Here is a 70,183-nt window from a genome sequence, read left to right on the forward strand (position 1 = left end):
CATGAGTGAAGACTTCTAGTCCTTTTCAGTACAGGAAAAGCGTTGAAAGGATGCCTTCTCTGTACTGGTTATAAGAGAGGTACTCACCGTAATAAATGGCAACTCCTGTCAGCAGCGTGAACTTTCTCGCTAACCTCGGATGTGCAGTGAAACGTTAAACTTTGGACGGAGGTCTTCAACTCCCAGCCTGCAGAATATATTAGCCTACAACTCTCACACATAGCATTCCAAAATACTGAACCTGGAATGAAAATAAACTGATCACCTGTTGTAAGTCATGCACGGAGGAAAAGTGTGCTAGAGCGCCGTGGCGAAGCTTTTGTTTTTCTAGGTAATCAGGTTTTCTTCTTGTCCCTTTGCCAACCCCGTGTTTAATTCAATCAGCAAGTCCATACGTTGCATTTTTTTTTTCTGTTTTCAAGCATGGGACCTATCAGGCTGTTGCATTAATCATCGCTTTACGCCAGCTCTCCCACCAGTGTCCAACAGACTCATTAGGTGAACCTGAGATGTGGTAGTCATAAATCCTGTCGGGGGTTAAGCGATGGTATGTGACAACCATGGGAGAAATTATCAGCTCGGTGATCCACCATGTTGGCCATTGCTAAGAGACAGTGGGGAGTTACCTACAAGTACAGGGACTAGGACAAAGAGGTTAGGTGTCAGCATCCAATCTTGAGTGCAGGTTGGTGGGTAGTGGGACCCTGACAGTGGGAGATGAATGGGAGGGAATTATCTACTCACTCGGCCAGATAATTGCACCATTTGGCCCTGAGTTAGAGAATAGCTTCTAATTAGCTCCCTGCAGTCGCCTGGACCTTCACTCCTCCCCCCCGAAAGAAAAACACTCTCACACATGTTGGAGGTTTAACCAACTGGGTCACTTTGATGACACCTTTTTTAAAATGTAGCAAACTCCTCCTCAGCCAGTTGGCAGCATGTCTGATTTGAATGATTTTCCACTTTAAAAGCGAGAGAGAGTTCAGTCAGTGTCAGTAAACCCTGTTTACCAATTTGGTGCAAGTTTGCTTTCACACTGTAGCTGTCCCATATGAGTGAATGAATGATTCGCAGACCGGCACGGTCATCTGCATAAGTTTCTCTCAGCTTAGGTGTTTGCCATATGCAAATGATCATAGAGTGATGTTAGAGTTAGATAATAGACTAAACCTTAATAATATGTGTGACAGCTGGAGCAAAAGCATCCATTGCGGTATCTAATCTTCAAAGGAATAGCTTGGCAGTTTGTGAAATCCTCGTATTCTCTTTGGTTGTGAGATGAGAAGATTGATACCACACTCCGTATCTGTAGGGTAAATTATTTCCACAAACTTTTCTGTGAAGTTGCTGTGCTGGGAAGGAAAGTTTCCACAAAGTTACTCCATTAAATTTGAAAGACCTTTTTGAGGCTATTATCATCTTACCAGTAATAAAGAGGCGATGCACCCTCCTCCTCATTGATTGGCAGTTTTCACCATCAGCGGGGGGCCATTTACAACTGAGTTTCTCTAATTAGCATTCTGTTTATTTGTTCTCACAGTTCAAGAGCAACAAACCTCGCCCATTTCCTCCTGTTGCTGATAGGATCCATAAAGTCTCATCAGCAGTCTGGCCTGAAAGGAAGCGCATTTACACTGTAGCCAAGTGTCGTTGTGGGCTGTTCTGCATTGTCGCCATGTGCATCAAACTTTGACCTCTTTGAAATAATTAATGTTTTCGTGTCACGTATCCAGATGACTCACCAGGCCTTTTTTGCAAATCTCAATTCAAAGACAGCTAAAAGTGGGGGGAAACATTCAGTAATATTAAAGATCTAACGGCCATAGTGGGACAGTGGGGACTTCAGTGGGGAAGATAACCTCCAGCACTGGCAGCAGTAGGAGGCGGTGACAGCTTTAGTGCACATGCCTGTGTCCCTGCGAGTGGACTGCACAGGGACCCCTGACATGCGGAAGCCTGCAGAGAGCGGCCCAGCACAGGGCTGCCGTTTGGGGTTGAGTGAGGTTAAAGTGGGTGATGATGGTTGGAAGGATAGAAGGGTAGAAGAGGGTTTTAAAGCATTGCGATAACCACCCCGACGACATCTCCCGTTATTAGCCTCAGACGTGATGAGGACAGCGGGCCACAGGAGACATGGCATGAATGTGACATGGCATTAAATGTAGATACAGATGTTTAACTCTGACAGGCTAAGGCCCTGATCAGACAGAGCACGTTTTGCAGGGGAAAACACGAGGCGCACCGCAACTGCCTTTTTGTTGCCGGATCAGAATGAGCATTTTGCAGTTTCCTGCGGCTTTTTATTTTATATTGTTGATAGGCAACAACCAAATGAGTGCTAATGTTACCTTATTACAAACCATGAACTATACGCTACCCATATAGTTGATAGTACAGTTTAAATGAATGAAAACAACCTACCCGAAATCTCAAGTACCTCACTAATTTGCCTCCTGCTGTTTTCTGTTCAGTCATATAACTCCGGGTATCCAGCAAAAGTCACCACAGTGACAAAAAACGCTAATGACGTTGGTCAATTTTTGTGCTCGGAGTTGACTTTTTCCCTCAACTCGAGGCGTTCAAGGCGCTCCTGTAAAAAGCGAAAGGTGCCCTGAGCAGATAAACGCGAGGCGCTCGGCAACGTAAAAGCAGCACCCAAAACACTTCACTCTAATTGAAAACAATTACAAAAAGCCGCCCTAGGCTGCAAAAAAAGGACTCTGTCTGATCGGGGCCTAAGACATTATAAAGCACTTTGGATGTAGGAGATGTAGGGGTCACTACTGTCACTCTCATGGAACTGGTATCATAATGGTTAAAACAAGCAATAAGCTTCTGCCCCTCACTTAGTATTCATAGATTTTTCATGCAAGACTCAATTTCAGGTTCATATTTTCATAAATGTGGAATTCCATCTCATCCGTCAACTGTTTGTTTGAAGTGATTTGAGATATCCCAATGTAACCACAGGAACTAAGGGCTGCGGAGATTTCATTGGCAAAGGGGTGGGGATAATGGGGAAAGGCACCCTGGGAAAATAAACTGCAGCCAATGATCCCTGCATGCAACATAATCCTCTCTCAAACTCCCCTGTTTATGGATGTTGGGATTTCTATCTGCAAGTGTGACATATTTCTCATCCAGATCACAGGAATGCCCGTCAGAATGAAGGTGGTGTGTGTGTGTGTGTGTGTGTGTGTGTGTGTGTGTATGGAGTCTAATGAGCAACAAGATGCTACGTGTGAACGTTGACACTGTGGCATGATTCATCGATTTGAACTGACATGTTCAAGTGCAGGCAAATACTTAAACGCAGACTCAATAACAAACTGATGAGGTTCAGCAGTATATCATTAAATCATTATTTTTGTTTGACAAGCATCCTTAAGAGGAGAGCAAGACAACATGAAGATAGATAAGAAATGTGTTAGTTACAAATATTACAACTCAGATATTGTGTTCATGCATTATATTCAAAACAAAATACAATTTCAACACCCAGTTTTGGTGGCTTAAATAGTGTATAAATCATCCCGTAAAGCAGTATTGGTGAGTTGAGAATGTGTCACACATCACCTCTGAGAGAATAAGTGTAGCAGAGCTCAGTGAAGTGGATGGAGCTGATAAAGCTGGATTGTCTGGCTGTAATCAGAGCCAGATGTGGTCAGGCCCTCACCATGGTGGTCCAACCACATCTGCTGTGTCAGGGGGAGAAGGAGAGTGGGGGAGGGGCCACAGCTGGATGACCTCTGACCCAGAGAAGGGAACCACGAGCCAAGGCTGACAGCTGCCATGGACGAGGCAGGCGACCTGCTATCATCTCTTTGGCTCACATGGTTTATGACTCAGATGAGCTCTGTTCTACTACTTTTAATTTACTCATTATGGTTTGTTTGGGTTTAGGTGTTTTTTTTGTCATCACAAAGTTCTTCATAAGATATTTTGAGATTGTGTTTACTTCCAAGAATATGAAATGCTAAAATGTTCATCAACTGTCAGGTAACAGATGAAATATTCAGCTGGTATATCAGCACCTTTTTGATAATGATGCATAGCTATGAGCACATTGGCCGGCACATTTACGATTTTACCTGTCGACATTATCTTGGCATCTTGAGCGGTTTGGTTTTGAAACTGCTTCACATTACTTTCACCCTGCGTATATTTAATCCAGCTACCTTTTCTTCAACTTCTTGTACCCGAACAACTTCAAAAGCAATCTGATCTTGAAGAAGGAAAAAGCTGAAAAACGCAAACATCTGTGCCGACAAGAATTTATATAATGCAGAGATTGAATGATAAAATAACAACCAATTTTACCCACATTTTTATTTTGCATCTTCTTAAACTACAAGTAAAAATACCATTTAACTCTGACTTGTTTTTACTTTATTTTTTTAACAGTATACCTCCTAAAAACATGAGCCAGACTAAGACATATTGTAAAACCCCAAATGTGAGTCAAGAGCAATCAAGATGTCAGTGCTGCAGGTAAACTGACTGACACTATCTACACGTTCACTATTAACCCAGAGGCAGGAACTGTAGCGTGATGATGGAAAGCCTTGTGGTTGAAGCTTGCCCGGGGCTGTTAGTAGATCATTGGAGGAGTTACTTTTCCCTTCACGTCCTCTACTTTCCTTTGGAGGAAAAAAAAAGGATATTGATGTGATTCAGCTGTTAAACAGGGAGAATAAGACAACCGCTGAGGTTAGCCATTTATTCCTTCTTCATGGATATGACGAGGGCATTCATCATGTCAAGCTATTGTGAGTCTACAAAATGGTCTAGTGTACTTTTTATTGGACCCCATTGAGACCTGGATTACTCCAACACTTCGGTGAACTTGTCCTCTTGATGTGCATGTCGATTTTTTTTTTACAGTCTACACTGTTGAATGTGTTTTACATGTTTCATCTATCACAAATAGTCCTTTCATATTTGGCCTTGATGGATGCGAAGGGCAGGCAGTCAAACATAACTCCCTGTACTGTACTTCGGGCCTGTGTGGTGCAGTGATAGGGGCAAGTCGTCATCGCCATGGCAGCGAGCGCTCTATCTCCTGCGCCTGATGATGGAGATGCCATAAAAAAAGAGATTTATCTGTCTTCGCAATGCCAGAGACGAACGAGGTGCTGCATGACGTATCGCCAGGACGACCTGTCTCCTTAGTTTCACTGCTTCAGGTGCCTCATATTTCCTTCCCTGGAACCCCCTCATTTTACTACAGTGAAGGTATGCATTTATCAAGAGGAAGAGACCTAAATCATTTCTTGCACCCAAGCTAGGGGTTGGAATGCCAGGGCTGATATGGCTGAACACACTTATGCTTGAGTGTGCATGCCTCTGCTTATGTCTTAGTGCCGTTCAGTGGATGTGAGAGATGATTCCTTGTAACAAAGGTAGGAAAACCATCCATTTTACAGCTCAATTTATGATTTTAGAGCCATCTGACCTGCAAAATTATTTCAAATATCAATTTTCTGTGACATTTTTGACAACCTTTAATTAAGTCGGGTTATTTCCGACACCTTTGTTTGTTGAATGGCGGTTAGATTCAAAGGAAAAACGGTCCAAATAACATTCAATAAATCTCTACCTTTGGACACTAATTAGTAACTGCAGAGCAAAGTGAATCATTGCTTGTACAAAGGGTTATTGCCAACTGTTGTTTTCCACCGTATATTAACCCATCATCACCTTAAATGTATCACATTATGAATTATTATCTGAGTTGAAGTACAGGTTTGCTGTTTGAAGTGAGGCGCTGGTGTCTATGGACGCACCCATGGTGACACCCGGGTCATGTAAACAAATCCAAAACAAACGAGTGCAAAGAGGAAATACTTTTCTTGTCTCAAGATTATATCCTTAAGCAAGGTGAAGAGCATGTCATTTGATGAAGTGCTATCATACGGAGCAACACATCTACAACACCTACACCATATTCATATCATACCTCCAGCTGTTTATAATAATCTACTGTTAGTATTACTTGTAATTACACTATGCACTACTTATACCTGCACTGCTTATTAGGTTCATACTGTATATACTGTATCTAGTGTATTCATACCCCTTACTATTCCACATTATATTTATTTTATATTTTATTTTACTTCACTGCTTTTTGCACTTCTGGCTGGATGCTAAACTGCATTTTGTTGTCTCAGTACTCCATAAAGTTGTATCTAATTTAATCTAGATACCTAATAACATTGGGTGTTGTGAAATTAACTGCACATTAATTCAGCTAATATTTATTTTAGTTTTGATAAAGTACACATATACTGTACTTCTATACCAACCATGATTTTTTTTCATCTAACCAACAGCTTCACTGATACATGTAGCAGAGTTTCTCCATTTTCAGTTGTCAAAACATCTCAACAAAACATAATGAATTCCTTACAGTCTGTCTGTCACCAACAGAATTTAAAGTAATTGTGTTTTTGCCAAGAAGAAAAAAGCAATCCAAATAGGAGTAATGTAGTTCAGGAGGGATGTAATTTCTTCTGACATGTTGTTATCAGCACCCAGCACTCCATTACATAAGAGCGACGATAACACCCAGGACTATGCTTAAAGTAATGAGAGCGCAGGCACCTCCTTCAGAGCTCAGGCATTTCCTTCTGGGATATCCCCCTCTTATGACCTCGGAGGGGAAAAGGAGAGATGGTGGAGAGGAAAAAGTGAGTGTAAAAAAACTGGGGGCGTGTTCTCTTGACGGTTGGAGGGTAGCAGGCTACACTGACCTTTAATGGATGTGAGTGACAGGCAGTCAGTGCTGGATCAGCCGGTGAGGAGTGTCTGGAAAGAGGCCCTTTCTCTATTGTTCTCGCCACGACGTTCCCTGCCATGCTCCACTGAGGGCAGGTGCTTTAGTGTGTCAAAATAGGAAGACCCACGGACAGGCTTGGCTGCCGTCCATGCTCCTCTGACATATGACAAAAGCTGCACTCTCACCGCGAGCACAAAAGGGAGACCAAGAGGGAGAGCAGGTCGTTTACAAAGAGAGACTCCGGGCTTAGTTTAAAACGGGAAAGAGCTAACTAACCTTTGGACCTAAATGAGTGTGCTCTGGAAAGATTTGGTCATCTCCGCTTTCTTCTTTTGTGAGTTTGCCATAATATGGATTTCACACTGATAACTGTCTTTCCATGGGAGATGATATATGATCAACTACGGCACACAATGACTTTTTGTCTTATATCTTTCTTCTGTAACTTTAAAGCATCAGCAATCACAGACAGAATACGAATTTAAGGTGCAGACTGTACTTTAATGGCAATTTTTTAAATTCAAAATCATTACCATGATGGCAGATTCAATGCATGATGAATGAATAAAGGTCAAGGACAGGACACTGTCCAAATGAGGAGCAAAAGAAAGAAGCCAAGTTGTTATCAAAGCCCAAGTGATTATTTTCCACAAGATTTTCCTGTCAGGATGTTATGAATGTCTCCATGTTCGGTGGTAGGTGATAAATGGTGTCGCTTTTGCTGTGCTGATGTCATACAACAGCCTCAAGGTCCAACTTCCCCTCCAGAAAGTGTCAGCTGAAGGATGCACTCGCTGTGTCCTGTCCTGGACAGATGGCTTGTGTGTGTGTATGTGTGCCATACTTTCCATCAATGTAAAGAGACTTCTGGGGGATTTTAGCCATCAGTAACCCACATGTTTCTTCATTTTTTAGTTTCAGGAGCCTGAACGCATTTCTGTACAGAAGCAATTAGATCTATCATCATTACAGCTGCTCTGAGGGCTATTATTTACACTAGTTACTACATTATTGATTGTATTTTATGCCAAGTATGTGCAATGTGAGGGTGGAATGTATTTATGTTGGCAGTGAAAAACGTTTTCCCCTGCAATAATGTATGCCATGGCATTACATTAACAAGTCTCTGTGCTTTGTTTGTTTCCATAGTCTATCTAGCCTTTACTTTGCAATTGGGTGATTGGGGTTAGATTTCCTGCTGTGAAAAGAAAAGACATGGTTGAATGTCACTGTTTTTAACCAAAACGTGTATTAGATACTTAAAACTGTTTCCAATGTGAAGTGATATCTTTTGAGGTCTCAATGTGGGAATTGACCTTTCTCACAAACAGTGATTGTACATGGATTGATCCTTGCTCAGCAACCATAACTAGGCCTGGTTACGGTCCAAACTCTGGAACAGTGTGCATGGATCTCTAACAAGAGCAATACTGGGTATCTAAAGAGTTTGGAAAGGATTAAACAGTATGTTATCTAACATAAGCTTCCAATGTTAGCATGTCTGACTAACTGGGTCCAACAAACACAGGACTTTCAAACAGAAGACCAGTGATCGAGACCAGTGTTTTGTTTTGGAATTTCCGTTAGTGATGTTTGTCACATGTTTTCTGTACCGATGTTACATTGTTTCTGTGCGTATCTTACTTAATGTACTTATTTTAAGCCCAAATATGATGTTTTTCCTAAACCTAACTAGGTGTTTTTGTTGCCTAAACCTAAGTGAGTGATTTTGTTGTAACCTGCTGGTACTATACCTTCATACAGACGTGTAATATTCACGCCTTGGCAAGGTGACACTGACACGCTATCCTCTGGTCGACAGGCAGGTCTATTACACACTTTGCCGTGATATCGGGTTGGTCTACAGCAGGTAGTAAGCTACCTCCAGGGCTTAGAAACATCATTAACTAACTACATTAGTTTGTGGCATTATGTGCTATGTTAAAAAAGCCCTGTTCACAACTAGCGCATCCACTAGTAGTACTATGTGGAACTCTGACAGCTATCAGAATTTAGGCTAATGTTGACGCTTGCAGTGAACAATACACATAGCTAAGCTGCCGAACCGGGTTATATAAATAAAAGTTTTTAACCAATTTTCATGCTTATAATACTAGGAAAAATTAGCTCTGCACCACAATCCAAGAACAAATCTGTTTCTTTATTTAGCATTGTCTCCTATAGCTACATGGTCATCAACTGGTGAGGATGCTGACTTTTTGCATCATGTATTTTCTACATGCATATTTAAGACCCTTTTTGCAAGATTCTCATTTTAAAACACGTCCGCTGGTAAACAAAGTCAGTGTTTTCAACCAACCCATGGAGCTAATGTTGATTCATGGAGTGAACTTCCCAACCCACTTCCATGACCCCTATCTTAAGGGCTTGTAATCTTGATTGAGATACTCATTAGCCTTTAAAAATTAGATGTGTTCACGTACATGCAAGTAAATGTCATTTTTGGAAACTTTCTCTCATTTTCCTCTTAACTTTATCTCCTCTGTGCGAGTGAGATTGCAGGCTGACTAAGTTTCCCCAATGCCAGGCGAGTCTGTGGCCATTGTTCTTGGTCCTGACGGCAGCAGAGTTGTTGCTGATTGACAGCTCCACTGAATCCCTCGCGCTTCCTGTACAGACCCAGACAGAGCTCACAGTTTGCTTCGCTGCTCTTATCATGCATGTCACCGTGCCAGGAGAGAAGGAAGAGAAGGGAAAGCCGGGGGAGTATTACTGTAAGTGCAAGATGAGGGTTTTTCCTTTTCATACTCTTTTGCTTGACAAAAAGCCAACATCCAATCTGAGTTGATGACTGAAGAAGCTGTGTATTAGTTTCAGCATGTGCATTATTTGTGGCGGAGGTGGGAGCTAAATTACCACTTTCAATATGATTCCGTTTCTCCGTGTTTGGGCACGACGAGATGCAAGATTGTTGCTACTGATAAGATAAGAATGTAGCAGTCTGGTTGCTGCTGCAGAAGGAGGAAATGCCTATCTGATGGGATTTTCAAATTGGATTTTGAATGGCCAGACAGTGAAGGAGAAAAAATATTTACGCTATTGACATCTCCATCTCTTGGAGTTGTAGGCATGACCCTCTGGGCAGTGTTATAAACAACACAAATGCGTTGAATTAAACAGATGGAGTTTTCAAGATTGGGTGAGATGTGGTTAGAGGCAATTTGTTGATGTATTTGATATATCAGTATCTCTTATCCTCCTTCCCTCCAGATATTAACTCAGTTGTTCTGTAAAATGTATTATAATAATGTTGACATGTGCTAGAAAATGACATATTTGGCATGACCTTTATCTAAATAACCTACACCTACATACAGTATGTCTAACTATAATACAAACCTCAAATTGAACCCAAGCCAACTCTGTTAATATCTACAGACTTTTCGACTCTTTAAATATCAATCCAAATACAAGTTGGCCCTCTTTTTTAATAAGTTATGCACATAGAAGGAGTGTTTGTCATGAAAAATGTGACCCCAGGCCCATTGTAGGTCAGCTCCCAGCATGGCTGTATTATTAGTCAGCAGAAGAAACAATGACTAAGTGCATGTGGGCAGAGTTGAGATTGACTAAGTCCATCAGTGGGCTGTAGAAGTGGGATTCAAAGTCATAAACCTTTTTCCAAGAAATTGTGCTCATTTGAGATTAAAGGATTCAAAGCACACAAAACTCATTTGTTCCTTTATTGCTATAAAAAATTAAATATTTGATTAAAATGCATATGAAGAATCTGTTTATTGTTTGACTTAAAGGTCCCATATTGTAAAAAGTATTTTTTATTATAAAGCAGGTTTAAGTGCTACATACATACAAATATTGTGAAAGGAAAGTATGGAAACGCTCAATGCACGGATTGATACATACGACCCATATTCAAAAACTATGCCTTTGAACCAAGCCATCAGGATTTCTGTACATTTTTGATTCCAAAACTGTACAACATTTCACAGTTTTAACAAACATTTCAAATGTGTTTCAGTTTTATTTCCTGTTGCAGTGTATGGTTTCGTCCGAAATTCCATACTAACATGCTATGTAGTACGCTGAAACAGTATGTGAGATATTTTATTATATCCAAAACCTTAGTTTGTGAATTGCATACTATTTCCGGTGAAATATTATAGTATGCAACGCTGGACACTACGGCAGCATAAATGTCCCACAATGCAATGCGGTAGTGACTTTCATAACGGACGTTGACAGACAGCTCTGTAATATAAATAATGCTTCATTTTAACTGTAAGTATAAGATTTCACTTAGCTAGGCCTAATATATATTCTCAATTAATTCAGACTTGGATTCTCGCAAACCATCGTTTTGGTCAACTGAGGTTGGCACGGGTTACCATGGTTACGTCTCCAACCGGCAAGGAGGCTCTCAGGAAGTGACGACGTAAATTACTGCTCAGTGCGTCCGAAAAGATACATACTACTGTTTACACATGAAAGTATGTTGAACGATACTGAGTATGTAGTGCATAGAATGCGATTTCGGACGAAGCCGAAGTGAATGACATCAGCTCACAGGAAGTAAACATGGACTCAGCTGTTGCCTATAATGCAATTCTGTTGCAATTCCGTTGAAATGCACTAAAACGGATCGTTTCAGACAGAGGGTAAATACAGGCATATCAAGGCAGACAGTATGAGGAAAACGTTTTTTTTTTAAACATTACAGATTGTAAACATGTTCTCGTAGAAAAGAAAAAATACAAGTATGAACCTGAAAATGAGCATGGTATGGGACCTTTAAATAAATACTTGAAGCTTGTATTCAAAGATTTTAAAACACTCAATATGTGCCCGCATTAGAAAGGTGAAACCTGGGTATGCCCCTACAACCGGTGGAGATAAGGGCCAAGGTGGCCCCTGCCTTTACTGTCCGCTAACATGCACCACAAATATTTGTCTTTACTATCAGAGAAAATACAATGGAGTTACTATTACATGTATATAGTCCAGATCAGATACACAAGGTTTAAGCACATGCCGCATATTATCAATAAAGAAAACCAATAAGTCCCCCTTACATTATCATATCCTTTAAATCGCTCACACAAATGTGTTCATTTTCCTCAGCAGAAACATAATTTTCAGTCCCTCTCAATTGCTTCACTAAATACCAGAACACCACCAACAGAAGCCAAATCCAAGATGCTTAAAAGTTGACTGACCTACTGGACTCTTGACCTTACTGTCAAGCAGTTGTCAGAGCCCATATATTTGCCCTCTTGTATGGCAAAGGCAAGTCAATTATTGAGAGAGTACATGAACAGAGGGGTCAATGTGTTTTTCCAGAGGCTATATCAAGTTTGTGACCTCCGCATTATTTTAGATTGATGGCTGCCTCATGACAGCCAATGAAGCACACAGCCTGGGATTTCTGTAAACTTCAGAGTGGCCCTCGATGTGAAGGAGGTGCTGTGCCAGGTGGCTGAAGTTCAGAGCTGTTTATTTCTGCGAGCTGCTGGAGACTGCAGCCCTGCAAGTCCCAACGCTTTCATGTTTCCCCATACGCCATGCCCCATGCAATCCACCCGCCTGTTATGAGCATGAAGTAAACAAAACATTAGGTCATCATAATTCACTGGCCAATGACATGTCTGGAGCTGAGATTAGACAACCGGAGAGTGTAGCAGCGCAGCACACTATAGAGCAGGGAAGCCCTGCAGCCTGCAGCCTCCTTCTCTCCTCCTCGGTCCCAATGTGTAAGATCATTATTAAAATTGCAGCTCAATTAAGATAAGGCTAAATTACTTTCTCTCTGTCTCCCTCTTTGATGTTCGGGGGATTTTTCTTCTTTCTACAGTTGAAAAACAAGGCAGTTTAAAAGGAGCAGGGGGGAGACCATCGCTTTGAGCATGCTTTGATGTTGGAGTCACAGCATTGCATGGGCTTTGATTGGAAACGTGCATGATTGTTTCTTTTTGTGAGACAAAGCTCCATTTTCAAAAGTGAACGCTACATTTCATTTGCCCAATCACAAAGACAATTTAACTTTTTGGCAGACTGAGTAAGCATTAATGTGTGTGTGTGTTTGTGTGTGTGTGTTGCATTTCACTTTTCCTGAACTCTTCAGTTCGGTCGCCACAGGCCCTGAGCGCTGAAACGTGACTTCTTTTTTTTCTGTGTCAGGTCCGCCCATGTCCATGCTGAATCAGTGTAATTGAACTTGTTTCCTACTGCGTGTGGAGTGTGCAGACCGAGGGTGCAGAGCATACATGCAAACCTCCACAGGATTAAATGCTGTTTGTTTAATCCCATTAGAACATCTGTTTGTGACTATCAAAAGGAGCATATTCACATCCTAATGTGCAGTAGAAACAGAGTATTAATGTTGTTTGGTTTAAAAAAAAAAGGACACTTTACCTACTAGTATTTTTTTAATGATTTATCAAAAAATTCTTCTTTTTACATTTCAGAACATTTTAAATTTTTCACTACAAGCATTTAGCTACTCCGTCCATTGTTCATCCGTGTTCTCTTTGTCTTAAAGTTCACGTATTTGCCTGACTTCTCACTGTAAACACAATGGCGAAAACATCAGAGGCCCATGAACTGGGGATGTTTATATGAGCCGAGAGCCTGGAGATGGAACAGAGATACGAGTGCTGATCTGTGAAAGGAACCACCGCTGTATCGCTGCTGCTCGCCATCACACACAAACACCATCTGGCTGCCTCTCGCCAGACGGAGAAGACCTCACACCTGCACACCTCACAGAAATACACGAAGAACCGCTGACTTTAGATGAATTTGTTGTGTGAGCGTCACGTCTTCAGTTTTGTGAACAATATAGAAAATATGTGCTTATTTATATTCTACTTTTGCCAACAATCATTTTTTTAGCTTTTAGACTGACTATTTTCAGTCAAAGTACACCATAATCTAAAGTTATTTTTCAGGCATTTCACTCAAGCATGCACTGGTGTGATGTGGAGTTGAGGATGTGTGCTCCTGACCACCGTCTCCAGCACAGATAAAGTAGAACTAAAGTTTTAAAAAGCTTTAATGGTTCACATTTGAACAACACATACTGAGAATTGTATATTACCACTTGCCCTGTGAGAAAAAGATCAATCAATCCCTCACCCCCGTACTAATTCTCTCTCTTGGTGTCTACGGATCAAATTCTACTAACTCATGTTGTTTTTAATCTTTCGTCCTTTTCCCCCTTTTTGTGCTTTCCATAGACTCCATAGATTCCTTGACTTTCTCGTCCTCTGTGTTCAAATGCTCTTTACAATGCAGCCAAGCATGAAAACGGAGAAAGGACGAAAATTAGTTAACTGGCTGAAGAGTAAACAATGAGTCTCTGAAAAAGGCCGTCGGGAGGAGTAGTTTTCCTCTCAAAGGTCAAAGGGCAAACTGTCCATTGACACAAGCTCAGACAGCTGACATTTGAGATACATTCGGATCACCCTCTCTCATATGTAGTTTATTATGTGTTTTGCAAGAATGTCTTACAATGACGAAAGTTTCCTTTTTATCACATTTCGAAGATTTCGTTTTTTTTTTGTTTCATGCTGTATGTTAATTCTGTTTCAAGTCACAGGAAATCTGTCCATTCAATGTTAATCTTTCAAATAGGCTCCATGTGAAGATTATATGTTGCCATCTGCACACAACTTCGATTTGTATTCAACTGAAACTTTCATCTCCTCAGAAACTGTGAAAAGTTGTAATAGTTGTTGCTCAGGTCAGTGTTGCTCTTTTACCCAGTTAGTATTTCCTTGTCTGTGTTTCACCTCACACTCCATTCTGCATAGTTCATAATTATCCAACGTAAGATATTATTTGTGTTTGTGTGTGTGCGTGTGTTGTGGTGGTGGTGGCGTTGAGGGGTTGCAGATTAAATCACTGCTTCGCTGCTATACTGGTTGCATTGACCGAACACAAACTAGGTGAAACATGGAGAATCATGCATGAGTGCAAGACGGTCAGTCAACCACAGCCATTGCTTAGGGTACTCTCTCTCCCTCACACACACACACACACACACACACTTTCATTGTTACGTGCACTCATAGTCATTCAGAAGCGCGGTGTTGTGAACAAATTGGCAACCGTGGCAAAGTGAATTAGTCACACTGTTATCGATCTACAAGGAAATTGAACTAACTGCCGAGTAAGACATATTTAATGCTTGATCATGTTTCAAACTTGAATTCATGTTTGCACTTGACACTTGTCATCACAGAAATGATTGAATATGATTTTACATATTCTGTGGAATTTGAAGGCAGAGTTATCAGTTGACCCATCAATTAAAATCATTCCTGAAAGTGAGTTTTCCATTTGTTCTCATTTATCTAATCATGACCTACCAAATCTGTCACCAACATCAGAAAGGGCGGAAAGACTGGAGATTTGGAGAAGGGAGGAATAAAGTGTCATTTCCCCCAATTGGATGTGAATGTTGACACTCTGATTTGAATTTCCAGCACTTTTTAATCTGATGATTTCATGACCTACTGACCTCTTTGTGTGATTGACAAAGCTAATACGTTGTCATCATCACTGATGGTTGTAAAAAAAAAAAAAATAGCACATGATCTGTTTCTAATAAATCAACTCCAGTATATTGGATTAGTCCAGTCTTTGGGAGCACATAGCTGCTGTCAACATTGCCTTCTTTCTGATTACACAATCTGATCTGAGTCCATCTTAACTTCAAAATAAAAGCAAAGGCAGCAGAGGGAAGATGTGATGAGGCACTTAGTGGGAAATAAATCAAGAGGAAGTCTGTTGCAGACAGTTTTGTTCTTTTTTTTTTTTAAATCGCACACACATTCACACAAAATTTCGCAATCTCTCAGTATTGCATTGAGGAGCATACTATACTGACTGTGCCACCCACGAATTGCCAGAAGGCTTTACCTCTACACACACACAAACAAACAAAAGCCCTCCTATTAAATTCAAATTTCAACTTCCCCAGTGATCCACCTCCTGTGTGAAGCAACTTTTTCCTTTTTCAATTTTAAGGAAAGATGGCATTTACACTGCAGCCCAATTCATCTCTGTCTCTGCCACTTTTTGGTATGACACTCTCTTTTCTCCTCCTCGGACGGACTGAAGGACTCAGAATTAAAATGTTGTAACTTCCAACAATGTCTCCTCCTCTTTTGGTGCATGACACCCACACCATCCCTGGGCTTAAAATCTGAGGATCAGAGGAGAGTCTGGTGAAAACTGATGTGACATCACCATTGAAGCAGGGAGCATATTATTCATTGAAAATTAATTTGCATTCATTTAAAATGAATGTGCTAATTCATGTCTATTTATGTCAATTGTCCACATTTTTCTTCTTCTTCTTAAGATAGATTCTGTGACAAAAGGGGGTCTGCAAACATTATATTGTGTGTTTAGCCTATTTACTGTATATTGCTTTTATTTAGTAAAACCTATTTTGTAGTTATTTGTTTTTATTATTTTCTAATGTAAGAAAAACTAACATTTCAGCCTGTAACCATATATGAAAAAAACAAATATGTAGTATTCAAGTATTTATATATTTTTTTTCATATTAAAAAGGATTTTTATAGATATTTCTTATATATCTGACTGTTAACATCCCTTCTCAAAACAAGAGACAGCTTCTTGTCTCAGTCTGCTGTTGATGTTTTCATAGCCCAGTGGCCGCCTTGCACCATAAAATGAGATGAGACCCTCGAAAGACACAGACAACTGCTACTGTGGCTCAAATAGCAGCAGTTGGGCAGCTTTGAAGTGGCCCTCTCATGTCACAAGTTACAGAGTTCAAGTTTGTTCTGTTTGCTCCCAGCTATCAGGATTGTTTTATCATCATATAAAGCTCTGAATTCACGTGTAAAATGTATTGTATACATGATTGTACATTATTTATTATACTAAGATACTAATTTCATGAAGCAGGGTATTTTCCAATTGACCAGACAAAAAAAAATGCTATTGTTCTATTGAACTGTTTTATTTAATTATAATCTATTTAATTAAAATCTTTGTTTTACTGAGTTAATAGTTTTTGCAAAATGTAGAAAAACATAATGATTAGGGCGTCAAATCCACCGAAGAGCAAATCGTTCATTTGTTTAACACCTTTGTTTGTTTGTTCTAGTGATTTAACAATAAACTGCATTAATTACCTTCACGCCTGTGTTTTCTTTTTGTTTGACTATTTAATAAATTTTAAAAATGTATTAAGAAATTTGCAAAAATATAAAAAAAAATAAGAATGAAGCTTTATTCCTCACTGGCAATTCAGACTGAAAACCAAGGTTGTGAAAGACGTCCAAAGAGACGTCCAAAAATATATTCATGACATTAAAACTACAATAAATGATTGTATGTCAATGCTGCATATAATTGGTACATTCAAGTGCTCGGTGCGTAAAAAGGTGCTATAATTAGAAAAACCGCAGGCCCGAGCAGCAGAGAAGCAGGTTTTTGTGTAACTTGAAGGCAACTCTGTTCGTTTTCTGAGGGATCTCGCCAAGGTTATTCGCAGGTCGTTTCGTTTCCCGTCGGACTGAATTCACAGTACACCATTATATCCCACCGTCACAGCGCGCTCCAACCTCTGCGCCAGTTCCATGAAGATGCTGCACCATTTCAACACATCATTTCATCCAGATCAGGTCTTGTTTACACCTCATCGCTCTGCCTGTTTTGACAAAAGCCAAGTGAATCATTTATTTAATAAATAATCATTTTATCTTTTATTATTATTAGTTATTTTCCCCTATGAGAGAGACAAGTGTTGGACCTCCAACATTTCACTCGTTTGGCCGCAGTGCACACAGAAACTGCGTCTATATGGACTCATAATTAGAAACAGATGGCGCTTGGAGCTCGGGTCTTGTACACTATAACCGGGAGTTAAAAACATTTTCCATACTGAGTTGAGTCGTACAGGTGCACACAGTCTGCAGGGGCTCCAGCAGCATGTACATATATTTACTCCTATCTGGTGCTGAGATAAACATCTATTAAACGTCTATTAAAAATAAATGCATCATCTGGATAGGACAAATGTGTCAATAAATACAATTCCGGTCAACACCCACTTATTATTACGAGTTAATAATAGTGTGGAGGTTGTAAAGTGCACTTTTACATCAGATTAGTGCTTGTGCATGATTGGTACCTACAACAAATGAGTCACAATAGACATGATAGCTCTATATGCTCTTTATCAAACTGGCCTCTCTGTAGTGTCCATCAGTTCATCGTACGTGTCTGCATAAATGTGTCTCTGTCATGTCCAGTTGTTTTTATCTATGTTTAATTTTATCTTTATAAGGTGTCCTGGGGTGTTTTGAAAGGCGCCCCCAAATAAAATGTATTATTATTATTATTATTATTATTATCAGTCCACGTGTATTGCGAATAATGAGATTATTTTGTTGATATTTTATCCATGCTATCTTTAAAAAAAATAAAATAGTTTTATAATTGTTTATTTTTATGTGTTTTTTTTTTTTACTTTGACCTGACTTCCAAACATCATCATTATTTTTTCTTAAATACGCTCATGTTAATAATTGGCAATATGGTCAAAACAAAAATTTAAAAAAAGTTATTTTTAAATAATTTATTATCTGCTTTAAAGCACATGAGGTATAACACATATACCGTTCTGATATGTAAATTATGAAAGGTTTTGGCCAACATAGACGCTTTTTTGTCTTTGCTATTTGACCCAAAGCAGTGAGGGAAGTTGTGCATTTTCAGGAATGTAGCGGAACGTTTCAGGAAAGTGAAGTCCCATACAGGCTGAAACAGTCAAACAGGGGTCCCCAAAATGTCTACGTGTTATAGGTTAGTTAAGGAGCCCCACTCAGACATTTAATGAGATTTAACATCTGATTAGAGTTTTTCTTTTTTTTGATTTGGTGAGAAATAACAAATCACAACCGTCTACTATGGGGACATAACTGTAACAGGAAATATAGTAAACCTTATTCATGCCCATACTTCTGAAAAGGGAAATGAAAGTGAAATTAAATTTGTACCTATTTTGCTGTGGGACCCCTAAGGACATGTATGAGGGCCCCACGTAGGAAACCATATAGACTCATTGTTAATTACAGTATCAATTAATTTTCAGTGCCAAAAGTACAAGTTATAATCCATGTCAACCGTTTTCTGTATATGTCTTTTATACCTTATTTCTGGAAACTTTTTAAATTGAAATATTTACAATTTTAAGGACACACACACACACACACACAAACACACATTAAGCGCTCTCTCTCTCTCTCCCTCTCTCTCTCTCTCTCTCTCTCATTGTGTCTCTCTGTCTCTCTCTCCCTCTGTGTGTGTGTGTGTGTGTGTGTGTGTGTGTTATGTCCTGTTATATTGTTGATGGTGCTCTGGCGGCCGACATCCTCCTCATTGACCCCCGTCTCCCTCTCTGCCTTTTCCGTCTCATGAAAAACGATTCCAGCTCTCTGATTGAATTTTATTCCTTCCTGACCTGGTCTATTCTGTGAGGGCGCCATCAATCTTTTGACTAACACGACGTTTGTTTATTAGGCCTATACTATGGGACGTATCTAGTGACTTTTATGAGCCTGATTATAGTTCAGTGCAATCGGGGAGCTGCATGGGAGAGACACAAGAGCAGCATTTCACTGCACTGAACAATTCATGTATTTACTGTATTTTTTGTTCTTTGTTGTCATTGTTAAGGCATATGAAATATGCACATGGCTTGCAGCTACTGTAAGCTCAACATGTTTTGATTTTTGTTTTGTTGGTCTATAAAGGCCTGAAGGTGCCGAAAAGGATATGAGGAATAAAGCCATTTTGCAGAAAAGTGTTTCAGAATCGCACTTTACATTATTGTAGTATGACATGCTATTTGGTCAGAGAGGTTTCTGACTTGGCGTCTGTCACAGAGTGTAACATGTTGCCATGTTGCTGTTTCTGTTAGAAAGGAAACTTTTGCAAAAAGCATCTAAATTATTCTCAGAAAGTCAGTAAAAGTGTTTCGATAGTAATTCAAGCAGCTCGTTTTAGAAATAAAATGTGCAAATTATAGATGTGAATAATAATAGTTTTTATTATTATTATTATTATTATTATTTTATTATGATCCGGTGTTATTATTTTTTAATACTATTTATTACAAGCTTGTATTACTGTGTCATTTTTTTTTTATTACAATTCAGATTTTCTGTTTATACTTGTACTGTGGTAATAATTACTATAATCTTGAGTTTGTCATAAAAGTATTATTAGTAGTAACAATATTATAATTATTATTTGTATTATAAGTATTTTTATTATTTACGTTGCAATTGTACGGACTGTAGCTATGCGCAATTTTACGCACACTTTACGCACAAGTCCGTCCAAGCAAAAACTCTTTTAATATGTATTTGTACATGCTGTATACTGGTGCAATTGAAAATTAATATCTCTCCGTGCTCAATAAATATTTGAAATCCCTAGAATGCAAAATGATAATAATATAAAATAAAATAAGATAAAATGAAATAGAAAATAAAAAAAAGCTGCTTTGATAGTCGGCTTGAAATGACAGACGTGTTTTATATTTAAATGTAACAATTGCCATTAAAAGCACTAAATAAATGTCTATTTCAAAGTAATTTATGCGTTTCCATCAAACGTGATTAAAAGAGATTGATTCCCATTCATTAATGTCACTGAGGGAAACTGTTTTTAAGGGGGGAAAAAAACAACATTTTGCATATTGCCAATTACAATAAAACATCAATCTGACTTTTTAAAGTACATGAATAAATCAAATTAATAATTAATTAAATACTCAATTAAATGCTCTGAAAAACTAGGATGAGTCAGTATGATAAAACCGTGACGGTCGTTGTCTCCATTCACGTCAGCTTCATGTCAGACTGGTGAGAATTCAAACATCAAAACTGAAGTGACAACGGGACTATCTTTGGCATGTGTGGTATGATATTAAGTAAGCACTGGTATGCGCCAGTAAACACACAACGCAATCCAAAACAAAGTTGTGATGTGTGTAGGCTGGTTGTAGGCCTCAGGTCAACATCAGCTCAATCATCTCCTATAAAGCCTTAAGCATTTATAATATGACAATAAAGATATGACCAGTAAATGAATGATATGAATGTTAAAAAACCTAAATAAACAGGCGTTTTCTCTTTGGACGTGCGGATACAAATTTGCTTTTTGCATTAATATATTTTCACGTTTTTATTTATTTTATTTATTTTAGGAACAAAATGTATGCTTCTAGGGCAATATTGCAAGAAAATATATAGTAGCTTTTTTTTGGTGAGTAAAAGTATTTAAGATCTGAATCTGTGTAGCAGATTACAGTCCAAAAACACACACAATATTTAATAAATTGGAGCTAAATCTCTGAGTGGTCAAATCAGATTAATAACGTGGCCAGACTGAGTGTAAAAAAATATCACTAACCTGTATTCAAGTCTGCAAGAAACGAGGCGTATAACTTTAACTCACATAAAATGACAATTTATTAAAGAAACAAACAAAATCCTTCAGAAAAACTTTTTCAACAAATGAAGAATCTTTGAAATAGTACTTCGATATACACGTTCCTTTTTTTTTTTTTTTTTTTACTTTCTTTATAATGGAACAAATTGTTTTGGACAATTAAGGCAATTCAATTTAGAAACACTTTTTTTTGGGTGTTTGGTCCATAATATCCGGCTACATTTTTTTTATTTTTTAGAAATAAATTACTATATGCAATTTAACACGTCCATGAAAACTGACACATTTCTTAACATATATCACATAAAAAAAGCCACAAAAGCAAAAAGAGAGACTTACGTGTTATTTTTGCAGTAACACTGAGAAAGAAAAGTCTTTTCTTGTGTTTTTTTGTTTTCTGTCTCATATTAGTCCATATGATGTGGGCAGGTTGAATTTTTACTGGGAGAGTTCAAACACCATGAGGAAAAAAAATACTGAGCCTATTTATTTGTTTTTTTGGTGTCAGAACTTGCTGCAGTCATATACGAAAGCTCCCGAAGTGCGATAGATGGGTTGGCTCGGTGGGAATGACATCTGACAGCTGTTATTCCCATTCACCGGTGAAGAATTATTCAAGCCAATTCTCTGGGATTCAAACATCTCTCGGACTGAATGGAAGTTCTGCTGCTGCTGTGCCGGATAAGCTGCACCCAGATGGCCCAGATGGTCTCCAGCTTGGTTCAGGTACCACGAGGTCAGCCTCCCTTGGTGGTGAGGATGAGCATGATGGCCCTCCTGTCCAGAGGAGTTTAGATTACTCATGGAGGACGAGGTGGTAGTGACTGAGTAATCTGGCAACGTTTCATCCACGGTGGTGCTCGGTGGTTGTGGTGCCAACAAGTGGCTGCTCGACCTGTCTCCTGCGTACAAGCTCATGGCTTGCATGTTACAATGATAGGTGGCGTTGGAGTTGGAGGTAGTGGAGTTCTGGTTGCACACTGGTGAGCTATATACAGTCTGATTGGGGGAATAGTTTAAGGACAAAGATGGTGTTATTATACCTGTCCTGCTGGAGGTGGAGGTGAGCTCTGTGGAGCCTTGTGGAGACCCCCTGAGGGAGGTCATGATGTTGTCCACGCTGAAGGCCTGGTGGTGCTGCTGCTGCTGCTGCTCGGAGCTGTCCATACCGATGGACCTGTTGGACGGGATGCTGCTGTGAGGACTCCCACCACTGGACATGCTGCTGCTGCTGTCCGGGCTCTCGATTTTGGGCATCAAAGATGGAGAGTCTGCTTGTGGTGGCGTCACAGTCCCATTCTCGGTCTTAATATCCTGGATCCTCACCGGCTTGGAGTTGCCTTGCACCGGCTGCTGCTCCTGCTGCCTCGGTGTCACATCCTTCTGCAGCCTCTCATCTTTATCTTTCACCACGTCCTTCTTCTTGAAGCGTCGCCTCCTCCTCAAGAAGCTGCCATTCTCAAACATGTTATAAGAGTCCGGATCCAGAGTCCAATAGCTGCCTTTACCTGGCTTTTTATCATCTCTGGGCACTTTCACAAAACACTCATTGAGAGACAGATTGTGTCTGATGCTGTTCTGCCAGCCCTGCTTGTTGTCTCGGTAAAACGGAAACCTCTCCATGATGAACTGGTAAATCCCGTTCAGGGTCACCTTCTTGTCGGGAGAGTTTTGGATAGCCATGGTGATGAGAGCGATGTAGCTGTAGGGAGGTTTCACCATATCCTTGGGTTGAGGTTGAGGAGTGTACGGTCCATACGCACGGGCCATGCTCGCGGGGTATTGGTCGTGAGCCGCGTGAGAGTACATGTTCATGGGTGCTGGCATGCCGGTGTATCCTCCACCGGCGGCGGCCCGGTAGTAGCTCGGGTCGCTGCTGATGTACGGCACGACGCCCAGAGAGTTGGGACTGGAGACGGAGTAGCGAGCCTGCATTGTCTTCACAATAAAAGCTCCAAATTACGCAAACGGAGAGCTCCAAATTACGCACAATGAAAGCTCCAAATTACGCACAATAAAAGCTCCAAATTACGCACACGGAGAGCTCCACTTCTTCTTCTCCCTCCTCTCTGAATATGCCGAGGCGCTCAAATCACAGCTTCCTCAATGCTCAAAATAATAAAATAAGAGAGGAAAAGTCTTCACAACAGTGCTGGATCTCAGCTGTGAGTGTTTTTTAAGCCGTCCCCATCTCCTCTGTGTGTCTCTCTATGAAACGCACGTTGAAAAAGTATCTGAACTTTGGACATCAGGACTTTTTTTGCGCAGTTAAATTCTTTCCTCCTTTTTGCTTTGCCAGAGGAGCTCCTCCCAGAAGAGTGCACGGTGTTGTCCAATGGGAAGTGAGTGAGGCCGTGCACAGAGAGAGAGAGAGAGAGAGAGCAAAAAGAAAAAGCTCGTGGCCACACTCAGGGCTTTTTTAAAAAAAACTGAGAGGAGGTGTCGGTAACTCCCATGCAGCCCCAACTCCAGCCAAAGACTTCAGACGTGACAGAGTAACCCACATGTACACAATAAGACGTGCATAGTTTGTTACAAACAAGACATCCTCTATCAGACCTGGAGCTGTAAAAAAATAAAACAGAAACAGTTGTATTTCAAATTAAAAATAAGTTTAATATCTATACATTAATCTGAATATTAAAGCTTTAAATTAAATCTGTTTTTTGTTGTTATGTGTGTTTTGTTTTTTGTTTTTTTGTTTGCTTTGTTGTTGTTGTTGTTTTTTAACTCTACTCTTTCTTTTGGTCATCATCATTATTATTGTTATTTCTTTTCCTGGTTTTGTTTTGGTATTGAATGTTGAGGTTTTATTCTCTAGTGTATTTGATGGGTTTGTCTGTAAAGCTCATCTACTTAAAAGTTGGTTTATAGACTGTTGTAATTACAAACAGTGGATTGCATATATATATGAAAACAGCCTTTAAAAAAGGGAAAAAATAAAGTATAAAAAAAATAAAATAAAAATAAATTAAATCTGGTATTTATCCTAAAAAATTTACAAAAAGCAAGCAAATGATTTATTTGACTGCTCCCAATATAAAGTGAATTATTTCCCTTTTTTATTATAGTAACACCAATAAACCAAATGGCGTCGTTTACGTCCAGCTTTAACGTCTTCTTAAAGGTGCATTTTTATTAGTGAAAAAGACTCAACACCAGCAGCAGATCAAAGCAGGCAGAGCCTCGCATCGTTGGCAGTGGGCGGTTAAAGTGAGATCTCATTACCACGGGAATTAAAAGACAGTTTGTGCTGCGAGGTGTGAGAGTTTATTCAAGAAAACGGTTTTTAAAGAACCAAATGGGACGAGCATGACACCTCACATGAGGGGGCTTTTCATCGAAATGTTTGAATATCTGTTGTGTTGGGGTGTTGTGTGAGGCCCATTTTACCACTTCTATTATTATTTATATGTTCTGTGATGTTCTGTTTTAGCAGTTACCATATTTGTTTTACTTTATTTATCTGCTTTTATTGTCTGATGTTCTGTTTTAACAGTTACCATATATTTAACTTTATTTATCTACTTTTATTGTCTTGTGAAGCACTTTGTAACATCTGTTTTGAGAAGTGCTATATAAATAAATTTATTATTATTATTGTTATTATTATTATTATTATTATTATTATTCATTCTTGGTATAGCCGAATAAACAAAAACAAAATTCAATCTTCACATATGTGTAACTCCTTCATTTATCTTTAATTTCTTCTTTTTTTTTTTTTTTTTTAAAGTCCTCAGGGAGTGTTTTATAGCAGATGTTTTTTTGTAATTAATGTTAAAGCTGAGGTTTTGAAATAAAAGATTTTTGACTAAAGATAGAATAAGCCGACCCTGAAGGCCTCTGCTGTCAAAAGGCGACTGTGCATGAAATTGTTAATGGTCATTGTGAGGCAAAGTTACAGTCCTAATATCGGTGTAATCCTCTGCAGGTCGTCTTAATTAAATGTCCGTGCAGTGGCCTGGTGCTCCGCCGGTTTCTCCTTACATGGACCCGGGCATGAACTTTTTCCACCGCCTCGGGCTGTTTACACAGTTCACTACGAGCTTTTTACTTAATACCACGGCCTGCCCACCCAGTCCTCCTTAACTCTTTATTATCTAAGGTATCCACGACTGAAGCGCAGTGAGAACCATGAATGGATGTCACCAAAATAAACAAAACAACAGACAAAACATTTGATGGCTGTTGGCTGATTTTTTTTTTTTTTTAATAGCCTAATTACAATATAATGAGGACAATTATTATTAAAATACATATGGTTTTATAGTAACGGAGACACTTGTTATATTATTTGGTCTACAATTTAATTGGATTTAATGTATTTTTGTTTTATTTTATTTATTTTTTTTGTTTTGGTGCATTTATGCCACTTAATCTTCCTTCATTGCAACATTTTTATTTTCCTCAAACAAAATAAAAAATAATAAGAAAAAGTGATTTTAAATATATTATTATAGCCTATAGATAAATACAAAGATGTCTCCAAGAGAGAGAGAGAGAGACAGACAGAGATAATTAAAGGTCCATCATTACTATGATTGTGGCTCCCTCTAGTGTTCACGAAGGGCACGTTAGAGATTATTCGTTTCTTCCTTCAATGAGCCTACATTAGTTTGTGTAACTTAATTGGAGTTATTTGTTCTAAACCGTCCTGAAGTCCCTTCTTTAATGGCCATTAACTGTTATATAAAATATATATTTTTTTCAAACCTACATCTCTAGAGACAAATAAAAAAAAATGACAACTGACAAGATGCTACAACTCAGTTTAAGGTAATTTATTGGACAAATAGGTCCCCAAAACAGACCCATCCTATTTTTTTTTTTTTTTTATTGTGTTATAAAGTGATTACAAAACAAGTGAAGACATGTGCAGGGACATATATAAAAAAGACCAAAATATATTATACAGAGAAAGACAAATAACAAAGTACAAAAACAAAACAAAACTAAACTAAACAAAACAAAAACAATACAAGGGGATAAAAGCAGGTTGAAGAAAATGTGTGCGTGAGTGTGTGCGTGTGTATGATGTGGATGATGGGTGTGTGTTTGGCATTGAATGAGGCTAAATGGTCATATATGACATATATCTACTCTTTAACACATACAGACATCCTTCCGTTTATGTGTAGAGCATAGGGGGAGCGAAAACAAAACAAAAAGAAAATAAATGAGTAAAATATATATATAATACAGTATATACACATACACATATATATTAATACTATGAATACTAATAAAGATGATGATGATGATGGTCATGATAATAATATCAATAAAAATAATAATACCAACACTTTCAATAATAAGTGAGATAAATAAATAAATAAGTAAATAAGTAAATAATAACAATAATAAAGAGAAAAAAACATCCTTTTTTATTGATGTTAACCTAGATCATACATTTTGTAAATATTGAATACTAAGATTAATTTAACTTGTCAATATCTATTACTTGATATGTGTGTGTGTGTGTGTGTGTGTGTGTGTGTGAGAGAGAGTAGGTGTGTGGTGTTGTGTGGTTGATCTATTGCACCATAGGGAGCCTCTAGCTAGAGTCTAGCAGGCAGTGGTTGGTTGCACAACATTATCAAGACACTACTGCCACCTCACGGTCAGTTTCAGTACGACAGTCTGAAATCAGGACGTCCACTGCTGTATCCAGCCTGGCATCAGTTAAGGGAAAACCATGACCTCTAATGCACTACTCAGAATACTTACAACACTATAAGGTCAGATAGATAGATAGATAGATAGATGGATGGATAAATAATAGTCTCACTGTGCTGTAATATAACTGAAAATGTGTTTTGTTAATGGCGCTCTAATTGGGATACACAGTATAATAAACAGTATTTTAGTGTCTATTCAAAAGACAAAACACCTCCAGTTTCTCTCAGCTTCAATCCTCCTATATGTGACAGTATAAACACATGATGCATACAGTGTAGCCAGCAAATATAACCTTTTATAATTCCTGCTTTTCCTATGGGCAAATATTCGTTCCGCATTACAATAATTTCCTACACAGGTCATAGTGTGCACTACATGTTAAAGGTAGATTTTAGTTACATATAGAACCATATTTCAGAATTGGAAAGTTCAAATATTGCACATCTATGCAATAGTGAAAACAGCTAAACACCAGCTGTGGCATAATCTGTGGCGAGGTCGACAGCTCATGGTTCCAGTATCATTCTTTTCAGTGACATCTTACATTAAATTGGTTAACTGAGCCAACAGGCTATCTGTGCAAGCTTCTTTCACCATCATTCTCTGCTTCTTCCTCTTGGTCCTGTAGAGAATCAAGACAGCAATGATGTGCAGGAGCCAGAAGCTGTACAAAACATTGATGGAAAATGGTGTTGTTGGTTGGCAACATCAACACTCTTAAATTTGTACCTTTATCTATTTGCTTTACTTTACATTTTTTGCATATAATTATATATATTAATCTCATTTGGCTTAGTTTAAACATTCATCCTGATGCTTTGTTTTCTATTACCATACTGTTTTTTTCCGGCATGGACATCATTTTCATTAAATCTTAGGAGGAGACATCTATTGAGAACCAAGCCACTAAAACTAGTCCTCACACAGAGAATAATGACATGTGGAGTTCAGATAATAATATGCATAAAGACAAACTAAGTGTGTCTTTCTATATAATGACTCTGCATTAAATCACTTCCGTCTGCATGATGCAATTTCAGAGTTTAAAATATTTTGACATGTTGCCAGTGCTTGACTTTAGAAAAGTGTTTTTTTTATTCTTCCTCCAGACACATTCTCTACAGATTCAGTCTGATCTTTTTTTTTTCAACGTAGTTGTGCATATTCATTCAGCATTGAACACAATCTGAGAGAAGAATATCTATCAAGAATATGAAAATGAGGGATCAAATCCCAGCAGGACGGAGGAAGTACAAAGAATAACAAGCCATTAATACAAAGGGGTTTGGGTCAGGCAATATAAGCTAAAGAAATACATTTTAAACACAAAACATCTCAGACAGAAACAGCAAAAATGAAAACTATAAAATCCATAACTGATTTGGGCTTCTGAAAAATTGTGCAGTCTCTAATTTCCTTTTTAAACAAAAATCTGACTAATTTCAAAATATCACAGATTAGATGTAAGACATACTCCAAACTAATGGTTGAATATTAAAATATAGAATAAGACATTTTGGACTTTTTAAGGACCAGCAACTATCCTGCCAAATGAATAACAAACTCACTGAAGAGGTGTTACAATTGTTAGAAACATGACATGTCATGACATGTTTCAGTGCAGGCTGGTCTCATACACCGTTCGTAGCTATACCTATGAAAAGTAATGCACTGTAATTTGTATATATCCCACAAAATCAATTTGTGTGTAATTAACGTAATCGTGAACTATAAATAACGGTGAACGCCACGTAGTGAAGAGGTCGGGGTGGATGGTTTGGTCAAAAAATATTGGACTTTTGCCCAAGAGGCCGGCGTTCATGTCCTGATTGAAACCAGATGTCAACGTTGATTTATTTGTTACTTAAGTTACGTCACTTCTGGTGTTATTTTAAGCCCAACCATTTTCCTAAACCTAACTATGTAGTTTTTTTTTGCCGTAACCTAACTAACACAATCTTTTCCTAAACCTAACCAAGTAGTTTCGTTGCCTAAACTTAACTAAGACGATCTTTTCCTAAACCTAACCAAGTAGTTTATTTGCCTAAACCTAACTAACACGATCTTTTCCTAAACCTAACCAAGTAGTTTCTTTGCCTAAACCTAACTAAGACAATCTTTTCCTAAACCTAACTAAGTAGTTTTGTTGCCTTAACCTAAGGAAGTTGTTTCCTGTGAAGACGGAAGTTTATTTTGAAAAGACTGTATGCATGTAATGAGCAGAAATTGACACGTGTTGCTGGACATTCGTAGGAAAACGAAGGAAAAAAAGAGGAATCATTTTTCATATCATACGAGCCATTGTTTGACAATACGTTGTTCAGTGGGTCATGGATGGACTTTAGCCAGGTAGCCACTCTCATACATTGTACCAACTAAGACAACTGAATGACATGTCTCCCTGTGAAAAGGATCCTATACACCTTTACCCATGCCCAGATTCCCTACATGTCCTGCAGTAATCAACAGGCTGAGTCAGGCCACCGGTGCCTAGTTAGACACAGAGTGAAGCCACCAATTAGCTGGTTTATTTCTAATATTATCACCAATATGTATAAAATGAAATGGTATTTTTTTTGTTTAAGTGCTGAACTGTGCAGTGTGTATTTCACCTTGGTAAGGTTCAATAATTGTGATTTTCTCTTTTGTCATTGTGGTCATTGGTAATATGGGCTGAAGAAGAAGGCGAGGGCCCATGTCATCTCCTCCTCCTTCTGTGTGACCAGACACTGTTGATTCATTAAAGGTGAGGGAGTATAATAATTCATCCTAGGAGGGACAAGTTTATTAATAATTGCTCACATTGAAATAGTTGCCTGTTTAAATGTTTGCTATGTCACTGTTTCCCTGTGTTTCAGTGTGAAATTCCCCTTTTTGGTGTTTCTCACCCCCATGCATTGGTTCAGTCCAATTAGGGAGGGGCCAGACGGGGCTATATAAAGCCATGCAGGCATCAACTGTCGGAGAATTGCTGTTAGGGACAGCTTGCAGTGAGGCTGTGTTAGTGCAGTTATTTTTCAGCTTATTTGCTCTTTGTTGTTACCTGGGACTTTTTGTTCTTCTCCTATGTTTATTGTGATTTTTGGTTAATAAAACCACTTCCTTCTTTGCACCCACTTCTGCATCCTGTGCCATTTCTCAATCCAATTTCTCTTCTACTCACCTCCAGTACCAGACAGCCACACAAAAAATCCCTCTTCTCTCTCCATATTACCTAAAGTATGTACTCTACATGTGTGTGCTCATGATAGTTGTTTCTTGATCATTTCCAGTTGCTGACAGAGGTCTAACACAGAAATGTTAGTTTGATGATAGATGACATCTTATTCTGTGTTTAATGTTGCAGTGGGTAGAAATGGAGCAAAGATGATTAAAAAAAAAGTTAATTTTATAAAACGGTTACTATATCCTGAGAGTAGTTCAAGAGACAGGTAATCTGAAAAAAATCATGTGCCTCAGTGTCCCCCATTATCCAGTGTCTTCCAGTGCTCCTAATGGCATCTGCAAGATTTCACAGACCGGAGGAAAACAATCAATCAGAGCCGAGCTGGAGCCTGCCGTCCAGCTGCTGTCTATGAGAGCCACGAGTCACTCACTTGCAAACTCCGATCAAACGGTCAAACTAGGCAGCGCTGATGAAATATGAATCAATATTCTGTTACTGTAATGCCTTTTTCTCGCCTCAAATGTTTTTGGAAATATCTTGTAGTGTACTGTTTAGCTGTAAAATGAGAAAGTTTGTGACCCGGCAGTCTTGTTGAGAACAGTTAAGGAAATACTAAGCACCGCCCACCAGCCGGAGCACACCCAATAGGAACGCTCAATAGGAGCACCCTCTCCGTGAAATGACCTGTGATTGGTCAAAGTCTCCCGTCACTGACTAGATTTTTTAAAGCCTGAAAACAGAGCCATGAGGAGGTGCAGAAGCCTAGTTATCTCTCAGAACACTTGAATTACAATATGCTGAAACGTTATTATGGAATCTTTCCCCAATGATGCCAAAAAATATTCTTTCTACTGCAGGTTTAATTCATGTAACATCTGCCATGTTTTAAACTTACCACCAAAATGCAGCAAGCTAAAAGCTCTGAAAGTTGTATAGTCAATGTAACAATTTCAAGTGTGCAAACCACTGCTTCTGCAATTTTATTAACTTTGATTTACTAATTTGGGGTATATTCAGTCCATGGATCACAGATACGCTAATACTGTGTGTATTCATAATCCTCTTCAGCACCATGGACAGCAGAGACATTAAAAAGCTTGCAGTATTTTGTGTCCATCTGCTCTCAAATTTTAATCTGTGTAGCATTGTTCAGTGGTCTCCATTGTCCAACACTGACATTATTTGTATGCATACTGTATATATGCCAATGTAATATGAATATGCAGCTCTAATTCTTCTTGACCTCTCAGACCTGGATCTCATTATTATGCTTATACAATGATCATATTTGGGGCTTAAAGTACAGCACAGACTGCTGGGGGTGGTTGTATAGATTATATCCGACCCTTTAAAAAGCCCAAATGGGTACAGATTCACACAATTAAAACAAGTATCTTGAAACCTTTTTTAAGCAATCATCTGTGACTCTTTATATCCATTTTCCAGCTTTTATGAGCGTGTTTGTGTTTCAAAATGATTTGACATGAAATGTCTACATTTTTTTTATCAGGTTAGCCTGGAAAGACTTGACAATTCAGTCAGAACCTGATTAATCAAGTCAAATATGATGTAACACTGTATCTCAGGTAACTCTGTCAACATCACTGTAGGAGGCCCATCCCTTACAAAAAGAAGTATATTTCAAGTTTTTTTTTATGAAATAAACTTAAGTATAGTTCGAGTATAATCCCAAGTATACTTTATGTAATAAGTATACTAATATCAATGCACTAGTATACTTGTAAGTGTACTACTTCAATACTTCTTGGGTCTAAATTGGCCCACTTTTTTAATAATGAAAGCATACTTCTAAGTATACTTTAAATGTAAGAGTAGTAAACTTTGAGTACACAGTTAGTTTACATCCGAGTTGTATTTTGTACTGCAACTGTAATATTAACCATACTACAAGTGAACTTATAGGTATACTGTTAGTTTACCAGTTATATACTTGTAGCCCACTTTTTAGTTCATGAAAGTACACTTTAAAGTATACTCTCAGTTGACTACTAGTTTAATAGTTTTTAGTATACTTGTTTACAAGTTTTCTTTAAGTGAATTTATAATACTTAGCCAAATATACTTTTCTGTAAACTTTTCAGTATAAGCAAAGTATACTTGGACTTTTCTGTATACTTGCCAAGTACACATAGACATTTTTGTATACTTGTCAGTATAAGCCAAGTATACTTGGACTTTTCTGTATACTTGGCAAGTACACTTAGACATTTCTATATACTTGTCAGTATAAGCCAAGTATACATAAGTATACTTTTTTTAAGTATATCTCTGATAAGTACATAAAAAAGTAAACTGAAAGCATAGTATCTTATTGTAAATGTAAAAGAAGTATACTAATAGCACACTTGTATAAACTTATTTTTTTGTAAAGGATATCAGAGTTACATTTCACTCCAATGGATGTATTTGTTGATGTGAATATATCAGCTTTATCTATATTCTAATGACTAAATGATCAACTGACTGTTCTGCATACGATTATAATCTCTTTAGCAGCATGAAGACATGCACATGCAATTTTCCATAACATGAATGAAATGTAATTTGAACCCTTCAACTTTCAACCACCAGGAGGTGGCGATAGAGTCCCGTGAAAACCAACAGGACGAAACAAGAAGAATGAGTTTGCAGGTCAAACGTGTATAAAATGATGTGCCTTTCGCCTTCTTTCTTTCTTTCTATTTAGTAATTGATCTAATAATAATAATCATTACACAACAACAACAACATAAGCAGGCTTCTTAGACACAAATTACGCTTCAATTATAGAATCAAAGAAGGATTTCTTTCTTTGAAATCATTTTCAAACTCGTCTTTTCGTAACACAAAATGTGCGATTAGTGTTAGTAAAACTACACCACATCTTTGATGGTATGTTCAACTGAATATTTATATATTAGGGCAGTACAAGCTTTCCTCCATAAAAACAAGACATTATGTCAAGTAAAGAAAGCAGTGGTAAAACAATTGGAAGCCCTTGATGACTCTGAAGGGGACTAATTCATATTTTGAGTATTAATTAGTAGTAATATTTAGATTTTTTAAGGATTTTTTGTTGTTGTTTTAAATCAAATAAGCGACTCAAATCCAACGTTTTTGAAGGAATGGTCAGTCAAAATGGCCCACAAACTGTTTAAAATATGTCATAATTAATCATGGTTTTGTGTAATTTTGATACTACTACTACTACTACTGCTACTAATAATAATAATCGTCTTGTAGCAGATAGAAAGAAAAACAGAAAGAGGGATAAGAGAAGAATTGCAGAAAGACAATGTGTATTAAAAAAAAACCTTTTATTGCTAAAAACACTTCCAAATTCTCCTTTAAAAATAAATCTCTTTAATGGTGTGCTGCAGAAAATCAGCAACTTCAGGAACACAAAATTAAGTGCATGAATAAAGATTAATTCAGGTATGTGTACGTATTTTTTCAGTAAAACTGTTGATATTGCTTATTCATATGTGTGTAAAGTCAGTCATGTTATGTGAGTGGCAAAACAAAGTCCTCACATCATAACTATTAAGGGTCAAAGGTCACTGACACTGACTGGAAGGGAATAAAATTGCCATTTTCACCAAAGATCCTGATAAAATAACTCCACCTGATCGTTACATTTGGCAGGTAGGTTCCAGACAGTTCTGTCTTTGGTTGTTTTGTCACATGACACACGGCTTTACATCCTGATAGACACTTTGGTGATGGTGATGGAGCTGGTGATAGTAAGATCCGCTGGTGCTGGGGTGGAGGGAAGAGATGCCATTTAGGTTCAAAACGAAGTCCTTCCTGTCACACACAGGAGCTGAGTGGCTGGAGTATCGAGACAGTCCCACTGTGAACACACAGCACACATCACGTCAAATCCTTTCTTTAATGTATTTGGATTATTTCTATTCAAACTGCTGGATAACAAAAATAATCAGCGTTTTTATTAATGGGTCTTTTTTTTGTTAATTTTTGGTACCACTTTTTGTGTCCTTTATATAGGGTTTTAGGTTGTATCTATGGCTTTAAAGAATATTTACTAAGGCTTCAGTATAGGCCATTTATAAGAGCAACATTTTGGTTACCAGGTAGCGAAAAATCCTTTGGCTGATGTTTATCCTTTGTGTTTGGTAATAATGCAAATGTTGGTAATCCATTAATAGAGATTGTATATTTCTTATTTCTAAATGAATGTTATAAATAATCAATAAAGGGTTTATTTGTTTGTTTGTCTTTTGTTAATAATACTCCATCAAGTCTGCAGTTGTAAATGCTGATAAACTGTGGTAACACTTTATGGTTGAAAATTAATTTTGGTACAGATGCAGCAGCCTTTATAGACCTTCCTCATTAACTAAAACGATTTTAAAAAGTGAAGCATGTAACGTGGTGGAGGTTTAACACCAGCCAACTGGATTTTTCACAACATGGCAACCAAATATTTGTTCTTACAGTATTAGTAGATGATGATAACTCTGTTAAACAATAGTAGATCGTTTAAATAAAGCCATCACATGAATTTACCCACTGGAGATCAATAAAAAGCTTATCTTATTTCATCAGTTACAAGCTGTAGGTGAAACCTTTGTGCTTTATTAGGACGTTGTTCTAATGTGTGTTATGTGCATTAAAAGACAATAAACAACATGAAAAAAATAAGATAATTGAAATAAAATGAGCAATAAGACAACAACACATCTTCTTATCCTGGCTATTATGCTGACCTCATGTTAAAGGCCTTAATGAAACTGCACTGAAATGAATAAAAGTCATTTTTTTATTTTTTTCATTGTTAAGAATATGTTTGTGAAAGCGTGTTTGACGTCGTTTTCGTTGCTTCTTCACGCAGTTTTAATGTGTTTTTGTGCCTATATATTTATTATACATTCTACAGCACAGAGGCCTTTAAAGAGAGTTTGAGTGCAATCAAATGGTAAGAAAATTAAATGTAACACATGGGCACATTGTGCACGCCACACACAATTTTATGATGCATGATGAAAAATTAAACTGAAAAAGTCAGTCTTATGGGACATTACAATCTGATCAATTAATGCACATTATGGGTACTTTTCTGTGTTTTTACCTATTTCATTTCCATAAAAGTTTGCTCAGACGGTTGATAGTTCAGTCAATGAGTCGCACATATATTTTCTGAATACATCCAATGCAATCAGATTAAATAAAAAAAATATGAAAATCTAAGTTCTATATTTTTGTCAATAGTTATACAGTTTAATACATGTGATAAATTAAGATAAGATAAGATTAACCTTCTTTTAATCCCCGGAGGGAAATTCAGGTGTCAAAGCAGCAACATCAGCAAACAGAGTGAAACACAGGTGAGGTAAAGGTATACAAAAATTATAAAAACAATAAATAGAGATATAAAAGATACAGAGTGAATGGGTGAACATAGTGTGTGCAGTCCGTCAAAAAATAAATGTAGTATGTGCAATAAATAAATGTAATATAATATGTACATATGTGCAGTCTATAAAGTGGTATATAGGATGTATAGTGTAAAGTAAGTGGTATATAGGATTAGCCCTGTAGTTTAATATTCACCATGGTCTTAGATTCTTATGACTCATCATGGTGCACTTGCAGGAATCAGAATTAATACACTGTAAACAATTGCTGTTAATTTACAGCAGGATTTCAACAGTATTAACCTGTAATTGCTAAAAACAGTGCTTTACTGTTAATACAAAAGAAAACCTGTTAAATTACACTCATAGGCCGTTTTTTAACTGAACTATAATGCATTCTTAAAAAAACAGCACTTTACTGCTGATCAACTGTCTAAAGTAGCATCAGTAACAGTTTCATGCAGTATTTTTTTTAATTCTGGGACCTGATCTGCACATGTGAGGCTTGTACATTGTACATGATTGTAAAATCAGTGAATTAGCTTTATTGTTCTTCACTCACATGTTGTTATGGTTTGCATTCTGTGCTTGTAGCCAGCTATAGACAGACATTTTGGAAAAAGTGTCAGCAAAGTCTATTATAGCCTTTTTCCTAACAAGTGCCTTTAATTGTATTTAGTGTGACTATTCCTATGTCTGTAACCTGCTAAGTTCATTCATCTAGGCAAAAAATAATGTTTATTAAAATGTATGTAAAAAATACAACCTAAATAGTGCATTAAAACAAATCAGTAAGATAATGTAAAAGAAAGATGGAAAAACAGCTATATAATGTATCTTTAAACAGTAAATTAACTGTAAAATACTGTGAAATTAATAAAAAAAACAACCAGTTCAAACTGTATTTTTCATTAACAGTACAAAGCTGTAAATTTCAGCGACAGTATAATAATGTTAATTTTACAGTAACATAAAGGCAACTCTGCTGCCAGTTCTTTACTGTTATTTTACTGGGAAATTCTTAACAGTGTAGTTTATCCATATACACTGCAAAAACAGCCCTACTAGAAATAAGCCAAATATTGTTAAATGTCGACAAATTTTCTTGTTTTGAGCAAAAAAAATCTGCCAATAGGGTAAGCAAATTTTGCTTGGCTAGAATTCTTAAAACTAGACTATGAATCTAGACACTTTAAGACTGTAATGTGTCTTAAAACTAGAAAACATAGGCCAAAATTTTGCTTATTAAAAGCAAAGAAACTGTTATGTAAGAAATGTTTACTTAAAATGATTGTTGTGCTTTCTTGATTAAGCTGACTTTAAGATTTTTTTTACTCAATTTAAGAATTTACACCTTAATTAAGATTTTAATATCTTATTAAGAAAAAGTTAGATATGTTTTCTTAAAATGAGATTACTTTTCTAATGCAAAACTTGCTTATCAAGATTATTTTTCTTTTTAGGCAAAAAAAATAAGAAAAATGTCCTAGAAACAAGGCTTTTTTTTACTTTCTTAAAAATCCTTTTTTTGCAGTGTAGGCCATGCACTGTGAGGTTCTATACCTGCAATCTCTGAGGAGTCTCGTGCGTTATGGTGCAGGTAGCCCTGATCCAGAGAGTAAGATGACATCCCAGCCGTGTGCAGAGCAGAAGAAGAAGAAGATGAAGTGGGACTGCTTGATGCCAGCTGCTGCTGTTTGATGTATGAAGACACTGCAGGTGAACTCCAGTGTGAAGCTGTGTTTGCATACGGAGACTGACAGTCCAACATGGCTGTGGAGGCCTGCAGGGAGCTGCTGCTGCTGCTGTCTGCGCAATAGTCTCCATTAGAGGCCATGTACGATGACCCGGAGCCTGAGGACATGTGTGGGACGTGATGTCCTCCTCCTAGTCCCTCAAACCCACCTGGCACCGTGTTACCCATCAGGTCTATGTTGTAGCTGTTATGGCACGCCAATGCGCCTGGAGGTGATTGGAAATCAAAGTTCTGCTGCAGCATGGACGCACCAAACCCTATGCCATTCATCATCCGGTACATTGGCTTCAAAGCCTGGCATTTCCTACGAAACCCGCGAGGTCTGCGACGAAACGAGCCCTCCTCGAACATGAACTCACTGCTCGGGTCGATGGTCCAGTAGTGGCCCTTGCCTGGTCTGCCGAGACCTTTGGGCAGCTTGATGAAACACTCGTTCAGAGACAGGTTGTGTCTGACGGAGTTCTTCCATCCCTGATAGGAGCCTCTGAAGAAAGGGAAGCGGGCCTGAAGGAACTGGTAGATCTCACTCAGAGTCAGCCTTTTGGTGGGAGAGCTTTGGATTGCCATCACGATGAGGGCGATGTAGGAGTAGGGAGGCTTTTCTGGGCGCCTCAAGCCAGAGTTTCCCTTTTTCCATTTGGGTGATGATGCGTTGTTTTGCGCGCTGCTCTCCATCTCCATCACTGGCTGCGCGCTCTGCAGAGCTGCATTAGATGGATGCAAAAGTTGCTTGGAGGAGCTCTCGGTTGTCATGGTTCTATAACACTAACTTTTCCTTTATTTCAACGATGATTAAAAGCTCCCTTTGCAATGCTCTGCGCGTTTATAACCGTGAAAGTCCAGAAAACACCAGCTGGCTGTTCCTCCTTCCTCTCTCTCTGTCCATCGCTGGCAATAATCCCATAAGAGAGGAGGGGAAATAAAGCTCCTGCGCATATCCAGCCGGCCAAACACAACTCGACCACCTATCAATTCTTAAATCTCTCAATCCCCCCCTCCCAAATCCCTCCAAGAAATCGCCAGGAACTTCTCCCTCCCCATCTGGCCAGGATCCAGACTAGGAGCCGGACACACAGCGCAGTGGAGGAAGACAAATCTCCTCCCACGACTCACTTTTCAAAAAACACCTCTGAATGCATTTGTCAGACATATTTGGCACGACATTTTTGACAAAAACCATGATGAATAAAGCAACAACATTTTTTTATTTCATTGTAGAGAGCATTTTATTTTTTTTTTTTTTTAAAGAAAGAGACACAAAAACAGTCAAAGTGCATATTTTTTTTAACACGTTTTCTAAACAACGTTAACAGTCAGTTCAGTATAATTTTACAACAACCAATTGCGTATAAAATATCAAATCTGAAAATGCTTTAAAGGGGATATATGCTCATCTTCAGGTTTATACTTGTATTTTGGGTTTCTACTAGAACATGTTAATATGCTTTAATGTTCAAACAACACATTATTTTTCTCATACTGTCTATCTGAATATACCTGTATACGCCCTCTATCAGAAACGCTCCGTTTTAGCGCATTTCAACAGAATGGCAACGGAATTGCGTAGCTAGGAAACAGCTTGGGTCCATGTGTACTTCCTGTCAGCTGATGTCATTCACATACACTGCAACAGGAAATAAACTGGGACACATTTAGAATGTTTACGTTTAAAACTGTGAAATTGTGTAAACATTGTAGATTTGTGACATCACAAATGTACAGAAATCCTGACGGCTTGTTTCAAACACACAGTTTCTGAATACGGGCTCTGTATTTATCTGTGGATTGAGCGTTTTGATACTTTCATAGTATTTATATATGACTTAAACCTGCTTTATAATATAAAAGACATGCATTTGATGATTCCATTTGTCCTCAGTGGATTTATTTTGTGAAGGTGTATAGACGAGAGAAGGAGTCCTGCAATGTTCATTTGTTTGGGATCTGTTCAGGGTTAGGACTCTTGACATGAGAGGAAGCATGCTTTTTCCATCAGAGCGTGCCAACATACCACACACAGCGCACACAAGTGTCAGTTTACCTCTTGGAGCCTGGATTACATCCCTGGGGAATATATTTTTGTATTATATCGGATATATTTTGTGCCAAGTTTGCTGATGTAAATGTCCTTTTTGTGCTTTGGTACACTGTAAATAATTGCTGTTAATTTACAGCAGGATTTCAACAGTATTAACCTGTTATTGCTAAAAACAGTGCTTTACTGTTAATACAAAAGAAAACTAGTTTTTTAACTGAACTATAATGCATTCTTAAAAAAACAGCACTTTACTGCTGATCAACTGTCTAAAGTATCATCAGTAACAGTTTCATGCAGTATGTTTTTTAATTCTGGGACCTGATCTGCACATGTGAGGCTTGTACATTGTACATGATTGTAAAATCAGTGAATTAGCTCTGTGATGTTCTTCACTCACATGTTGTTATGGTTTGCATTCTGTGCTCAGCTATAGACAGGTTTTTTTTCGGGAAAAGTGTCAACAAGTCTATTGTAGCCTTTTTCCTAACAAGTGCCTTTAATTGTATTTAGTGTGACTATCCCTATGTCTGTAACCTGCTAAGTCTATTCATCTAGGCAAAAAATTGTTTATTAAAATGTATGTAAAAAATACAACCTAAATAGTGCATTAAAGCAAATCAGTAAGATAATGTAAAAGAAAGGTGGAAAGACAGCTATATAATGTATCTTTAAACAGTAAATTAACTGTAAAGTACTGTGAAATTAATAAAAAAAACAACCAGTTCAAACTGTATTTTTCATTAACACTACAAAGCTGTAAATTTCAGCGACAGTATAATAATGTTAATTTTACAGTAACATAAAGGCAACCCTGCTGCCAGTTCTTTACTGTTATTTTACTGGGAAATTCTTAACAGTGTAAGTGTCATTACAGAGCAAGTCACCACGTGAAACAATTCCACCAGTCTGATTTCCCACACCAACAAAGTTCCTGTTCACAAATACTGCTTGAACTTTCCTAGGCAGTGGAAATGACATATTGTAATTCTTAATTTAGATGGCTTTTCCCTTTTAAAACACAATCTAGCCAGAATATCAGCAACATCAAACCAGTCGCCCTGCTGCGTCCAGGATGCACAGCTGGTTTAAAGGAAATTCACTCTCTAGCCTCAGAAGAATGGGCCTACTTGGAAGACATTTCTTCCTATTGTGGTTTCGAGTTGAAGTTCGCTCAGGATGCACCATTTGTACAAACCCTTTCCTGCGCATGTGTGGCGACTGAGGCGACAACTATTTGCAGCGCCAGACAGAAAACATAAATATTGGATGCCCCCTATCCGGCAGCAGCGAACTTCATGAACACTGACAAGTAAATACTTATAAGGCAATTTCTTTTTGCATCATAAATTATAGAGTAAAATCAGATATTAATAATAGGCTGCATTTACATGATGACCATGGCTTTATTTAATTTTGTTTCATTATATTATTATCATTCTTGTTGTTTGATTATTTTTATTTTATTTTATTTTATTTTATTTTATTTTATTTTATTTTATTTTATTTTATTTTATTTTATTTTATTTTTTTATCATTTGTATTTTTTCCTGGTAGAAACTTGAGAGGAGCCTCTTCTTCCTAAGCAATTAAGGAGAAATCGTTTACCTTTTGCCTACAAAATATCCATATTTATTTAATATTTATAAATATTTTCACCAGGGCTTTTACATATAGGAAGAGGCCAGTATATATATCAGCCCTTTAGTACACTTGCAACTAACCCAGAGATCTCTATGCATTTTACAAGATGGAGTCACATGAGTCACATTATTGCCCAGCTGGCACCTAACAGGTGTATGTCTTATACAGGTGTATGTCTTATACAGGTGTCAGTCCTAATTTATCCTATTTTTTTTTAATTCAATATAAAATCATGTTTCAGCAATATAAAAAACGTAGACCATCATAAATTGGATTTTTTATTTCATTGTAGAGGGCATTTTTTTTTTTTTTTTTAAAGAAAGAGACACAAAAACAGTTAAAGTGCATATTTTTTTTAACACGTTTTCTAAACAACGTTAACAGTCAGTTCAGTATCATTTACAACAACCAATTGCGTATAAAATATCAAATCTGAAAATGCTTTAAAGGGGACATATCATGCTCATCTTCAGGTTTATACTTGAATTTTGGGTTTCTACTAGAACATGTTTATATGCTTTAATGTTCAAACAACACATTATTTTTCTCATACTGTCTATCTGAATATACCTGTATACGCCCTCTATCAGAAACGCTCAATTTTAGCGCATTTCAACGGAATGACAACGGAATTGCATTGCTAGGAAACAGCTTGGGTCCATGTTTACTTCCTGTCAGCTGATTTCATTCACATACAACTGCAACAGGGAATAAACTGGGACACATTTATAATGTTTACGTTTAAAACTGTGAAATTGTGTAAATATTGTAGATTTGTGACATCACAAATGTACTGAAATCATGACGGCTTGTTTCAAACACACAGTTTCTGAATACGGGCTGTGTATTTATCTGTGGATTGAGTGTTTTGATACTTTCATAGTATTTATATAGGACTTAAACCTGCTTTATAATATAAAAGACATGCAAATATATTATTTTTTTTACAATATGGGACCTTTAAGAGGTACAAAATAGAAGTGTAACACCATTGCCACCACAATAAATCAATTTAAATCCTCCCCACATGTGTCCATCATCAGTGCACAAATGAGGATTTTCAATCATCAAATAAAATAGATTTTATTTCTGATATGTGAGTGAAAGCAGCCCACAGTCACAGGCTTGCCAGTGTATATATCAGGCCCTTGGTACACTTGCAACTAACCCAGAGATCTCTATGAATTTTACAAGGTGGAGTCACATGAACACACACCCAGATCACCATTATTGCCCAGCTGACACCTAACAGGTGTATGTCTCATACAGGTGTCAGTCCTAATTTGTCCTATACTTTTTAAATTCAATATAAAATCATGTTTCAACAATAGAAAACGTAGACCATTATTAGTTGGATTTTTATTTCATTGTAGAGAGCATTTTTGTTTTTTAAAGAAAGAGACATAAAAACAGCCAAAGTGCATATTTTTTAACACGTTTTCTAAACAACGTTAGTTCAGTATCATTTACAACAACCAATTGCGTATAAAATATCAAATCTGAAAATGCTTTAAGAGGTACAAAATACAAGTGTAACACCTTTGCCACCACAATAAACCAATTTAAATCCTCCCCACATGTGTCCATCATCAGTGCAGCACAAAATGCTGATTTTTCAATCATCAAAAAAAAAATAGATTTATTATTTCTGGTATGTGAATGAAAGCAGCCCAGCATAGTCACATGCGTTTAACACATGCTGAGCAGCGCAGGAGTCCATGTAGCAGGCTGACTTATTATAGGAAAACGAGGCAACAGGTGTATTTAAATGAGGCGCCATTAGTTCATTATAGCGCTGCCAGGTGAAGGCAGAGTGGAGAGTTGAAGGTTGTCTGTTCGAATCCCTCTTGAACGGCTTGCTGAGGATGCTGTCTATCGCGAATGAACTGGTAAACTTGACACATGGATCAGTCCTTGTTGCAGACGCAGACTGCTGAATGCTCGGCGGCTCCTCGGACACATCTGGTTGCTCCTCTCTGCTGCTGAATTTCTTCTTATCAATGCGCTTTCTTCTGCGCCGGAACACCCCATCTGCAAAGGTGTACTCGCTCTGAGGATTGAGCATCCAGTAATTGTCTTTCCCCCAAGGTCTGGACGGATCCCGGAGCACTTTGAGAAAGCAGTCGTTCAAGGACAAGTTGTGCCGAACCGAGTTCCTCCAGCCGGTGTAGCTGCCTCTGAAGAACGGGAACCTCTTCATCAGGTAGTCGTTTATTTCCGCCAGAGTCAGACGTCCAGATGTGGAGTCCCGGATGGCCATGGCGATGAGAGCGATGTAGGAAAACGGGGGTTTTGGTCTCCTTGTGTAAGGCTTGGATTTGGCGCAAGGAGCGCACTGTGGAGCAACAACAGGTGGAGGAGGACTGTGCGCAACGCAGTCTCCATCCGAGCCCAGCTCCTCCTCAGCAGGTCTGGACATTTCGAAGTGCTTCATGTCATAGTGGCTTCCACACAACACCTCTAGCTTCATGCTCTCTGGTTGATTTTCCTCTTTGTATGAGACCTATCCAATGTGCTCTCCGCGCGTAAAAGTCCGGATCTTGTTGTGCGTCAAGACGCATACAAGTGCTTTGAATTGAATCCAGTGATCTTAGCTATCATACCTGCTGCTAGAGCTCTGCAGTCAGTCAGTCTCACCTACAAAATGTGTGTGTGAGCAGCTGTTTATAGCAGGGCTCACCTCAGGACCAACCCAAAAGGGAGGAGTTAAAAAAGATTTCAAAAGAAGATTTGGAGCATCATAAAAAACATCCTCACATGTGCGTGCAGGATTGTCTATAATCAAAAATTGTGATCATAATAAAAGTTTCATCATGAGACTATAAAACAGTATTTAGCAACGATTGAAAAAAAAAAACCCATTCAGTGCAGCTTTATTATACCTTCGCACCTGTGAAACGTGATCTGCCAGACACCTTGTGGGACTATTTCACCTGAGAACAACCAGGTGGCGTATGTTTCCATTGTATGAAAAGGTGTGGTGCCTGCAGGTATCATTTGTCAGTCTCAGGCAGCACTGTATAGCCAGAGCTGTCCTTTCATATATGATATTATTTACTGAAAATAACTATTTGTGGAGTATAATCTGTGAGAAAATGATGCTCCTTGTTGTGCCAGCTGGGTATATAGTCAATCACACACATCACACACACTCAAGATCTCTCACATCAAAGTGCTTCACTTAGGAGTGCACTTCAGATGTGCATGCCAACAGCCCACATAGAAACCACTGTTATTGTGTTTCTCTCTTTTAAAACAAATAGTGGGTCTGGTCCTTCCTGTTGCTCGGTGCCAAAATGGATTACCTAAATGAGTTATTGGGATTTATTTTCATTTCCGAATGAAGCGCCTTGAGGTTTTGGATGATGTCACTTGATTTCAAGGAGACGTGTGTAATTATGACACCTAAGCCAACAGGTGAACAGACCCATTGAAGATACTACTAGGCCTTTTAATAGCTAATGTCAGAGTTTCATTATCATTTAGTGTCCGGATACATTTTTCCACCCACTCACTCCCTCAGGTTCATCCGGCAGTCATGTTGAACTCAATCACCCATCTTTGTGTAATTGGTGGTGTTACTTCCAGCGAAAAGTATCACACCAAACTACAGGTTTCATTGGCTGTGCTGCAACACTGTCACTAAAAAAATAATAACCTCATACCTCACCTGGAAACCAATGTTGACATCACACCAGCAACAAGTGACAAGTGGTTTAACTTTTTGTTTATGCAAACTGTACTTTTCAAGCTGTTTTTTTTCTTTACATGTAGGTTACAGATGTTTGGTGTGGATGTTTTCATTTTCAGGTCGTAATCTGTTTGTGTTGTCTGTGTGACACACAATCCAGGGTGAAGTCACTATTTTGAAAGGTGGCATGTGAAAGATGGATTCCTGTAAGCTAACCACACAATGACAGGAGCTCAAATACCACGTATTCATTCCAGTCACTGCATGTAGCAGCTTGTGGGGCGGTCGTGTGTCTGTGTGTGTTCTTGTATACATCAGGATCTACTTAATAACAGCTTAATATGTACCATGTGCACCTCATACTGCCAAAGGTGAATGATGAAAAAAGGTCCCCTTTCTAATTAGGCACCTTTTATACAGGGGTTATAAGTATCTACTGGCTTCATTAATGGTTAAAAAATAATTTACTACTAGCTTGACTACTTATTTCTAGAAAGGAGATACAGACAAAGTGGACCACCATCCTTATATTAACATTTTATTAGCACTAACTGCAGACTTATTGCTTAAAACTCTTCATTAATGACTTATTAACATTTATATCTATACATTAAAGAGTGAAAACCCCATTTATTAATAGATTAACAATATTTATAACTGCATTATTGGTTTTGTAAAAGATCAACTGGCAACCCAAAATGGTTATTAATAAAGGCTTATAACTGATCTATGAAGCATTAGGAAATTATTTATTGATAATTAATGAAACCATTAGTTATAACTTATAAGCCCTTTTATAATACTTTGGTAGCGAAAAAAATATTTTGTTGTTTAATGATTTTATTTCCTTTTCATCATGTGTATCTATCTACATCAAGCTCATGTGCTTGGCAGACATATTAATCATGAATAATAAACAAATAAATAAAAAAAAATAATTTTCCTAAAGTTATTGTGTCACATTTTTCTCAGTCAATGACTCACAGTCGTAAATTATTTTAACCAGAGGCTCTTATTGTCTCTGACTCTGTCAAGATCAGTGTCGTGAGATTTACGAGCACATTAGCACATACAGTATGTTGCCTTTCTGCAGACACAAGATCAGATAAGAGCTTTCAGTTTTCATCAACTCAGCTTTAAAGCACACACCTGTAAGCAATGAAAATGGAAACCTTCAACGTATACAGTATGAATAATGTTGTGTAAAAATGACATAAATCTCTGAGCACCATCTGTCCACAAAAGCTCCATATTTCTTGTGACACTGAAAATTGATTTATATTTGACACATTGACATTTCAGATGCAAATGTCTATTTGGATGCAGTATGTTATCATAGCAGTTCTGGCCTTGAGGTATCACTTGTTGATGTGTTGGAATGAGATATACTGAGAAGGACAAACTGTAGCCAGACATCAGTGTCTTACACCCGTGATTCATTGGCTCAGTTCATAAACATTTAAGAATCACATACTGATGCCGACACGATAAATTGCATGCACAGATTCATGAATAAAATGCACTGTACTGCAGACACACATACAGTAGTTGCATGAGAACTCACTCACAGTTCAGTGTATGTAGCGCATAATATGTATATTGGAGTCCTGCAGTTGCTAAACATCAACTCCTTCCACAAGCTCCAGTTAAACAGCGCTTTGATGTCTGGGCCCAGTCATGAAAGAGACACAGTCACAAGCCCACGGTTTCTAATACGTTCCCTCTGTCTGTAGTTGTTTGTGAAGGAAAATAGTTTTCCAGTCATTTGTTGGAGTGCACAAGGAATAAATAAATACTCTTAGTTAACTGCAGGTGTGAAGAACAAAGCTGCGGCTGCACAGAGAGGATAACACCAGATGCTGAAGTATCCATGTTGAGTTGGACTGAATTGTATGTCCTTATGTTGAATTTTGCTGATGCTACTGCAGGTTGATCAGTTTACGAGTTTGTGTTGTAACTATGATGCACCGTAAGAGATGAGACAGTGAAGACAATTCCTTCAAAACACTTGAGATATATTTTGCTTTTTGAGTGTACATACTAGGGCCGCCAATCAATTAAAATATTATATATATACATTGAATAATCGCAAATTAATCACACATTTTTGATCTGTTCAAAATGTACCTCAAAGGGAGATTTGTCAAGTATTTAATACTCTTATCAACATGGGAGTGGGAAATGTGCTTGCTTAATGTAAATGTATGTATATATTTATTATTGGAAATCAATTAACAACACAAAACAATGATGAATATTGTCCAGAATCCCTCACAGGTACATGTAATTTCCCAGGTGCATTAAGCATAAAAAAATATGCTCAAATCATATCATGGTAAACTGCAGCCCAACATGCAACAACAGCTGTCAGAGTATCAGTGGGCTGACTTGACTATGACTTGCCCCAAAGCTGCATGTGATTATCATAAAGTGGGCATGTCTGTAAAGGGGAGACTCCTGGGTACCCATAGAACCCATTTTCATTCACATATCTTGAGGTCAGAAGTCAAGGGATCCCTTTGAAAATGGCCATGCCAGTTTTTCCTCGCCCAAATTTAGCGTACGTGTGGAGCATTTAGCCTCCTTCCCAAAAAGCTGGTATGACATGGTTGATAAAATGGATTCCTTAGGTTTCTAGTTTCATATGATACCAGTATTCACTGTAGCTTCAAAACTGAGCCTGATACAACCTAAAAATCACAAGTTGCGTTAAAGAAATGAGTGGTATTAAAACAAATTTGCGTTATCGAGTTATCGCATTGACTTTGACAGCCCGTACATACTGTTGAGGATATGCAAGTCTCCCAATATGAGTTAATGAAACTAAAACCGAGCTAGTGTTGTAGACAGAGCAATACTTCTGGTGCCAGTGATTTTTTACCAGCTGGTTCATGTGTTTTCCAGTGTGCATTTACAGTATGTCAAATCAGAGGAAAAGGATACATATATGGAACATGATTTCTGTGATTATGTATTGGTTCTGTGCTTGGGATACTCATACGATAATTTATGTGCTTTTTCACTTTCCATATTATATTTAATTTTTAAGTTTTTTAATGTCTGAGAAAACTATTTAAACCCCGCTTAGCATTTCAGTAATGTAAACTGCTGCAGCAGATTCCACAAAATGTCTAAAAATAACCCTGTGAAGATGTCAACCTGACAAGGGTTCAGTTTGCATAACTCCTGCCCGAGGCTTGTGCGTCTCCCTCTCTATGCAAACAAACAGCTTTTGCGTGCGAGGCAGCAGATCATTTGAGAAGTTCAGATGTTTTGCAGAGGATTATATCGCCGAGAGCGTAAAGATCACTTAGTTGGGGATGCAGGTTCAAAATAGAAACATAATTTCATGTCGATTCCAGGCATTCCTTCGTGCTATTTAGGGCAGCCGTGTGTTTATTACAGTTGTACAATACATCCCACCTCAAAAATATTTCATCAGCCACTAATTATAGTATTTTGACAGCTCTGTTTTGAAACCACGTTACCAGTGTCTCAGTGTTTAACTGTGGTTTTGCACAAACATGTGCGTGTTCTTAGTCATCATCAGTCGGTTTCTTTATGGCTCCACATGTTTCTTCATGTATATCTGGTCCCACCCTCTAAATGCACACATTCACCTGAAAGTACCTGTATGAAATATTCGGTCGTAATTCTGTTTATGTGATCTAAGTTTAGTCTTTTTCTTTACCCTTTAATGTGCTTAAATATAGGTGATGCGTGAGACACACATTTAAAGATGGCAGTTAACAAAGTTCAAGTTCTCTCATGTCTCTTGATAGGAGAAATAGTGATGAAAGAAGGAATGAAAGCACTGCATGCCCATGCCTGTTGCCGCTTTGGGAAGTTTCTATTTTGGTCTCGTCACCTCGGAGGTAAAGCGAATGAGCTGCCAAACAAATGGGAACAAAAAATGTATTGAAGGAGCAGTAAAAATATCAATCTACAGGTAGAGAAGGAAATAAATGTAAGTGTTTTTTCCTGCCTTTCTTGTGAAAGCATGTGGGGATCAGAAACCAGACTTATACTGTCAACGACTCATAATAGGAAATATGTTTCTCTGGTACAACACAAACATATTTTTTGTCTATAACCTTCAATAGATTTACAATCAACTCTCTTTTGATATGAATGTAGTATTTTTAAAATGTTCGCATTTCTATACTTTTTGTCTTAGTTGATCCATTATTGTTTTTTTTTGCATATCCAGCATATATTTTCATATTCTTCAATGATACAATTTTACATTCACTCAGTTATGTTTACCCAACTTCTCCATTCTTGAATCAGATCATGTCAGCTGTATTTTAGTTAAATAACATCATCAATCAAAAGCAGGGACAAACTGATATTGATTGTAAAAGTCATAGGCAGACCAACTAGACAGGTACTACGAGAAAATAAAGGTGAATAAGTTTGAAAACTTACTGATGCGGTTCCTATTTTGTTTATATATTTGCATCAGAGGCCATTTCAGTTAAAACCGTTACAGGCACCCTGGATTGAGAGGCCGGGTAGCTGTGTGAATACCACTTAACTCCTCTCTCATGTTGAGACAAAAACAGGGGGAATGGGGGTAAACACGGCCAAAGAGGGTGGGGTTGAGATAGAGGGTGGGGTTGAGATAGAGTGATGACAGTGAATGCATTAAGAAATGAGGTCGATCAGCTCTCTATTTATTCTCTTCTGGGTAGTGAGGTCCCTGTTGAGGTCTAGCGTGTGAGTGGACAGAGTCTCATAAGCTGTTACTGACAAGCAGCAGGGCTACAGAACTGTTAACATCATCACACTATGGTAGAGAGAGAGGCCAGATAAATAACTCAATCGGGGCATTCACGTGAGTTAGGTGACTCAACTTTTCAGCTTTATTTTCAGATCAAAATAAGTCACTATAATTTTGACATACATGGTCCATTATTTTTTACTAGAATGCATTCATTTTAGTTTAAAATGCATCAAACTTATATGTTAAAACAAATTATTTTGCAGCGTCAGTGCAACATTTTGCAGTTTTAACCTTTAGAACTAAAAACATATATATAGTAAATGTTATTCACAGGTTAATTCAGCAGCTGTTAAACATTTATTATCTTTCCCAGTGTGTCACAGTTTAGAGACACTGTGACCCAGAGAGAAACAATAAAATGAAATCGGTGTGATGATTTGATCACAATGCAGGTCTAATCATTACAGAGATACAGTTTTATGTTACCTGCTGTCTTTGTGCTGAGAATGTGTTACAAGTAATTAGAGGAGATATAGTTTTTAGTCATAGAATCTAATTTTCTTTTTTCCTAAAAACGCTTAATTTGGCTACAGGAGGATCAACGTTATATTAGAAAAATAAACAATAGTGCATTCTTGATATTTTCATGCAAATCAGATTTGAATTATATTACTGTGTATACTGTATATAGCCAACATATTTGATTTTCACCCCTCTAAACAACTGTAAGATTCTTTAATGTCACCATATCAAATGCAATCATATTACTAAAAGGTTTTAATTGTATTATTCACTGTATCGTATCCATGAATTGGAATACAGTGTACATAAATGAGTAATCTGAGTACTTTTTTATATATATATAATTTAATGGTTAATTAATGATTAGCCTGTATGTTTCATTTTAAAGGTCTGTTGTCCAATATATTTTTTTTATACTAGTAGGGACATCAGGTTCATCATCACCTGCAGATAACCTCAGTCTGCCTTCAGCCTCGGTTGCCATTTCTTTCCGTGCCCAAAACTTCAGAACATGGCACCACATATAACTAAAATAGAAACAATTCAAAGCTGTATACAAAGCAAAGGGGTGTTCTCTCTTTTCTCTTTATGCACATAACGTACGTTGCCATGGCAACGGGTAAATTCCGTCAAATCCAATCACTTGAAATAAAAAGGTTCAAAAAGGGAAGCTGAAGCCATGTGCGACCGCAGCGATCAAAGCACGACTGCAAGACGAGCTTAAGGTTGGAATTAAATCATCAAGGTAACAGGGCAAATATTTATGCCGAGTCAGCACCTTGTGTAAACTGAAAGAGGATATTAAACATTTATGAATATGTTTATCCAAATTAAACTGCATTTCTTTGACATTGCTCCACACCCTGTGTTATTAAAGACATCGACGGATCTTCCTGCTCATCTGTTTGTTCCCCCTTGTTCGCATGTTACCGGTCAGATGTTGATGCTGCCATGTCAGCAGTTGGAACCAGGATGAAGCTGAACCGTTGTTAAACTTCGGAAACAGCTGAATGATTTGCCCTCTTTTCCCTCTCTGATCGGGGCGACTTCTATTCAAAGTGACACCCCGGCAGCTACCCAGAAGAACAAAAGTAAAGCAGACAGTGTAAACATTATGACATTCCTCATAATGATTGGAAACTATAGCAGACCTGCAGAGTTTTAGTTCTTTAATCTGGGACCTCATTAATTCAATGTATAACATTTGACATAATCTGCACCTTTGTCCTCAATTAGTTTAGGCAATGTGTGGCCACACAAATGTTAATACATTTTGTTCCGGCATTTCTTGCACATCATACTCATTTTGTTTTTTGGGGATTTCCAAAGAAAAAAAAAACGTTCTAGATTGTTCCGCATGATTCTCTGGCTGCAATCCGGTCTCACAGGAAGACATATAAAAAGCACGACATTACACAGATATTTTGCGTGTCATGGGGACGCATTTTGCGCTTTTTGCATTTGTACGCTACGCAAAAAAAACTAGTTATGTTGCCAGTTAGGTTTAAACCACTAACTTATGGTTTAGGAAAAACATAATTTGGCTTAAAATAAGTACGCAAACTATGTAAAATACGTACGGAAAAAAGTAACATAAGTATGGAAAACATGTGACAAACTTCACTAATGTAACTTACACAAAACACCGGTCTCCTGCTTGAAAGTCCTGCGTTACCTTCCCCCCACCCACGATAAGCAGTCTTTATCGCTTTTTGTTCTACGTCACTAACTCTGACCATTGCATATTTACTTGGTCAGTACAGGTACAGACTACATGGCGAACAAATAACACGTGAAAAGCAAGAAAGGCATTCTTATTGCACGCTAAATGTCTTGCGCAATACTGAGCATCAGTAAAGTTGAGTGGAATCGAGACCCCTGTTTCTCTGTCTCTCTAACTGGAGACCCACTGTAGATGAGGAGCTGGTACACAGCTATGAAGGAATATCTATCATTGCAGTCCTACAGCTTGCAGCGTCATTCATACGTCTTTTGCATGACTGACCAGTAATCTGCCACCTTTATCTGCGAGGACAACATTTGCGTGAGTCCATGCTCCGCTGCCCTGTGCCTAAACATTTAAGGCTGCTTTCGTAAATCGACATGTGGGATCTTGATGGGACTTCTGATACCATCAACATTTTAATCATACTGTATTTGAAGTCTTTAGCTGTCTCAGTGCAACATCGTCTAAAGCTTAAAGTGACACAAAACCTGGATTGTGACATTTTAAAATCATGTCAGAATTACCTGCAATGTGTACAAACCAAAAGGTCCCGACACTTTGCGTGTATAAATTACTATTTACAGCAACGTGTTAAAAAAAAAACAATCTTAAAGCATTTGGCTTAGTCTGCCCCAACTGTGCTCAACTTGTTTTGCCTTCAAGTCTCATTCCTTCAGGCATGGAAAAAAAATCTGTGTTATGGGATCCCCTTCAGGTGAAATATGCTGAGATAATATCACCGTTACTACGTCTACAGGACCTGTTTGGGTTATTTTCAAATGAGAGAAAAGAAGACGGGGGAAAAAATGCTCACAGCGTAGACAACAAAGGGCCCTGCGTGCAAATGGAAAGAGGAACTCCCTTCAGGTGAGCGCCTGTAAAATGTTGGCTTTGCACGAAACCAACTCAGGTTTACCAGCACACACCTTATTTACACCTACTCAGATGGGAGTCAATCAGAGGGCAAATGCTACCTTGTCAAGAAGATTTAACATACTGTGGAACCAGGGTAATCATAATCTTTATCTTCCCATTTATTTTTTAGTGTTTGGTTGCCACATTATGTATTTGTTGCTTTTGTTACCAGGGTTTTTCTTTCCTAATTTGATTGCCTCGTCCTTATAAAACACCACAAGGTAGACGTTAAAAATATTTACTATCATGCAGAGCAGTAACTCCACTCCAGTATGTGTTTGTGCTTGTTTACAGCAGCAGGTCTTTGTCTGTGATCACAGCATGATTTTGTAATCCATGTTCCACAATGACAAAACTACAGTTTGGATGTAAATGAATGAGGCTATTTAGATCTTTTGTGCTTAAAGTGAAATAAAAGCAGCGTCTGTTTCTCGTGTGGTCTCTGCTGGATCCTATAAACAGATCTCCCAGGTGGTCTAAGTGTGTGTGTGTGCGTGGATTTGTCCCTGCATGTGTTTGTGTCTGTTTCCTTGCAAGTGGTGGTTTTAGCATGTGAGTGTGTGTGTGTGTGTTTGAGAGGGAAGAAAGAGAGAAAACCAGCTAGCACTCGCGTGGAGGACAGCCAAGCTCTTATGGATGGCGGCGCGCTCAGCAGAGCCAAATGCAATCTGACAGCTGAGTTTAATGATATTTATTTCCAAGCCACACGCTTCCAGAGCTGCTATGGATCTGTTCTCTCAGCTGGACCTCAGCTCAGCACAATGCCTCAAGCCTGGTGTGAGTTTACTTGTAATGTCTGTGAATGGGGAATGTTTACAGCATGTTTGATGAGTGTGTGTGTATGAAGCAGTGTGTGGGCGCACATTGCCATCGGTATGTGCACCGACTCCTCGTACTGTCTCTGGGAGAGTGTGACTGCACACATGCTGACAGCAGTAATGGATCTTTTATGACAGTTTGACACACAAACTCTCCTGAAGGTGAATTAGCCTGCTCCGACCTGCCATCCAAAGATGGTTAACAATCCCACACGTCTCTGTTCCTTCAGCCCCACCACAGAGCTGTATCTGTTCAGCGTTAGCTCAAGACCAAAGCCCAGTCTCACAGACTCAAGCTGCAACACTAGCACCACCATTTTCTTGATGGCTCTGGGATGGCAATGTCGTACAGTCGGTGTACCACTGTGGTCCAGATTGATATATCTCAACAACTGTAGAATGGGTTGAATATTTTATTCATGGTCCCCAGAGGATCAATCCTACAGACATTGGTTATCCCCTAACTTTTCATGTAGCTAGCGCCAACAGCAGGTCAAAGTTGTCATTATTATTCATTGAAATATCTCAACATCTATTAGATGGATTGGCACACAATTTGGTGCAGACGTTCATGGTTCCCAGATAATGAATCCTAATTTGGTGATTTCCTGACTTTTCCTCTAGCGCCACCATGAGGATCACATTTGTGTTTTGTATGTGAAATGTCTAAGCAACTATTGGAAGGATTGCCATTAGATTTAGTGCAGACATTCATGTCCCCCTAAGGATGACTTTTCATCGCACCATCAATACTTTGGTTCATGACCAAATACCTGCAAACTAACAATATTCCCATCAGCCTCAGTTGTACTTTGCTTTTTTGTGCTAATTAGCAAATGTTAGCATGCTAACACGCTAAACTAACCCGGTGAACATGGTCAACATTATTACTGCCATTGTCATTAACCGAGTGTCCATTCAAATGTCAAGCAAATTTTTTAAATGTCACAAAAAAAATAAATGCGAATTAGTTGCGTTTCCATCAACTACTTGGGAGTGAATAAATTCGGCTACAGTTTAGTTTGGTCAGAAGTTGGCGCAATAGGCTACGCATCATTGTAATCTGCCAGTAAACAAGAGTAGAAGAAGTAGAGGGTACGAACCAGAAACAAAACAAGTCGGCATGGCCATCTATCTAACATGTCTACGATAGAAAATTGTAGGTCTTCAGGAAGTTTTAATAGTTCTTTCATGTCAACTAGTATTGGCCATGTCTCATGTTGTTCGGAGACGAAAACAAGTATTCGCACATTATGGGAATATCCGGGAAGATGCCGACAGTGGAAACAGCCAATCAGTCATGTGAGTTAAAAGGTTGCTACATCAGAATTAATCTGGCAAAGGCGTTTCCATAATCCATTTTGAGCAGCAACTCTATTTCGACAAAGGCAAAAACCATCTTAAGCGAGCGTAAAAACTTTTTTCCCGCAACTGAGGAAGTTTTATAGAATTTTGCCATTTCCATACAGCTGTTCTAATGCGATACTTAAAAATGCACATGAAAATATGTGAAAGGAAACGCGGCTATTGTGAGTATGTTAGCATGCTAATGTTAGCATTTAGCTCAAATAACCTGTGCCTAAGTACAGCCTTACAGAGCCGCTAGCATAGTTGTAGACTTTCTTGTTCGAAAATTAAAAACTTATTTTAGGTTTAAGGGGTATATTCCAAATCTGACTAAGTGGAAAAGTGACAGTCTGTGGAAACTATTGCAGATAGACACTTTCTGGGATTACATTTATATATGAGCCAATTCAAAGTGAACCAATGTTTGAGTTACCTTCTATCACCATAATGATCATTCAAACAATCCCATCTTGTTATGAAATGTAATTATATGAATTTTGTTGATTTTTTTTGGTTTCAGTGAAAACAACTGTGTCATCTGTACTTGGCATTTCCGTTGAGATTTGAGTTGTGTACAAAGTATCACTGGCGGACTTTCCAAAGATGACTTGCATCAGTCACAGTATACCGGCAAATGGTGTGCAATTGCACCATTTCCTCAAGGTCGTACAGCATTTTATGATCTGGATTTGTAAGCACAAGTTTAACTACACACACTGAGTTAACTATCAGTGGAACAAAGGCAATTATAGTTTGTGTCATTGCATATAAAACAATAAATGTCAGGTGTAAGTGTTTTTAGGCAATGCTGTTTTAATGCAAAGTGCCTTTTAAGGTTTTACAAGGTTGACTTTTATTTTGATAAATTCCATTGTTTATAGCAATGCTTAACCTTAATATTTCGTAAGTGAGATCAATAAGCTCAGATGTCATATAAACACAGTGCAATGTGATGTTATTCTTTAACACCTAAATCTGTCATCATGTTACTTTTCAGACATTTAGAAAAATCTACATTGTGTGCCACCTGACTTTCATTGGCAGTCTCCAGGATTTCTTTACGGTACAAGAGAGATTGTTTTACTGCACAAAACAGGAATACGGTGTAATCGTGTATCTCACAATTGAATAAATGGACAATGATTAACAGCAGCCTTATCGTCTTAGTAGCGACGCTGTCTCAGGAAGTAAAATAGTGTTCGAGTTATGTTAGAAAAGTACTAATTTATTTACACCTGTGCTTTTCCTGCTGTGACTTGTTAAAATGTCTTCTGTGAAAAAGGCCTATAGTGCACTGCTTGTTGAGTCTCCACATACCTGAGTTTATGATAGAAGAGTGCTAACATTTTTCAGAAAATGAAAAAAAGGAATGAGAGAATATGAAAAAAAGGAATTATATCAACATGTTGAGCCTTTGTAAGTTTGCATTAACAATACATTTGTCTTAATAACCAGCTGTCATTCCATGTAAGGACTCAAAGAACAACCCAATCTCAGGCATATAAATAGCACGACATTACAAGGCCGTTCCATGTGTCATGAGGACGCATAATAGACTTTTTGTGTGTCATTTGTACGGCACACAACAAAACTACGGTAACGTCCACAATTAGGTTTAGGAAAAACGTCATGGTTGGGCTTAAAATAAGTACGTAAACTAAGTAAAATACATACGGAAACAACGTAACATATAAGTACGGAAAACACGTCACAAACATCACTTACAAAACAAAACACCGGTCTCCTGTTTGAAAGTCTAGTGTTTGATGGACGCATCTTGTCCACCATTAGCTAGCACCATAAGCTTCGCGTGCGACTGGGCTGCAAAGAGAGAAAGATTCCCTCCAATCGCAGCCCTGAGATGTTTGCGTATGCTGAAGTTTGCTCAAGAGTCAATTTGACACAGGTTGAGGGTTATGTAACACATTATTAGTAGATAATTGAATTAGTGTGACAGGGAAATACAAAGAGACAATGAGGAGGAAGGAGAAAAGTGATCATGTTTCCGTTTATTAGAGTTGCCCTTACAGTATGTGTCACCTGAGCAGTCTTGTTAGCATTGTTTAGACTTGAGGATCTATTACATTATTTATCATCATCAACCAGTGTCAGTTGTTAGGCAGTGAAAGAACCGTCCCGCACCGGCTCTATCTTTCTCGTAATCAGATGGCAGATGTCATTTAAAAGAATGTCACTAGTCCAGATGTCTTACCCATTTTAAGCCTGAATTTGTGTAATAGGATCTGAGAGACAGAAAGAAGTCACGCAACTCATGTTAAGCAACATTCAGAATTTTTAATGCAGTACCTCTACTTCCAAAGTAGCTTGATCCAAATAAATAAATAATGTCTGTATTCCTGCCCTTAAATAAATCATCTCCGTCTGGTAATGAAGATACAACGCACAACAAAGTCGGTGGTTGTTCATTTTAAAATATGAATGTGAAATTGAAAAAGTAAATCAGGATAAACATTCATCACAATAACAATTCTAAAGACTGAGGAATAACCCATTAAACAAATGACTTTTTCAGAGCAGGACATGATTTACGTGTGTGAACCACACGCCTCTGCTTACCAAGAAATGAGTTCTTTCTCTCTCCAGCAAAGCCAGTATGTGTCTTAGTGTGTGGTATGTCTACAATGAGGAGAATGTAAACTGTGCTTGAAATATGATCTCCTCTGTTGTAATCTTCCCAGGTTCACAGATCTGAGAGAGATTATAGCTGCATGCACAATGTTTGAAGTCATCAGCAGTGATTGCTGCCTGTTTAAAAGCTGGTTACACTGTATAGTTATGACTGCTAATTAATAATTCCCTCAGTTTCATAAGAGTTATACCTGAGGCCATGGCAACGGCTCATGTGTGTTTTTGTTTCCTGCAGTTGAGTAGCGGTTGCCTCCAAAGGCTAAGGTCAAGCCATTAGGCCATCTGGGCATGGCTTTCAAAGAAAGAAGAAGGACAATCAGCCCATGCCAGTAAAGGTGCGTGAGAGACTCTACTCCACCCCATTTCATGAATCATTCCTCATCTAGCTGATCAGTAACATCAGATAAAGAATCATAAATCAAGTTGTCTATATAAACATTCCTGATTATGACTGGTGAACATGAGTGATTGAAAATGAGCCAAGTGTATGCATGATTCATGTGGGTAAGGCTCAAACCAGATGAAAGAATGACTTGAATTGCACCCAGTGAATCTTATGAGCTGGAGTCCAACCAATGTAAATAGAAATGTCAAGTCTCTTCTGACCTAGATCTCCTCTCTGCTGCGGTGGATATGGAAAATCAAGGTTTCTCAACAAAGGCCAGTACTGGTCCTCTTTTAAGAGTGTTTAATTTGCATAATAGCCTAAGCATTCGCTCATCCCTTTAGAGAGAGTTCATTGTTATCTGCCACGAAACACTTGTCATATCTTTTAAAGGAACAGTGTAGCATTTAGGGGGATCTATTGGCAGATTTTGGATTTTTTCTTTAGTGTATAATCACCTGAAAATAAGAATCATTGTGTTTTCGTTACCTTAGAATGAGCCGTTTTAAATCTACATAGGGAGCGGGTCCTCTTCACGGAGCCGGCCGCCATGTTTCTACAGTAACCCAGAACGGACAAGCCAAACACTGGCTTTAAATAGGGCCATTCGCGTGTCTGCGTCGCCCACCGTAGTTCTCCTACACATTTGCCACACGGGAGAAGTTTCAGTTGGTCGCAATCTGCATCCTCACCACTAGATGCTGCCAAATCCTACACATTGCACCTTTAAAGGCCTCGTCAAGCAGCATTTAAGATGGGGAAATTTTGGTGCAAAAAAGGTAAAATTTCAATGGAATCATGGGGTGAAGGAAATCTTAATGATTCTTTCCCCTTAAGTTCAACTTCAGTGCACTTTGACATGCAAATTTAGCGCTTATAGCAAACTGTCTTGACTTGCTGAACTTTGAGGGAACAGAGAGCCAAAGAGTCCAAAACAGACAAAGCTATATAGCTTATTAGCTGTGATGCACCATCTATTTTTATTCAATGGAGTATAAAGTACTCCAGTTAAGAGGAGTGGTTTACAGAAAGTTACGAGGCAGGAGTTGATGGTAGGCTATAGTGAGGTAGGCTATAGTGACCAGATGTCCTGGTTTGTCCAGGATTGTCCCGGTTTCAAGAATGGTGTCCAGAGTCCTCATAAATATCTGTAAAACACTCAAATTGTCCCAGTTTTCACCACAGTTGAAATATTTTACTACTTGTTTGTAGTTACATAGACACTTATCATGTTCTGTCCCACTCACTAACCCAATGTAAAAAAATTAACAATGCACACGTCTAAATTCAACACTGATTCGTCATGTGTGTCAATCAATCAATGTGTCATTGACAAGGCTTTTGACACTTGCGGCTCTTTCTGACAAAACCTGTCAGTATGCTAACAGTTAGCTGTCAAAGTTGATCTTTTCTAAAGAGCTCCAGGAGGCTTACTCCTTCCTTCATAAAGAAAAAGAAAATGCTGCGTTCTGCACACACTGCAAGAGTGCATTTCTGGTCACGCACAGCGGAAATGCCGATATAAAAGGTAATATTAAAACAGCCAGATAACAATGTACAATATTGGCAGAGAATGTGTCACAATAGGCCATTTAGCCGGCAGCCTGCACTTGTGCACACTGACAAACATGTTGTGTTTAGTTTTAAAAGGTATCTGACAATCAATAAATATGTTACATTACACCAATGCAATCTTTCAGTTTTGTGTTTACTATACAGTTTTCAAATAAACTATGTTTTGGTGGATTTTGGGAGGCAAAACATAATTTTTTGTTGTCCATGGTGTTGAAAGGTGTGGTCAATAGGCATGTTAAGCATTGAAATAATTGTCCCCCATCCTGATGAAAACGCCTATGGTGCGTGCATAAGCGCATACGTGTGCGAGTGCATGAATGTGCAGGACTCTTAAGTTTGGCCCGGGTTTGGGGGTTTGAAGATGTGGTCACTCTATGGTAGGCCTACAAATAATTGTTGCTTGCTAACAAACATAGTAGCCAGCTAGCCCGGAGAGCTACTGTGACTGTCTAGAGCTACCATGTTGAATAATTATAACGGTCAATGATTATAGCGGTTAGCATTACAGTACGTCATCAAGTTTCTAAGACCGGGATTGTCTTGAAAGTGCATATGATGACCGAAAACATTGCCACACAGTGACCTCATGGCAGAGTAAACTCTACTTCTGCCTAACAATAGCGTCTAAGGGAAGCAAATCTGTTTTATAGATCATATAAAAAGCTGGTGAACACTATTGTTTGTTAAACTGTATTTTTCAGACCATTTACTCTCAGTGTGAGAATCTAACAGCCCACTGCGATGACTCACCAGCTGTTGTTGCTAAACAGGGAAGTTCAGGTTTCTGAGACTCCGACTGGGTACACCTTTCTCAGGAAACTGGCAGTGGGACAACTCGTGAAAGGATGTTTTCTTTACTGCACCCAGTGTTTGTCAGGACTGGAGGGACGGTGGGTTATGATGAGGTCAAAGGAGGTGAATTGTACTATTTCAGTATCATTGAAGGACGGGGATATCCATCTTTTGGGGGTCTGTCTCTTACCTTTGACCCAGACTGTCACATGAGAGAGGAAGAGCAAACAGGCAAGAGGAGAAAGGAAACTCCAATTTTGTGATGCATAATTTAATTGCAATACCTTTTTATCTTGCAAATATTCATGTAAATAGTACATTTTTTATCACTTTACTACCTGTCCTTAACATTAAAGTTCTGTATGTTTGCGTCTATGTCACCACATTTGTCACTTCAATGAACGGTAACAAGTAAAGATGTCTCTCAAAATGAAGTGGAGCTTGGTAGCTAATGATAATCTGGGAACTCCATCAACAAGCGTGAACGTGGCCCATAAACACAATGGAGGTCCGGAGTCAAAGAGTCAGGCACGATGAAAGCATTTCCCGTCCGACTCTTGTCATTCCAAGACCGCCGTGCTATGGAGCGAGATCAAAACAAAGCCTTTGTAATCTGATCCACAGTCAGCATCAAACAACCACTACCAACAAAACAACAAACGATGAGGTAAAAGGGCACAAAAATAGACGGGGTAAGGGTCATAACACAATGCCATTGTAACAGCAGAAACAGACATGGGACACTGGCATTTTGTCTGCTTTCTAAGTTCACACACCTTTCTATTTTTTTAGCTAATTCCCTAATCACAGGTTTGGTCAATTTGCAAGATGTTAAACTCAAAACGGCAAGTAACTATAATGCAGGACAGCTAGATAAGAAATAGTAATAAAAGGATCCAATATCCTCGACAGTACAAAAATGTTGACCTCTCAAACACTTGAGAGAGCCAACAATTAACACAGTCTATCAAGTTTCAAGAGGGCTAGAAAGTAAGGCTTTTGGAATAGCTCAAATTCTTCACCGCACAGGTGCAGACCACATAACTAAAGTTATGGTGAGTGAAAATCCTCTCAAGGCTTTCTTAAATCATCCTGCAACACATCTAAAAGTTATTGTAAGCTGTATTTTCAGTATGTCAGGTATGTTTGTTGATTTATAGCTCTTTTCATGCAACGACTATATAAATTCAGTGCACAGAATAAAGGAGATGAGATTTTTTTCCTGGTGAATGATTACAATGGGAAAAACCAACAAGCACTCCCTGAGTGTAGGAGGTTGTGATATCCATTCAGAAAGCCATAAACACGGTATGACTCATCATGACACGTAAGGTTGACTTTAGAAAAACACTTTTGTAAATCCTCAGTGGTTTCCTTTATTGAGCAAGTCATTCAGATATAATGGGAAGGTGTTGTTTCACGACATAATGAGAGAAAAACAACAACGAGAGAGAAATAATAAGAGCACTGAAAATGAATGGTGTTGTTTTTAGCTGCTATCACATAACAACAGGCAGTATTGTCAGCCAGCACATTGTTAATTTCTGTTGACTCACCGGTGGCACCTTAACCATTATAATACAACACAATGCCAGTAATAAGCATCAAATATCGCAACAGATTATCTTCTTGTACACAACAATAAGCAAACTATAGGGTGGTGTCATCTTCCTTTATTATAGTTTCCTTAACATACACTATACTGTTTGGTTAAAGGAGAGGTTCACAATTTTTCAAGTCTGTCTTAAAACAATAGTCAGGTACCCATATGCACATTGGAACTGGTTTTGCTTGCTGCAATTGTTCCCCATGTTCAAACCAGTCATTAAGGGATCCCTTCCTAACATGCTTCCAATGAAAGTGATGGGGGACAAAATTGTAAATATCTGAGAGACAGAACATGAAGTGAATTTCAGAGGTGGTGTGATTGCATACGTCAATAGAAAGACGTGAGTGGGCGCAAATTTTGCCAAGGGCGGCTTAAACTTAAGCTTTGATTATACTTCCGAACGGACACATACACGGACAACTGCAGACACCACAGATGCATAGTAGTTTTGTTTACACTGTCCACTTGGAGAAAGCGCTCCACACCAACGCAGAAGATCGCTACGCTATCACTTGTATCGTAGTGGCTGCGCGGACAGGTCAGCGCGGTCACAACAAATTGCCAGTATATGAACATCTGCACAGTGCCTACACGTACACCCTATGATGATGAAATTTATGTCACGCAGACCCCAGTGGACTCTTGCGTACTCGCGGACACGCAAAGTATAATATACGCTTTACACGAAGACCACATTAGTGATCTATCAACTTGAGCGGAAAATTTGCGCTATCTCGAAAATTTGGGAATTAGCGTCATAAAGACAAAGAAACATGTCCAGGGTGAGAAACACAAGCAGTCAGACGACGAGACAAACAAACCTCCAGCTTAGCCAGAAGAAAATAAAAGAAATGAAGGCTAACGGCAAAATTATTACCCAGATCATCTTCCTGGTTCAACTTTGACCTGTAATAAATTGTGTGTGTACACAGATTTCCTGTGCAATGAGGGATTTTACTGACATTTTGGCTGCACTTACTTTCTGTTTCACTTCCAAAAAAAGTGGTTTAGATAGTCTGACTGATCGTGTTTATTGCCCCATTGGATTTCAATGTAGTAATGGCATTATGTTCAACAAATACTTTGAGGAGTATAGTGTTACCAAAGCTGATAGAAATTATGACTATGAGACACAAGTTGTAATAAACTGGAATAATCCTTTAAAGAAAACACAGAAACATTGTGGTTCAGTGCTACAGTACACATGTTATTCAATAACTGGTGTTTTATACCTTAGAGATTTGCACAAGGTGATGTTTAGACTTTGAATAGTAGGCAAAAGGTTTACAGTATAAAGCAGGTTGGGTTTTTTTCTTTCTATAAATATGATGCTTGTAATTGTACAGCATCGCTGCCTATATAATAACTGCTCTTTGGAAACTTTAATCACTGCTGTGCATGAGCACTGAATTATGTTTTATTACTGTTTCTCAGGTTTGAAAACATACAACATGCTGCTAAGCAACCGCTCTTCATTGAACAGAAAAGATGTTACATTTTGAACACCTTCTCATTATGATTTTGGCAAAGGTTGACGACTTTAAACGCACCCTCGTAGCATGCAAAGCTATTTTTGGAGTGTCATTGTTACGAGTTTTATCTTTATGTACAACCTAAGAAAATGTGAAACAAATGTAACCTATGTGTGCACATTTTGGAGGAACTAAAATATCTCGCATGAAGTTTGCCTGGCACCTGAGCACAGACATGCATTCAGTGGTGACAGCGAAATAGTTCCACAATAAAAGCAGCGTGACTTGAATGGAAGCTGTCAGTTAGGGTGAGGCCCATATCTAAACAATCTGAGGAGAAGCTGCAGCGAGGCACACATTTACAAACAGCCCTGAAATTCCTCTCTATTATTCTTCTGGGGATTTTAAAAGCTTACTTAATAAGCTAACTGATGAGTAAGACACAAAGTACAGTAAACAGTAATGACTAATGTCTCTATGCGAAGGAATTCTATGCTTTGGGATCGGTGTTGACATGGCTGACTCCTGTCTGGCACGCGATGTGGGCTTAAGGACATAAACAAACCTGCGTCTGGCTCCGCCCCAGGCTCACGTTCACAACTTTTCCTGATACAGGAACACCCCAGCAGGTCCAGATAGAGACTGGATCCATCAGAGACCACAAACCAATGACCCTAAATACACCTCATAGGGAATTCTGTGAGAAATCATCCTGTAGGCGAATGGATTTAATGTGCTCGTGCTAAGAACTCACTGAAATATGGGAAGAAACAGCCAATTCTGTAAAAAGGAGGCTGTTCACATGTTTTGTGCATTAATAGGATGAAGATGCTGGATGAGCATCTCAATATCTATCCAAGTGGATCATACTTGCTCCATAAGTTTTACTCATGAACACCAGAGATAAGATAACAAGTTAACGATTGCGTTTCCTCTCCGTCTGACTTTCCCTATTTCTTTATGATAACGTCAGGCAGCCTCACTAAGCTTGTTCAGATGGCTTGATTTATGGGCCGTGCTCTGGTTAAACTTTAACCGTATTTATGTGATGCTTGTCAAGCAACCAACGAGTCATTTTACTATTTGGAACAATGAAGGGTGCAACAATATCACCTTTATAGCCCATATAACGGAATTTTAACAAGTGATATATCCTGGTTAGACTTTTGTCATTATGTAAAATATGTCACCTTATAGACCCTTATAGACCGGACATGACCCCGTATCAGCAAAGACGATGTAAGATTAGGAAGGACATAACATATGTATTTGAGCAATGCCTTGTTTTGTTTGTATATTTGCATTTCAGCTGCAGTACAGCCACCAATTTTGCCACCTGTAACCTGATATGTCATGCCATAAGCGTGATCCTTATTTAGATAAGCAAATGCAATACAGTTTATCAGATGCAATGTGGTCAGCTCTCTGACTCTGTACTCTGTAGAACTGTAATACCCTTTGTTATCATGCCTTACGTTGTATTAGATTAGCTACTGTGGAACTGTTTGAATATTTACAACACTAGGAGGAATTGTTTAAGTGCTGCGTTGTGGCCAACTGATAAAACATAATCAGCTCCGGATGCATTAAACTAATTCAAACTGTACTTTTAAAATCTCTTTTACAATGCCAAAGAACTGTAGAGAATACAGTAATCTGTGACACGATCGGGGCTTTGTTCGTCAACGGATAAAATGTCACAAAGTTTAATATCGCAAAAAAAAACGTTCATTTGTTTGTGTGTGTCAGTGTGTGTGTGGGTGTGCGTGGGTGTGTGTGAAGGGCTTCTTGTTAACTGTTTTCACAGCTGAGAGCAGCAGAGAGGCCTTTCCACACCTCTTGACAGCTGCGTTCTGCCCTGTCACGCTATAGAGGCACAGCAGTGGTCTCCACCTCCGACTGCAGGGCCCTCTAGAGCTGGAGTTACAAATACAGAGTCTCCCTCTCAAATGAGGAGACATTAAAAATATTTTAGGGGCATATGAATATTAACCTTTTTTTTTCTTTTCTTTTAATTTGTAAATAATACTGGGACCACAAGCAAACATAGGCAGCACTATTGCTTAGTAACGTCCACATTACAATTACATCTTAATTAGGGATGCACCGATCCAACTTTTTCAGTCCTAATACTGGGATTTGGGTATCGGCCGATACTAGTGTTTATTAATAAGCTGTATGCCTCATTGTGTGGAAGTTACTGGGATCATTCTTTAATGTGTAAGGCAACATCAGGCTTGACTTAAACATTGCTTTCCTAACTTTGTAAAACAAAATGTGATAAATAAATACATCGATATAAATTTACTTAATCGTTCTTTATTATTAAAATAATAAATCGTACACCAACAAAAAAATCTTCAAAATTAACAGGATTTACAATTCCGCTGTAAACCGTTTTAATGCAGCAACAGATTGGTCAAAACTTGAACAGGAATTAAAATTCCAGTATATAATGTATATAGTATATAAACATAGAATTGAATATAATAGATTGGCCCCATTGTCACCAATATCCAATCCAGTTATTTGAGTCAGTATCGGCCCGATATCCGATCCGATATCGGTATCAGTGCATCCCTAAGCTTAATGGACAACTACATAAAGGCATTCAGTGCAAAAGCGACACTTCTACACAAAGCATTTGATAATGTGATTAATATGGTCCATGTTTTCTGGTTTAACCTTTGGATGCATTGTCCTCACGCAGCTGCATTTGTTACATGATAAATTGTTAACAATTTGCCATTAATCTTTCTGTTGAGCGAGCTATTGTTTATTATATCAGGCTAGAAAGAGCAGTCAGAGAGAGAATGAAGAGAAACGGAGACAGCAGAGTGTGAAGACTGCAAACCTGCAAAAACCTAAACCTAAATAATAAATTAAATTATTATAGAAACCATATTACCATGCTTATTAACCTGATTTATTCATTTTTTAAACAGAAAGCTCATTTTAACTTGCACTATTTTATGTTTTGAATTCTCATTTTGCTTTTACTTGCATGATTTTGTTTTTTTTATTATACAATGAGCACTGTTAGAGGGAGCCGGAGATCCAAGATTCTCATCGCCAATGACTTGTCATTTTTGTGCATATGATAATAAAGACATCGGAATGAAAGCAACACCGACAAAGTAAATGTCATAGTCATGTTGGGCTGCAATTAAATTTGATTACCATTGTTACCATCGAGACAGAGGGTGTTTACAGTACATCTTACATAATGTAGATAATATTCTCTTAGCTGACAAAGACCATTTCATGACCAATTAGAGACGTATTTATCGACGAGGGTGCAGCTTTCACATGCCTTACAAAGCTTTTATATTTAGTTAAATGCAGTATTAATTATCTGTGAACACAGTGTTACATAATGACTTTACATTAGGTGAAATTATGCAGTAGCAATACATAATAGTAGACTAGTCAGTGGTCAGTGAGTCACTGACAGGAATAGCTCAATAGCTTTGAAAATATACCTTTTCAGGAATTCTTCCTGAAGACATAATGTTAACAGTAAGTAGTTGAAATTACTTGTAAACAGGTTGGATGCAACTTGCACTCCTGAACTGTATAATTTGGCCATATTTAAAAGTATTTATCTTTCTGAACTCAAGTTTGTGTAATTCATTTTTAGTCTTCCGAAGGCATTAAGTGGTTGTTTCACGCAAATTTTTAAAAAAGCACTTTTTTCACTCTCTGCTAGTGGTATCTAGTCTTGCAGATAGTTTTAGCTTTATTTGACCAGGTTTTCAAATAATTGTCTTTGAAATTTCTGTCCTGACCCTACCATCATGGAGGCAAATGGAATTTTGTACAGCTTACAACATTGTAAAATTACATTTACACATACAACTGCAGCATCTTTTTCTGGAGACAACATGATCTGTGGATTATCCAGAGTAACAGGGACACTATGTTGTTGGTATAATAAAATCAAGGAGTAACTAAAAGTTATGATAATGTTTCTGTGCAAATTTTCCTGATTTTTGTTTGGGGGGCTTATAAAATCCCGCAGGGCCAGATGAAATTTGCCATTTATTTTTTAATCTAAATCTGATAGATGGTAACTTGACAAGCGTGCGTTGCCTCCTGAAAATAATCCTGTGTAAAGCATTTGACTAATAGTTTTGTGTTGGAGGAAGTATTTGGAAAATAGAGAAATGTTGCAAATGAGTTTGCAAGGTCATGTCTGAGTGTCTATGTAAATAAGCTAATGAGCCAAAAGAAGGAGTGGTCATGTGGCACTCGAAGTGAGCAGATAAGCTTTGTTTGTGCCGGAGCGAGGCAAACACATAGTGGGAGGATCAAAGGTCTGATGCTGGCCAAACTGAAACGCCATCGCGCACAGACACACGCACACACCACCACCACCTCGACTAACACCATGCAACATTATGTGGCCGGGTAAAAGGTGTACAGAGGGCAGCTCATTCAAATCAACTGCTCGAATGATAACATTGGTTCTATTCATTTGTATTGGCAGGATAAACATCCCATATGTTGTGGACAATGTTATTTCAAACAATCTGCTACTCTAACCTCCTTCCTTGTAGGCTTGATATTCAGATAATTCTCTGAATCCCTGTGGAGCACAGCACATAGAAAAGCATTTCACCTCCTCAGTGAACAATTGATGTAAACACACAGTACAGGCCAAATGTCTTTTTAAAATGATCACATAGGTGTGTTCAACCATGCCCCCTGCTGGGCAGAAGAGACAGATGGTCCCATGTGTCTCAGCCAGAAAGAGCTGATGACTTGTTGAATTTACGTAATGTGTAAACTGACTATGAAATTAAGAAAAGAAAACATATTTATTGTCGGTATCATGTTGCGAGTTCTGAAATTATCCAGTGATGAAGTGTTTATAATAGTGTGCCATGTTTCAATATTGTCACACCCAGCATGGTGGTTTGTATAAGGGGAATGTTATGTTAATGACGGCTAGATAATCTGTATTTGACAAATAATATGGTTTATACAAATATGTATTATTTGTCAATTAGTCCAGTGTTGTTGTTTTTTTGTAATAATAAACCTTAGCAAAACAATCCACTGGAAATCACTTTTACTTTTTGTTTACTGCTAACTTACAGCTCACAAAAGATGTTCTGAAATCTGATATATATATATATATATACAGTAAGATTTATAAGAACAGAAAATTGTATTTAGTGTACATGTACAATAAGCCAGCATAGACGTGAAACAGGTGATGTAATTTTTACAGTTTCATCTATATTAAACAATTAGTTGTTCAGCTGCTGTTGTGAGATTTACATATTACAATGGATGATCATTGAGCAGCATGATTTTAAAGCATGAGTAGTAGTATTAGTAATATATATCCCAAATATTAGTGTACAAATATGATTGATATTGCAGCAAAGTGACCAGACTCAATGCAGCCTATTTATTTAGTCAGGGGGGGGGGGGGAAATAACATCATCATAATAAATAAGAAAACATTAGAAAAGGTTTTAAAATGTTTGCAGAAGCTGCCGTGGACTTAAATTTCAAGTTGCAGCACTTTTTTTTAATTGTTTTGAATTTTCCTCTGTAAATTATTTTCTTAAGATGAATGGAGGAAATTTACTACAAGTTACTTTCCATTTGTCTTTTATCTCCCAAAATAACATAACAAAGAATAGGTAACTATTAGATTATTTATATAATCTTTGTGATTAGAGCTAAGTAAAAAACTATTAAAGTAGCATGTACAGCACCACCAGCCTGTTACAGACTCAAATTGTCATTCATTTTTAATATAAAATCACCTACTTCATTATTCATTCAGGCCTAAAAAGTTGTATAAACTTTTGTTAGAATTTGTTTTACATATTCAGAGAACAATCTGAGCAAGGGACCTCACAATTTACACTAGATGAATTACAGTATATTCCACTAAATCATTGCCTTCTATGGTCACAGCACAAGTACACTGCATATTTTCAATATCCCAAAGATTCTGCTGTGAGAACCGTTTTCCAGACAGCTTATTGCATGTAGTAGCAATGCACCCTGTTATGAGACAAAGTCACAACTTAGACTAGATTGACTCAAACAACATTAAAACTATAGCCCTAGCACACAAGAGCTCCATTCATATTCTATTGACCGACCAGCTTGTCGCTAATCTTTATTATCACACAGCAAATGAATATTCTCTAGGCAAATACATCTCCATGTTGTTCCCACTGATGTTGAGCAGGCCATTTAATCCAGCAGCGGGGTGTTTCCCTGCCGTACCAGTCTGTAGCATGTTGTTCTAACCGAGGTTGTTAAAACCACCACGCTGATGTTAAAAATACATTCCCCCGGGGGCTTGCAGAGGCCTTAACATTTAAGCAGGACAGAAAGCTTTAAGTCTCATTTAATGGAAGGTCAATATTAGTGTAAAGTTCGCAGTGTGTCCTTTTCATTTTTACACCTCGGAGAATATAATTGCAGCGGTGCACTTAAGAATTAATGCTGCGTTATTGTGTTTTCCCATATTCTCAATCCAGTCTGGCAGTCTGGATGCTGAACTGTGGAACGTCACGTAGCAAGCGAGAGGCCTGGCGGACTGTATATCTCTAGGATTTCACTGTTCCATGACTCATGAAAGCTTTGACCTGTGGTTTACTTTGTGCACTCAGAGATGATACACGGCTTTCTGATTTAGTCTGATTGGTCCAGAATAAAATATCTCAACAATTTGATTTGATGGATTATCATTAAATTTCATACAGATGTTCATGGTTCCAAGAGGAAGAATAATAACGACTTTGGTAATCCCTGACTTTTTGACATTTGTGTGAAATATCTCAAAAGCTATGGGATGGATTGCCATGAAATTTGGTATTGATATTCATGTTTAGTGAGCCCATAATGTTTTCTCAGTGCCATCATCAGGTTAAAATTTCAATTTATCCAATAGTTTGGTTTATGACCAAATACCTGCAAAACTACTGACATTCGGGGGTGCAATGTTACTATTTTTTGCCCGGTCAGGCAAGTGGGTCACAAATCTACTCGCCCAAAGTCA

The 70,183-nt window shown here is 38.1% G+C and overlaps 3 protein-coding genes across 3 annotated transcripts; all 3 read right to left on the reverse strand.

Annotated features, from left to right (window-relative positions):
- Positions 1 to 21,264: 21,264 nt before the first annotated feature.
- foxc1a (forkhead box C1a) lies at positions 21,265 to 23,578 on the reverse strand. The gene has a single exon (XM_037786271.1). It carries the CDS (start codon positions 23,195 to 23,197, stop codon positions 21,767 to 21,769), a length of 1,431 nt encoding a protein of 476 aa, XP_037642199.1. The 5' UTR covers positions 23,198 to 23,578; the 3' UTR covers positions 21,265 to 21,766.
- A 9,836-nt stretch (positions 23,579 to 33,414) lies between these two features.
- foxf2a (forkhead box F2a) lies at positions 33,415 to 38,292 on the reverse strand. Its single transcript, XM_037786468.1, has 2 exons — positions 37,052 to 38,292; positions 33,415 to 33,963 (listed from the first exon to the last, which is right to left on the reverse strand). Exons 1-2 carry the CDS (start codon positions 37,995 to 37,997, stop codon positions 33,791 to 33,793), a joined length of 1,119 nt encoding a protein of 372 aa, XP_037642396.1. The 5' UTR covers positions 37,998 to 38,292; the 3' UTR covers positions 33,415 to 33,790.
- A 3,698-nt stretch (positions 38,293 to 41,990) lies between these two features.
- Positions 41,991 to 43,576, reverse strand: foxq1a (forkhead box Q1a). Its single transcript, XM_037786354.1, has one exon. It carries the CDS (start codon positions 43,391 to 43,393, stop codon positions 42,566 to 42,568), a length of 828 nt encoding a protein of 275 aa, XP_037642282.1. The 5' UTR covers positions 43,394 to 43,576; the 3' UTR covers positions 41,991 to 42,565.
- Positions 43,577 to 70,183: the final 26,607 nt, after the last annotated feature.

Source organism: Sebastes umbrosus, chromosome 12, assembly GCF_015220745.1.
Source record: "Sebastes umbrosus isolate fSebUmb1 chromosome 12, fSebUmb1.pri, whole genome shotgun sequence".
Taxonomy (NCBI): domain Eukaryota; kingdom Metazoa; phylum Chordata; class Actinopteri; order Perciformes; family Sebastidae; genus Sebastes; species Sebastes umbrosus.

Excerpts from the sequence above, each read along its gene's own strand:
- foxc1a (XM_037786271.1), bottom strand. The coding sequence starts at position 23,197 with ATGCAGGCTCGCTACTCCGTCTCCAGTCCCAACTCTCTGGGCGTCGTG.
- foxf2a (XM_037786468.1), bottom strand. The coding sequence starts at position 37,997 with ATGACAACCGAGAGCTCCTCCAAGCAACTTTTGCATCCATCTAATGCA. Across the intron at positions 33,964-37,051 it reads AGACTCCTCAGAGATTGCAG|TGGGACTGTCTCGATACTCC; the intron begins GTATAGAACCTC and ends GTGTGTTCACAG.
- foxq1a (XM_037786354.1), bottom strand. The coding sequence starts at position 43,393 with ATGAAGCTAGAGGTGTTGTGTGGAAGCCACTATGACATGAAGCACTTC.